This window comes from Salvia hispanica, chromosome 1, assembly GCF_029641045.1.
Source record: "Salvia hispanica isolate PSC_SH4W2 chromosome 1, Shi_PSC_v1, whole genome shotgun sequence".
Taxonomy (NCBI): domain Eukaryota; kingdom Viridiplantae; phylum Streptophyta; class Magnoliopsida; order Lamiales; family Lamiaceae; genus Salvia; species Salvia hispanica.
The window spans coordinates 29717814-29788850 of record NC_142692.1 but is presented as its reverse complement, the minus strand read 5'-3'; the positions used below and the strand labels follow the sequence as shown (position 1 = coordinate 29788850).

General features: G+C 34.4%; 8 protein-coding genes across 12 annotated transcripts; 4 read left to right on the top strand and 4 right to left on the bottom strand.

The window, feature by feature from the left end:
- Positions 1 to 7761: 7761 nt before the first annotated feature.
- On the top strand, positions 7762 to 9362 carry LOC125218706 (protein DOWNY MILDEW RESISTANCE 6-like). Of its 2 annotated transcripts, none has more exons than XM_048120443.2 (4): positions 7762 to 7871; positions 7954 to 8162; positions 8256 to 8503; positions 8562 to 9362. In XM_048120443.2, the coding sequence occupies exons 2-4, from the start codon at positions 7968 to 7970 to the stop codon at positions 9145 to 9147; spliced, it is 1029 nt and encodes a 342-aa protein (XP_047976400.1). In that variant the 5' UTR covers positions 7762 to 7871; positions 7954 to 7967; the 3' UTR covers positions 9148 to 9362. The 2 variants fall into 2 exon arrangements, with proteins under 2 accessions (XP_047976400.1, XP_047976402.1); XM_048120445.2 differs by having other exon boundaries at positions 7763 to 7871; positions 8571 to 9362.
- A 6070-nt stretch (positions 9363 to 15432) lies between these two features.
- On the bottom strand, positions 15433 to 19877 carry LOC125221792 (65-kDa microtubule-associated protein 3-like). 2 transcript variants are annotated; one of them, XM_048124048.2, is made up of 13 exons: positions 19603 to 19877; positions 19099 to 19179; positions 18784 to 18990; positions 18415 to 18657; positions 17828 to 18037; positions 17603 to 17758; positions 17302 to 17461; positions 16950 to 17101; positions 16785 to 16872; positions 16623 to 16696; positions 16452 to 16526; positions 16099 to 16363; positions 15433 to 16015 (listed from the first exon to the last, which is right to left on the bottom strand). In XM_048124048.2, the coding sequence occupies exons 2-13, from the start codon at positions 19135 to 19137 to the stop codon at positions 15618 to 15620; spliced, it is 2067 nt and encodes a 688-aa protein (XP_047980005.1). In that variant the 5' UTR covers positions 19138 to 19179; positions 19603 to 19877; the 3' UTR covers positions 15433 to 15617. The 2 variants fall into 2 exon arrangements, with proteins under 2 accessions (XP_047980005.1, XP_088925626.1); XM_089069500.1 differs by lacking the exon at positions 19603 to 19877 and adding an exon at positions 19428 to 19574.
- A 3591-nt stretch (positions 19878 to 23468) lies between these two features.
- Positions 23469 to 25907, bottom strand: LOC125221794 (uncharacterized). Its single transcript, XM_048124049.2, has one exon. It carries the CDS (start codon positions 25809 to 25811, stop codon positions 23856 to 23858), a length of 1956 nt encoding a protein of 651 aa, XP_047980006.1. The 5' UTR covers positions 25812 to 25907; the 3' UTR covers positions 23469 to 23855.
- A 15068-nt stretch (positions 25908 to 40975) lies between these two features.
- Positions 40976 to 43212, top strand: LOC125223325 (AT-hook motif nuclear-localized protein 22-like). 3 transcript variants are annotated; one of them, XR_016134714.1, is made up of 3 exons: positions 40976 to 41932; positions 42832 to 42949; positions 43016 to 43212. XR_016134714.1 is itself a non-coding variant. In XM_048126419.1 (3 exons), exons 1-2 carry the CDS (start codon positions 41194 to 41196, stop codon positions 42924 to 42926), a joined length of 786 nt encoding a protein of 261 aa, XP_047982376.1. In that variant the 5' UTR covers positions 40976 to 41193; the 3' UTR covers positions 42927 to 42949; positions 43016 to 43212. The 3 variants fall into 3 exon arrangements, 2 of the variants coding, with proteins under 2 accessions (XP_047982376.1, XP_088919399.1); XM_048126419.1 differs by having other exon boundaries at positions 42880 to 42949; XM_089063273.1 differs by lacking the exons at positions 42832 to 42949; positions 43016 to 43212 and having other exon boundaries at positions 40977 to 42167.
- Positions 43213 to 45079: 1867 nt separating this feature from the next.
- LOC125223324 (cytochrome P450 704C1-like) lies at positions 45080 to 47214 on the top strand. The gene is made up of 6 exons (XM_048126416.2): positions 45080 to 45479; positions 45593 to 45808; positions 45872 to 46150; positions 46227 to 46535; positions 46600 to 46803; positions 46876 to 47214. Exons 1-6 carry the CDS (start codon positions 45195 to 45197, stop codon positions 47104 to 47106), a joined length of 1524 nt encoding a protein of 507 aa, XP_047982373.1. The 5' UTR covers positions 45080 to 45194; the 3' UTR covers positions 47107 to 47214.
- Positions 47150 to 50226, bottom strand: LOC125223326 (coiled-coil protein). The gene is made up of 5 exons (XM_048126422.2): positions 50073 to 50226; positions 49794 to 49852; positions 47981 to 48207; positions 47626 to 47755; positions 47150 to 47531 (listed from the first exon to the last, which is right to left on the bottom strand). Exons 1-5 carry the CDS (start codon positions 50215 to 50217, stop codon positions 47388 to 47390), a joined length of 705 nt encoding a protein of 234 aa, XP_047982379.1. The 5' UTR covers positions 50218 to 50226; the 3' UTR covers positions 47150 to 47387.
- LOC125223328 (early nodulin-like protein 18) lies at positions 50226 to 51817 on the top strand. The gene is made up of 2 exons (XM_048126423.2): positions 50226 to 50664; positions 51134 to 51817. The coding sequence occupies exons 1-2, from the start codon at positions 50475 to 50477 to the stop codon at positions 51574 to 51576; spliced, it is 633 nt and encodes a 210-aa protein (XP_047982380.1). The 5' UTR covers positions 50226 to 50474; the 3' UTR covers positions 51577 to 51817.
- A 9334-nt stretch (positions 51818 to 61151) lies between these two features.
- On the bottom strand, positions 61152 to 62539 carry LOC125223454 (gibberellin 20 oxidase 1-B-like). The gene is made up of 2 exons (XM_048126614.2): positions 62021 to 62539; positions 61152 to 61931 (listed from the first exon to the last, which is right to left on the bottom strand). Exons 1-2 carry the CDS (start codon positions 62482 to 62484, stop codon positions 61349 to 61351), a joined length of 1047 nt encoding a protein of 348 aa, XP_047982571.2. The 5' UTR covers positions 62485 to 62539; the 3' UTR covers positions 61152 to 61348.
- Between the last annotated feature and the right edge of the window lie 8498 nt (positions 62540 to 71037).

Here is a 71037-nt window from a genome sequence, read left to right as displayed (position 1 = left end):
GATATATAAAAGTGGATTTAAATTAGAAAATTCTACGATTATTAAAAATTATGAATTGAAATACATATTAATTACAAGGGTGCATTAAGGTCCTTACACCCCTTTAGCCTTATACACAAAACAAATCACAACCATAGGATAGATGGATTTGATGAATGTGATTTAAAGCAGCCGAGCTACATTATTTGGCTATTTTCGTACATTATCGGGGCAAAATTGGTATCAGAAAAAAATATGTAGCAGTTTCAAAACTGAATGTCCGAGATTTCAGCGGTATAATTATCAGCGATGATTCACAACCCACTCTCTCTCCGTCAATTCAACTTTCATTTACTCTCTCTTCCCCCAATTCAATCCTCTTCCTAAACCCTAGCCACCGCAAAAGCTCACCAGAAAACGAAATCACTCCCGTTTTTCGCAATCAACAAGACATAAATTGTATATTATTCCAACGTACGACAAACTTTTCAACATTAGATGATCGATTTCAGTGATTTTCGCATCAGTGAACAATAGACTCTCAATTTCAGGTAATTTTCGAAAATAATTTGTTTGGTTTTTGAAATGGATTTACGTTCATTAGTCATTGTTTTGGTTTTTGGTGATTACTAATTCCAATTATTTATGTTTCTGTTCATTACTGATATTTGGTTTTATGTTGATTACCGATTTCAATTCTAGGTTTGTGTTTAGGGGGAAATTGTTTGGGTTTCTTGTTTGGTTTTTTGGTTTTTGGTGATTAACGATTCCAATTGTTTATATTTCTGTTCATTATTGATATTTGGTTTTATGCTCTTTATCGATTCCAATATCTGGATTTTTTTTTTTGAATATTATTGACAAGCCACTTCGAGGAGGAAGGCTAGCCAATCAACAAGTAATTGATTTTGTTGTTTACATTTGTGCCCGTACATTGTCCATACAGTTCTGTACATTACCTTATAAACTATTGCTACATTATGCATGCATATTTGTACATGATTTAAGAACATCAGTTTCTGTTAGATCATTTAGATAGATTAGTACATTACTGGATTCTGATACATCATATTTTATTACATTATTCATTTATATATGTACATTATTTTAGACCAAATCTGTATATTAATTGCTGCTGTGATTGCACATTTTTTCTGTTCAGTTAAGTTGTTTTGTTAGTAATTAAGGGGTTCTGTTATGTTGCTGAGAAGTGTTACATTAAGGGGTTCTGTTAGAACATTGAAAAATGCTACATTAAGGTGTTTTATCAGTACATTATTTCAGTATGAAACATAGGTGTTCATTATGTTGCTGAGAAGTGATACATTATATAATCCTGGATGTACATTATTTACCTGAAAAATTGAAAATTTAAGTGTGGTATAGATTACAGAAGTCCATTGATGCAACATATATTAAATTATTCCTTGTAATTTGTTACATTAATATGTGTTTTTCTAGTTTGAGTTACATTAATTCATACTAATATGCTACATTATTTACCCAATATTTACACATTGTGGCATCAAATATTTATATTCTTTCGCACTGATGTGTTACATTATTATTTGTTATTGGTGGTAATGTAAATATGTAGTAACTAGTAATATAACATTTTAGCTAATCAATGTAACTGTTTATGAATACGTACAAAGAGGGCGCGAGTCGAATTCAATGACAGTGAGAAGTCCGATTGTATTGGATTTTTTTTTTTTTTTTTGGTTTGTTGTAACATGATGAAAAAAGAAAATGATGGATGCTTTGTAACTTAGTTTTTGAAAACAATGTACATTTACATCTAAATACTGTAATATTTATATATCAAATAATGTACATTTAGGATCTAATAATGTGGACAAAGAGGATCCCAACATTACATTACTTAATGTAAAACGTACATTATTTATTAAGTATGTTGGTAATGTACATATAGGGAATAATAATGTAACGCACCATGACATGGTAATATACCATTGTAATAGAGTAATTGGAAGAGGTATATACAAGTCATAACTAATGTAGTCATTCACTTATACATAATGTACGCAAAACTCATAAATAATGTAACCATTCAATAGTAAATAATGTAGTCATTCACTGCCTAAACGAATGAAGTACATAAAATACATAACTAATGTAGTCATTCCTAGTGAATAATGTACTAAAACTCATTAATAATGTTAGGCATGTACATTATAAGACTGTATTCGTACATTATTTCTTGTATAAAATCCAAACTACACATTAGAAATTGAAATTTTATGCATGTGTTGGTAATATGCCCCAGCCCTATGGATTGCTAAACCCTAGGGTAATGATCCTAACTCCCTGCCATTGGCGATGACTTTGTTTGTGAGTCGGTACTACAACCTAGCCCCACGGCTAAACCCAAAGGGTATGGATTCAACTTCCGCCAAACATCCAATCCTTACACATGTACATCATTTAGTATCACGCATGTACATTAAACGCCAATTTTCGTACATTACTATGATTTGTTTGTTGCATTACACATATAACGTAAATTACATTACACACATAAATTCGTACATTGCGTACTTGCAACTTTCTGGCGTTCAACTCACAACAATCCTATGAAATTTCTTTCGATTCACAGATCCTAAAAATAAAATAAATTTCCTTCTTCCATCATTGACAACACCAGATGATATAAAGAAATTGACACTAATTTCCAAGAAAACTGATGGTAATATTGAATCTTCAAATACAAATCTTTAGATAAAAAACATACTGTGAATTGAAGAAAAATCGTCCTACTATTAAAGAGAGAATCAAATTCTGCGTGATGTAGATTTAATTAAGGAAAATAAATTAAATAATATAACTTCCAACTATTGAAGGAGAAAATTATGGAAGCAAATAACCGACCATGAATTGAACTCCCATATCTACCCTTTTTAATTTTTTCAAGTATTTAATTAAATTCCATATGTCAAACAAGGGACTGTTGGATGACAAAATCTAATGGAGTAGGAACTGTTTTATGTTTTACAAATATTTAGCGTTGGGATGTGAATACATCCCTATTAATTATATACACATAAATATAAATAATTTTCATACGTATGATATATAGGAAATATATGTAACTGATGATTGGCATAAATCGTACGTGTTGAATATGATTGATAATAAAGCGAAAAAGTACTGGGATTTGGATTCTTGATGTTCCTAATGAATTTAGAAAATCGTTTTCCAAGTGTCAACATTTCTAGGGAGAAAGGTGAATATTTTATTTTTTCCTGCATCTGGTCAATAGGAATGAGATTCTATTGATATCCTTATATGTTATATTTGAGGACCATAACCTCGTATAGTCTCTAACTTTATTACCCATATGTTCTCCAATAATTATTCTGACACAAGTTTTAAAAAATGTAAAAGAAAGTATGTACGTTGAAAATATTAATAGAATATGAGTCTCATTTTTATATATTTATTTTATAATAAAATGTGAGTGAAAAATGAGTTAATGAAATACTGTACTACTTACTAAAAGTGAGACTGGATCATTAACGGGGGATATTGAAACGAATCGTAGATACTCCCTTCGTCCATGATTAAGAGTCACACTTTGACTGGGCACGGGTTTTAAAGAAGTGTTTGAGTGTGTAATAAATGGAGTTAGGTAGTGGAATGTGAGACCTCTTTGACTTTTTTTGTGTAATAAATTCCTTAGGTCATGGCATTTTGTGTAATAAATGGAGTTAGGTAATGACATTTTGTGTAATAAAGGGAGTTAGGTAATGACATTTTTTTATGTCCAAATATAGTACTCCCTCCGTTCATAGTAATGAAGGCATTTCTTTTTGGCACGGAGATTAAGAAAAATTGTGTTAGGTGAGTTAAGTAAAAGGAGAATAAAGTGGAAAATGAAAAAGGTAGAGAGATGAAGAGAGAAAAAAGTAAGAGAGAGTAAGTAGGTGTGGAAAAATGTGTTGACTTTTACTAAAAAGAGAAATGACTCTATTACTATGGAACGTACCAAAATAGTAAAATGACTCTATTACTATGGAACGGAGGGAGGAGGGAGTAGTAAATAGGAAGTGTGACTCTTAATTGAGGACTGTTCGAAATAAAAAAGTGTGCCTCTTAATCGAGGATGGAGGGAGTATTAAAAACAAATTTAGTCGACTATCAAATGTTATAAAATTGGAGGAAAGCCCACACGGAAATAGTGCAGTACAAACTTAGTCGACTATTAAATGATAAAATAGGTGGAAAGCCCAAACGGAAATAGTGTACTAGGTACAAATTTAGTCGACGTCGCAACACAAATAGTAGGCGACGTTAAATGAACAGTGCAATACCGATTTTATCAGATATAAGTATATTCTATAGGAGTATAACCTATTAGTTGTTAAAGTCCAATACCGATTTTGTCAAATTAAGGGCTCCAGCAACAACTATTGTTGAAATTAATCAAAAGTATCAAAGTTTGAAAGTAAAAATAATCAAACATTATGTCGTCGGCGGACGCAGAAATAAACGTGAGCAGGGGCTAAATTTTTAAAATTTACCTTAAAAATAAATTTTTATGTAGTTTGGATTATTAATAGGGGCTTTTATATAATAATATGTATAAAATATGAATAAATTTTAGAACTTTAGAGTAGAAATTTTTTTTAAAATGAATTCATTAGGGGCTAAAGCCCCTCCCCCTTGTATGTAGGTCCGCCAGGTCGCATACTGGCAAGGTTCGAAAGTGGTTTAACAATTTAACCTTAAACTCAGTCTTCAGTTCACTTCACACAAGATTAAAGAAAAAAATCCCAAAAGTCCACATATTTCATGGCAATTATCCCTTAATTTTATTCATTTGTTCATAGTTATATATGCATGTGTCATGTGTGGCACTTGTATAGATCATTGTCGCATTAGTTGGATGAATGATCACGATTTTCTATCCTATGTAATTAAAAAAATCCCTAACACGAGTTTTGCATTTTTATAGAAAAAGAAAATAATACCGCATATAATTCAAATTGTACATTCTTAAATAGAAATTTTGCACAGCTAATCTTTATATTACCATGAATCATGCGAAAAACATCACATACTAGGAGTAATATTAACCGCCGACATCATCAATATCGAATATATTCAAACTTGTTAATATCATGTCATGTCACATCACATCACATTTTTTATAATAGATGGTGCCAAATTACTTTTCATCAAGATTAGCGTATTATTTGCACTTTAATTTCCATGTGATTCCATTACTATTATTGAATTAAAGAAAGAAAACAGTGTAACTTTGTAGTCGTCTGTCTTATGATTTAAAAAATGAAATATATTCGGTGTGTTGCCATGTTATAAATAAATAACTCATCGACATAGCCAAAATCCAAAATCTCGAGTTCTTACGTGTAATCCATTTTGCTACTGTACTTCACATTTTAATATTTCCTACCCTAAAGTGTGTGATAAAAAACTCTACATTAAACTAGAATTTGGTAATATTTGCATAATGAATTGATTTATCACATTTGGTGTTCTATCACGAATATTTTTGTAAGCACGTTTTAAGCATCTACATAATTTTATCTCAAATCTATTATTAAATGTGCCATGTGATGATGTGAATGTTGGAGGAAGCATGGCATTACATAATTCAAACCAGTCTATGACTAATCAAGTAGGCAAACCAAATTTTTTAAATTTTAAATAATTATAAACCATGTATAATTATTCTATAATCAATCGGAAGTTGCACTAGTAACTAAAATATAAGAAAGTGAAAACTCATGTAGAAAACTACAAAACCTTATACAAAGCCAAAAGTTTGTGTACATCAAGATCCAGACCTACAGTACGTAGACCCTCGAAATAAAATTCACAAATCTTTAATTAATAATTACGAGTTATACATAAAACTAAATTCAAACAAATGCGCCACCTCATATACAAATGGGGTAAAATATCGATGAGTCATCCAACTGATCCACCCACGTACACTTTATAAAACTCTAAATTTACTAATTTCACTATTTTATACCACTACAATTAGTTAACACAAAAATATTAAAATGAATTCGAACTAGTAAAATATTTCATAACTTTTCGAAACAAATTTTAATAATGCTGCATGCGTATAGCGGTATAGAGATGACTGATGAATCGAAAATGAGATGAGTGGAAAAGTGAATCCACATCTAATATACCATTGTAATTTATGTAGATTTTGGAAATGATTTGTAGGCTTTGGTCATACTTGACTTTGATATAGATAAGTTGATATAAGGATAATAGAGAGTAATTCTAATTTTTTCTTAATTAATCTCAATAGTTAGTACTATTAATTTCGATACTAGAAATTGAATATAAAAATAATTATAAATTCTCTTTGGATTTGTGATCTAAGTATATTAAAATTATATTTCTAGAATACTCCTATAATTTTAGAAATTTCATGTAATTTTAGAAAATGTGGTTTAATGTGTTAGGTGATAAAATTTTTGAAATATATTAATTAAAGTAATAATGAAGAAGGAGAAAAAATAGTTAATTATATTAATGATAATTTACTTTTTTTAAAATGAAAAAGAACAGTTAATTGTATTAATGATAATTTACTTTTTTTCGAAATGGAAAATAAATATAGTTAATTGTATTAATGGTAGTTTACTTATTTTTAAAAGTGGAAAAGAATATACAATAGTCAATCGTATTAATGGTAATTTACTCTTTTTTCTAGATGGAAAGAAGACTTTCTGGGATGAATCTAAAAGGAATGTATGCAATTTTTTCACTGAGGAAGTAAATTAAGATTGAAGGTATTTTTAAAAAATAAAATTTATACTACTACTCATGTTCACGGATAATAGTCAGATCTTTTTTGATAGCCCATCAAAATTAGACTCTATTTATTTATAGTAATTTTTTTCTCTCTAATATAATGAATCGTATTTTTACTAATAATATTTCAACCACTTTTATATTCTCTTTAGATTTCTCTTATCTCATCAATTTTGCATTAAAAGTTACGTCATCACAATCAAGACTATTTTTTTTGGACGTATATAGTAAAATACTGCAAGTTACGAGACACGTGAGACTTGGGTTGTTATCGGGTCAACTTGATCACGACTCAACCAAATAAGGCTTAACCCAAATCCGGCTTGTTAGGGAAATTCAAGAAACGCTCAACCCAAATAAATACGAACACGATTCGCTATCTTCAAACCTGAACCTGACCCATACACAACACAATATAATATGAAATGACACGACACTATAACAATTCGATAACAATCCAAACTTGATTTACATGATTAAAACTTAATTTACACAGTTAAAATCTGACTGTTGAATATGATTTACATAAAACATATGATTTACGCAAATCAAAAAAATAAAACACAAAAATAGTATATGAGAGTTTAAATTTAATGTTGGTGCAATCAAGAATATGACAGATTTGCCTGATGCGCCTCCTCAAAACAATAGGGGTTGTTCAATTCGTAAGATTATATTGTATCCTGGATTAAATATGTAGTGTATTTGATTTATGAGATTCGATTTCACAATTCAATCTTAGATAAATAATCATAAAATAATTAGTTATAATTAATCCCTGACTAAAATAATCTAATTGTATCTTAATATTATTTTATGTAGTGGCCTAAATCACGTAGGAAGTAGTAATTCTATTTATATAGTGTTTTAATAGAGTAAAGAGATGAGAGTGGTGAGACCCATTGTGGTGACGTCAAAGCATGACGTACGATGAATTGATTGCACCATATACGCAAGATGAATTGATTGCAGCATATCTCAAGCTCGACTATTTAATAGGGTGAGAGGCCAGTGGAGTTTTCATGTGCAATAGAGGCAATACAGAAGAATCAATTTTCATCTACCACCAGGTTTGCCGCTTTCGGATTATTCATCCATTTTGTGTAAATAATGAAAGCATGAAAATTGATTGAAATCCAAAACAATTCGCAGATCGTTGGGTTTCCATGGCTACTAAGATTATCAGCGGCACCCAATTCTCGAGCCTGCCGGCGAGCTATATCCGCGGCGAGTCAGAAAGGCCGAAGCTCGCCGAAGTCGATGTGCTCGATAACATTCCTCTCGTCGACCTCACTTGCCCAGATAAAACTCTACTCATCCAACAGATCGGCCAAGCCTGCCGCGATTATGGCTTCTTTCAGGTTATTAAAATACTCCTACTGTTACTAATTCATTAGCATAGAATAAATACTAATTCATTTAATTTATGTTGTGTAACAAATTAAAACGGCCAGGTGATTAATCACGGAGTGTCGAAGGAGGCAGTGAGTAGGATTGTGGCAACGGGGCACGAGTTGTTCGGATTGAGCGTGGAGGAGAAAATGAAGCTATATTCCGACGATACGAGTCGAACGACGCGCCTCTCCTCGAGCTTCAACGTGTCCAAGGAGACTGTCCATAACTGGCGTGATTATCTCCGCCTCCATTGCTACCCCTTGGACAAATACACCCCAGAGTGGCCCACCGCGCCCTCCTCTTTCAAGTAAGTAATGGAATGTATATATATTGTTTGTTTGTACATTTTGTAATTCAGTTAGAAGCTTTTGCAGGGAGGTTGTTAGCCATTACTGCAAGGAAATCAGGGAACTGGGGCTGAAACTGGAGGAGGCGATTTCGGTGAGTCTAGGACTGGAGAAAGATTGTATAAAAAGGATATTAGGAGGGGAGGAGCAAGAGCAGCACATGGCCTTGAACTACTACCCGGCTTGTCCGGAGCCGGAGCTGACCTTGGGATTGCCGGCGCATACGGATCCCAACGCGCTGACCATCCTGCTGCAGGATATGGAGGTGGAGGGGCTCAACATCCGGCACAAGGGCAGGTGGTTGGCGGTGAGGCCGCAGCCGGAGGCCTTGGTGATCAACATCGGGGATCAGATACAGGCGGTGAGCAACGGAAGGTACAAGAGCGTGTGGCATCGGGCGGTGGTGAATGCGCATAAGCCCAGGCTGTCGGTGGCTTCGTTCCTCGCGCCGTCGGAGGCGGCCAGGATCACAGCTCCGGCGGCGCTGGCGGAGGAGGGGAGAGGGAATGAGTATAGGGAGTTCAGCTACGGTGAGTATTATAAGACGTTTTGGAGTGGGGATTTGGATGAGAAGAAGCACCGCCTCGAGTTATTCAAGAACTAGCTTCCTGCGCCTGCTTCGCTATTAATAATACTTTTACTTTTACTTCATGCCATAATTTCAAATTTGCCACCACAAATTCTATGTTATCGTAATACCATTGGAAAAACAAAATACAGGATCTTCAACTTTTTGTCATCAGCGCAAAAATGCATTATTATATTCTCTCTGTATGCTAATAATTGACTTCAAACTTTAGGACTTCGCTTTTTCTATTTCATACGAGATTGATTTATTATTACTCATTCTATTCGTATTTCGTTTAAAACTAATAATAGTATATACAAGTGGGTTTAGAGCACTCCCAATGGCGACGGCGAAAATCCGGCGATTTTTCGCCGGATATCGCCGACTTATCGCCGGCCATTGGGAGGAGTTCGGCGATAACGGCGAAATTCCTACCGAAATTACGCCAAGCGGCGTTTTAACGCCGGGCTATCGCCGGCCACTGTGGGGAGCTGTTCGGCGATAATCCGGCGATGATCAATTTTTTATTTTTATTTTTTTCCTCAACGGTCATATTCTAATTTCCACCCCTATAAATATTTCATCCTCTTCCTCCATTCATCACCCACAAACTTCATTCACACAAATTTTCAATCTTTTTTCTCTCCATCTTTATTAAATGAGTTCTGATTCATCGTCTCGTGCTCAGTCCGACGAGGCAAATAGAAACCGCGCCCACCGCCCTTGAATTTTTTTTTCTTTGAATTTTTTTTTTGATTTTTTTTTCCATTCGTGTACTTTTTTTTTTTTTTTAATTTTCTTCGTTGTAATGTGTACCCGTGTTTAATACAACGAACTTTATTACTATTATTTGTTTTATCTTATAAATTAAATAAGCTAGCTTTATTATATATAAAAATAAAACAATTAAATTAGTGATGATGTAAAAATGAAATGTTGAGTTAGGGAGAAATAAGGGAGAAACCATTGCAGAGGTTGGCTAAAAGTTGGCTAAAAACTGGGGATAAATTTTGGTGTTGATGTGGCGCTGATGTGGCAGGAGTTAGGGAGAAATAAGGGAGTTTATCCCAAAACCATTGGGAGTGCTCTTATATTCCTCTAACTTTCTTCTACCTACTTTTTTTTACATTTTTTTAAATTTATATCAGAATAAAATGAGACTTTTATTCGCGGACGGTGGAGGTATAATTTTATACTCCACAAAATATAAGTAAAATAAAGTTGGTAAAATATTAAATTTATTACTAAAAATAGTAAAAATATAGGTGAGAATGAGTAAGATTGGGATATTTAATGGTGGAGTACTTATTATAAAGCTTGACACGGATTGTACTATGTTGTCAATATCAAGTATCAACACAAAATTCTTTTCCCCTTTTTCTATTTTGTCAACGTACATAATCTCCAGCTTGTATAAATATTTTATAATCAGTATTTAATTAATTATATCTTTTATTTTAACAAAGTAGTAATAGATAAATGTAAGTTGTAGTATGATTTATATTGTTAATACTTCCTCCGTCCTAACTTATTTGAGTCGAATTTCATTTTAGATTGCCACAAGCTACTTCAATCATTTATTTTTTTACTAAAAATCTAATCTCACCTACTTTATTATTTCTTTTACTTTTCTCTCTTCTTTCTTTTACTTTATTCTATCTCTACTTTATTTTACTCACTAAACACAACTTTCTTAAATCTTGTGCCGAAAAGAAACGTTTTAAGTAACGTAGGACGGAGGGAATATATGGTATCTTAAATGTATTTTAATTTAAGTTTAAATTCTATTTTTTAATGTAATTAAGTTTTCAATGTGTTAATTTTTATTCAATAAGTAATATTCCCTTTGTCCCACTTAAGATGATTCACTTTCCTTTTTAGTTTGTCCATCCAAGATGACTTATTACTAAAATTGGAAACCTTTTATCTCTATTTTATTCCTTCTTTCTTACTTTACTCTCTCTATCTAACACACAAAATAAAACTGCATAAAATCTCGTGCCACCCAAGGAAGAGGTCATCTTCCTTAGAACAGAAGGAGTGTATATATATATATATATAAATATAATTAATAAGCAAATTTTATTAGTATTATTTATTTTTATAATGAATAAGTTATTAATAAAATTTGTTATAGGGTTAATGTACAATTTAGGTGAAAAATATGGTAAACTTGATTGTAAAAGTATAAAACGTAAATGAATATAGCATATTCTTTTGAATTTAATTTGTGTAAAATTATTATTTAATGTAATATATACATTAAAATGGATTAGACTTTGGTATGAATGGTTAAGGATACTCAAAACAGAGTACTTTTTTTAATAATTTTTTTGTCTTCTTTTAACTTTTGTTGTGATTGTGAGTAAGTGTGATTTGGTCTACACTAGAATACAATAAATTTTGAAATTAGTCAAAATGAAAAAGTGCAAAATTATTAATTTGTTTTATAAATAAATGAATATAATTAAAAGGCTATGGCATAGAAGACTCGAAACTAATAAACAGTATCATTTTCAAGAGTATAATAGTATAATTGAAATGATATACTAGAAAATGCAAACAATTTTAATATGGAGCAGTAAAAAATATAACCAATTCAGAAAAGTTGGAATAAAATATAGTAAGTAATAGCCAAATCACGTCAAGCAACATATTTCAGCTCTAGACACGTCTGACCACCGCTTTCTAGTTAAATGCCAAACTCTAGAGGTGGAACATGAGTCACATGACTATATATAACTCTTCTAGCATATAATTATAAATTTGCCTAACATAACTATATGTCTTGATCATGTATATGAATTTTGGAAGAAAGGTCGATGTAACGTACCACGTGAACTCTAATTTGGAGAAACAAACGATAACAATTTTGAATATGTTAATAGGGGTGTGTTAAAGTCAAAAGACTCAAAACCAATCTTACATATATATAAAACGTTATTAATGTACACTATACCCACTAATAATATACTCCATCCATCCCCATTAACAGTTTATTTTTATTATTTTGTTCGTTTATATTAATTGTCCACTTTTATCATTTTTGTTTGTTCCACTAATTCTAAAGTGTGTCACTACCACAAGCCACCACATATATAGCATGTGGTACAACTGTCATAAGACATGGGCAGACGTGTTGTAGGAAATCGAAGCCATGGATCTACGTGCAAAAGATAATTTAATTTTTAATTTTTTAAATATTTATAATTATGAACATTTCATTTATAATAACTTAATCTAAAACAATGACGACTTGTTGTCTAGGGTATATAATTAATCTCTCTTCCACTTTTTAATATTTCTCCAACTCAAGTACTATATTTTTAGTAATTTATCATAATCACTCAACCATACCAATATACCATAATGGAAATATATCTTTTTATTTATTCATTGTATTAAATATTTTATTGTTATCTATACGATATATAAAAGGGAAGTTTTGGGGGTATTTAGAGAAATAAGTAGAATTTTAGGGGAATTTAGGTAAATCAAATATAATTCAATTGTAATCATTTCAAAAGAATTGTTACCTGTATTTGTTTGTACGAAGCTAAATTATTATATGGATGTAAATTTTAGTTCCATAATTATAGGGATGGAATTTAACTAATTTATTTTGTTTTCCTATAATTAATCCATGACTAATTTATAGGAAGCTAAATTATTATATGGATGTAAATTTTAATTCCATAATTATAGGGATGGAATTTAACTAATTTATTTTGTTTCCCTATAATTAATCCATGACTAATTTATATGAAATGAGTAACGAATAAATGTATAATCAATTTTGGAAAATGAAATGGAAGGCCAGAATGGAAACCGTTTATTGTCTTCTACTGTTAAAATATTTATAATAATAATTATAATAGCGTTAGATTGTATTGTAATCATTTTAAAAGAATTGTTACATGTATTATTTTGTATGAAGCTTGATTATTATATGGGTGTAAATTTTAATTTTATAATTGTAGGGATGGAATTTAACTAATTTATTTTGTTTTCCTATAATTAATCCATGACTAATGTTTATGAAATGAGTAATGAGTATTTAGGTAAATCAATTATAATTCAATTGTAATCATTTTAAAATAATTGTTACCTGTATTATTTTGTACGAAGCTAAATTATTATATTGATGTAAATTTTAATTCCATAATTATAAGGATGGAATTTAACTAATTTATTCTATTACCCTATAATTAATCCAGGACTAATTTATATGAAATGAGTACGAATAAATGTATTGCAGGGAAGGAATTTAACTAATTTATTTTGTTTCCCTGTGACTAATCCATGACTAATTTATATGATGTGAGTAACAAATAAATGTATAATAAATTTTGGAAAATGAAATGGAAGGCCAGAATGAAAACCGTTTACTCTCTTCTATTGTTACAATATTTATAATAATAATTATAATAGTATTGATTGTAGAATGAAAGTTGCAAAATTAAAACCGCTTAATTCCTTCTATTGTTACATTTTTTTTATGGATGTAAACGTAAATTTGAATTCTATAATTGCAGGGATGGAATTTAAATAATTTATTTTGTTTTTCTATAATTAATCCATGACCATAGTGTTAAATTTAATTAGTTATTATAATTTATTCCAAATAAAAGTTATCACACGTATTTTGTTTGTAAATTTAAAATTTAACACAAATTTGAATTCCGTAATTAATTACAGGAATGGAGTTTAACTAATTTATTTTATTTCCTTATATTAATTATCATTAATGCAAGTGGTAATCATTTTTTCCCCTACAATTAATGTAAGTGGAGCCTTAAGTGGAAAGAGTGGGAGGTGGAAGGAGGTTACGTGCATAATAATTTTATATATAAATATGTCATATATATGGTAAAAGACCTACTTACTACCTTATAGGACTAAGCATACCATTTTCTTGATGCCAAGGAACCATTCCACACCATGCTCAGTGAGCTCGACAAGGCTTCTTCAATTTCTTTGGTTGTCAAAGTACGCTGCGTTCGTGTTTTTGACACAACCGCTCCTGGAGACAAAACCATTGTGATAAGCAAATAGTGTGTTTTACAAGATCGTGCGGTACGTTATTTTGTTGGTCGTCGAATGTTTATTTGCAAAGTAATAGTAAATCATAACTTCTGGACTTTTCCTATAGGGCATTAAAATCGGAGCTACTTTCCCATGAGCTTTGCACGCGCGGTTTGGTGGAATACTAAAGGAGAGGGGGGGTTTGGTATACGCAATTTTCTTGTGAAGGATGCATTTCGGCTGATTATGTTTTCAAAGACACAAATGTTTGAAGTGAATGAACCACATTTTACAAAAATGACGTTTCAGTTTAAGTCATTTGAGGAAATTGGTCAGATTGCCAATATAGCGGACGAACCACTTTTTGGTGACTTCAGCATCTTAAATTTTAGTGTTACTTTCCGTTTCTATATCTCCTCGCTGCTTACTTATTACTTTTACATACATTATTGGTGTGATTGTCAATTGTGGCCATATTGTCAAACACTCTACATCTAGACTCATTGAAATACAACTATCAGATCCACAATACGAGTTGAATTATTGTTTAGTTTGCTCATTTGTTGAATGTATTTTAAACACCGCTTTCCGCATGCATGACATCCTGTATTGCACATTGTAGGAAGATGTTGTAGACTCCTATCTTGAACAAATGGAAAGAGTTAAAGTGCAGATTCCTATTGCCATTGTCCAATTCTGCAAACCTACTTTATTTCGAGGTGGGGATGATTTTTAATTATTTATTTATTGAATGTATTAACTTTATAGTGTTGTTACCCGGAATAACATAAATTTAAAATTTCAAGAATTTGGCTATCTTCTAATATATATTTATACATTATTTTTATTGACATGTGTTTGTGATTGAAGATCTTTTGTAGTATAGATGTAAAAGTGATTTAAATAATACGTGATTTATGTGCAATTTTTTATTTTTAAATATTGAATTATTATAAAGTAGATTAAAATCATTGCACATGTGGTATACTAGTAAAATTATAAAAAACCACAAATGTCAAACTACAAAATATGAAACAAACAAACTAAAAGCATAAATTATTGTGTCAAACGATGCAACCTGCATGCATTAAGAATTAAGAATTACTACTACTATGTAGTATACTATGAATCTATACGAATATGGCACGAATTATGGCACGAATCTATACGAAAACATGGAAAAATGGCAACGCAAAATGTTAGCTTCACATAATCCGAAACAAGATGTCTACTTACAAATCTGAATCGAGTGTCCATAATCATAAGGCACGGCAATGGGACAAAGAGACAGTGAAATATTTCGAGCTTGAACTCAAAAGTCAAAATGATCAGTATGAATCCAAACAAGAACAGATATGAAGGAAAGTTAATCTATATGCATCAATAGTAGACTAGTAGTAGAAGCCATAGATCAATGGCCTATGCCAATACCTGCACAAACAAAACAAAACAAAACCAAACCAAACCAAACCAAACCTAACCTAAACGAGGGAGAGTGCCTTAGCAACAGCAAAGCCAGCTCTTCTCTCCTCATAGGAGTACTCCATTTGTTCAATTGCATGAACGCTCGGCGTGAATGGGGTCATAGCTGTCCGCATTGCGCTACACGCTGTTAGAGGAGTGGCTGCCACTGGGATTGGCATTCTCTTTGGCGTTCTGTTCTCATCATTTGAAGTATACCTCTTCGTTGGCGTTGCTGCCGCTGGAGTTTTGTAACCACCACTCTCAGCATCTTGGACCGCCCCATTCTGCGTGTTCTTGGAACATAGTGAAGACAAGGGAGAGAGGGCCTTCCTCAACGCTGCTGATCCACTCTGATGTGAGATTGATGCATTGCTGGAATGCTGTTTAGCTGCCCCACTATTCATGTTTTTCTTATCTGTGTAGTCGAGACTAATCATAATCAGCACACACACACTTATTGCAGAATTGGTTCGTAAAGAGTTTGTAACACAACTTTACCAGAAAGGGGAACTGCAAGGCCAGTGTGGTGATTATTGTTCAAAGTCTGGCGTTTCACGGACTTATTCTTGTTAAGTCGACGAGAAGAGGGAGCAGCTTTGTCGAGTGCAGTTTGGAGCGCGGCTCCTCCTAATGAAAACCTCTTACTAGCCACGCCTCCGGTTGAAGGTTTTAAACTCTTGGCCCCACTCTTGGATGGACTCGGTTTTGAACCATAGATTGCTTCTTGCTCCGCCACTAACTGTCCCTGCAGCTTCTTCTGACCCTACACATGGCCCATCGGGTGTATTAGTATCTACCACTTTCAGTGAATCCCACACACGTTCTCATGTTCAACTACATATAAAACATACCCTCTGAATTTGACGCTCTTGTTCTTTCAAGCGCTTTAATTCGCTGTACTGATCAATCATGGAAATTAGACCAACCTAGATCACAAAAATAAAATTACCATTATGAACCATGTAAGTCGCATTCAACAGGTACACAAGAATGTATGTCACATAACAAAGAAGATTGCTTACACCATCGTAGAGGAACTCTGCATTTCTTTCTTTCTCCCAAGCTTTTACCTTTGACTTCAGACCATCTACCATTCCTTTGATACCAAGAAATGAAATTAACGAATAAAGAACATACTTTTCACTTTGCAATCTATTATTATGAAAAAGAGTAAGCATTGTTACCTGGGATTTTATTTACAAGCACACGAGCCTTCTCAGCACGCTTAAGCATAAGATGTGCACCTCGTCCAGCATTATAACGATTGTCATCCTATGAAGTATATACCGTTAGAGATAAACTTAGAGGGGCCATATTTATGTAGTGAAATGTTCAACATTATAACTAACCCTATTGTACTCTTCCAGCCAGCCTTCCTCTTCGCATGCAGCCAACCATTTCTGGACCTTTTCAAGAATCTCTTTTCTACTTAATGCTTCTTCTTTAACCTTGGATATCTGTGCCTCTAATTCTTCAAGTAGATAAGATGGACTGATTGCCCCTGCAAGATTGAGAGAATAAGGGTAGATAGAAATGGCTCTTTTATCACCTGCTGTTCTTTTAAAAATCCCAAATCACTGGTAGTTGCCCCAATTCAAACTTCAGCTGCCTTTTATTCAAAATTTGACATAAACAAAAAGGAAAACGAAAACCAAAACAAAGTAACTCATTAGCAGTGAATTTAGTAGAAAGGAGCCTTACCTGACTCAATAGATTCTATAGAGAGATCTTTTCCAGATTTTCCTTCAACAAGCATGTGTGATCCGTGGCATATATCTTCCAAAATCAATCTCTTTTTTAATAGGACTTCTTTGATTTTACTCATTTTCATTTCTTGCAGCCTCGAAAGTTCTGCCTCAGCCTATGGACAAGAAATGTTAGTATGTACATCACTGCAAATTATAAAAACATGGCACCAAGGATAGAGGCTGGAAATCTATGGATAACATTCATGTATAATGCCTTCTTTAAGCAACACGAAAGGGAGATAGAAAAGAAGTACATTATTGATTATCTCCAAAGACAGACTGTTGGGCTCAGTTATTTCATTTTCTGCAGCAGCAATAGTAAGTGTTACATTCTGGAACATTTGTTGCTCCTCCACTGGTGTATCCATCAGAGTCCAGAGTTCTATCATGGTCATCGCAATTTGTTGAAGCTGAAAATGCACCCAATATGAGAGAAAACAAAATTGCAAGAAAGAGAGTTGACTTGAAAATAAACATACCTTTTGCATGCGCTGCAACTTAACATTCTTAAGTCTAAATATCATAGCAGATAAACCCTGCATTGTATCCGCACTTATACTTTTCTTCTTGCATGCGTTGTCTAGAGATGGATGAACACTGCAAATTGTTGATTTGAAGTCCATCCCAAGCACCAAGCATAGAGCATTAACGACGTTCAAAAGGTCAAGCAGCTCATTCATGCGGTCATCCTGTACATAGATTCAGTGAATTTAATAAGAAAAGGAAGTCGGTGTCAACCTCAGTTGAAGCAGAGGGCTCCCAGACACGGCGAGATTTGTGCTTGTACACAAACTAGATCTTCCAGTCCTTCCAGACAAAGTAGATCTTCAAGTCATTCAGGACTATGACACGTTTTATGCTGTGTTTATTTGACCCAAATGACAAAGTAGATATTCCAGTTTTTCCAGACTAAATCTTTTAATTATTTTGTGTAGTGTTCTAAATTTATTTATCATCATTTTCATATTGTCTTCTCTTAACAGTTTTGTTAATTAAGTGGCAATTAGCTCTGACGTCAACCTAAGTGATATGAACATTAAGAAAAAGTGAAGAATGAGAACAGAACCTTTTCTTTTTGCAGCAAAAGCAACTGATTACGTAAATCATCCAACCTTTTCATTGACAAATCACTCTCATCAACAGACGTCTCATCAAGACATGTGTTCGTAGAACTAGAAAGCTCCATAGAGATACTATTAATTTGCTTCAGAACCTCTGAAAATTGGTTCTTCCTCTCATTTCTTTTCGCTGTCATATCTTCCAGATGAGGCATAATTGTCTCAAGCTCTTGCTTCAGGCTCCCGGAACTCTGTTTCAAACAGCAAACTCACTATTCATAAAGCATACTGTATAAAGGATCTAAAAATCACTCAATTATGATTACTAAAGGCTTTAAATGTGGCTTCTTTTTCCTTTTTCAGCTGTAAATTTTCACCTTCTTTATATGAGCTGGTCGGTCTCCCAATGCAGCGCTAATGTCCGCAAGCTGTGCTTCAGCATCAGCAACTGCCTGCCTTAGCTGAGCTCTTGAACGGTTTGCGTGATCCACTTTCCTTCTGTATGCATCCAGACATTCTTGTTCAAGTTCAAAAAGCATTCGGTCCCTTTCATTATCAGCCTCTCCAACTTCATCCCATATTTTCTGATAGCCATAACCATTTCAAAAATGAAAATATTAGTATGCTAGGTAAGACAATTCCACGAATCCATATCACTCATAGATAAACGAGAAAATATTATCTGAGATCACCTGTAGCTCTAACAAAAGAGAACCACAAGTTGTTTCCATTGGCAAAGTCCTTACTGAGTATACTGGTTGTCCGGGACAAGCCTACAGAGTTCCATGAGTTATAAAACAGAAAACTATGCTACATAACTACATTAGATAGAGAAAACAAAAAAGCCCCAAATACCAACTAAAATCTGAGACAGGATTACACTTTCAACAACAGCAAAGTTAGTGGCAAAACTATACGACCATGGAATTCCCGTTCCATATACTGTGCAGATATGATGAAAGAACAGACAAAACAGGGCTAAAATTGGAAAAGCTAAGTACATATGTATCGAGGCACTCACCAGCGAAATCAATTCACGACGCATATCAAACCAATATATCCACACAAATTTATCAACCGACAGTTCCAAAAACACGACATTTTTACGGAATCTCCATCATCAGGAGTGAGACATCAAACTCATTCGTTCCGTTGATAGACTCAAAAGAAAGAAAAAAGATGATAAAATGGCAAACCTGAACTTGAAAGCGGTTGATCACAGTTGTAATTCGTGGCTTTTGTTCCGAGATTGATCAGATATTTTTCTACCCTTAAGCGAGAGTGTAGATTGGGGATGAGGAAGCATAGAATAGAAACGTAGAGAAATAAGTACGTAACGCATGTTTTTATTGAGAGGGAAAGAGCGTTTTGGTCGTTAAGTTTTCTGTTTTTTGAATTTTTGAATTATGCTAATAAATTTGGGTGAACTTTTAAACTTTCGATTTCTCAATGTAATCTTTGCTTTTAATTTTTCCTTCCCTTTTGTTTTAATCAAGTTTTTAGTTTATGGGTTCTCTTCCTAGTCTATCAATATGCGTTTAAAAAAGAGAGAGAAGCGATTGTATCATTCTATAGCAAATACGTATCAGAATTACTTTAGATATTATGGAAAATAAAACCAGTTAGATCCCACTGGATACTTTGTAATGTGAGACAGTTCCCGTATATAGCCAAATCCAATCTTAATAATCATTGATCGGCAATATTTGGTAAAGTTTACACAACAATATGCATTTAATACAGCTAAACAACTACACTCACAAAACCCTAAGAATGGAAAGGGATTTAAAATTTTTAAGTATAAAAATGAGCTATTGGGTCACTAATCATGGCAAGTAAGTAAATAATCATCAATCATTACCCGTTACTCATTATAAATATGCAAAAGATACTAGTAATACTTAATTCACATTATTTGAAACGCCCTTTTCTGGAGTTGCTGCAGAGCACTTGGGATTGAGCCCGCTACACTATTAATAATAATAATATTAAGCATAAGAAAATTAGAAAAGGACCATACCATCAAATTTGCCATCTCAAGGAGCCTTCTTGTAAGCTTGATATATGAGACATAATAACGGAGATGCCCACCCAAATACTTTAAGCACTAAATCAAGCCGTTCAACAAGAAATGTCCATTTACCACAACACATTACTGCAACAAACCACAGAGACACCACATTGTTTTCTTGAGAAAAGAAAACAACCGACGAGAAGACAAAACACGCACAAAAAATTATTAGGCCAAAAAAACTAACAAACTGAGACCTTTTCATCTAGTGCCTGGTGCCTAATTCATGGAGTGGACTACGCGGAGAAAAAAGTATAATCAGATATACAAAATAGATTCATGGAACTCAAATCAAGGTGCTCGGCATAGATTTAGTTAGAGTGCATTTATCCGTCAGAAACCATTAGCAACATCAGCAGCGATCCAAGCACCCATGCACAGAATAGGATGTAAAGCTCTTTTCAAGGTAGCTCGCTCGCCTCTCTTTGCTCTGTGGATCCAAGAGGCAAGGGGAATTTGTTGATTCCTGCTTCTCAATGTAAACTAAAGCTGCACTTTCTCAACACGAACACAGTAAGGGATGGGAGATTGAAATAAGGATATGCACAGTTCATTATATTAGTCACCTTCTCCAAAATTATGTCAATGCTAATTTAGGGCGGACTGAATCACTTAGCCATATATTCATTTTCAGAGGACATCAGTTGCTAAAAGTAATTCCGGCTCCAGTAGATACATGACAATGACATATAGCTCACTCATGTTTCTTGTACAAAGAATGGCACGCCATACATCCAATGAGCACTTGAGGTGGATATGCATCCCCAAGGTCATATAAAGTCTGCCTAAGGTCATATAAATAAGTAGGTGGATACGCATAACAAATTAGATGGATACGCATGCTGAAGCCTGAAGGTCAAATAAAATCTTCCCTCAAGCGTTAGGTGTTGTAAAAGAAGATTTTCACATCTACAAGGCTGATTAGTCGGCGTAGAATCTACAATCATATCCCGGTATAACATTCAGCTTAAATTACTTTTGTTGGTTTGCAAACATCATTACATATCCTATATCAAATCAAAACCAGAATTTTACCTCATGAACATTAAATCTCATTAATATCATAAAACTAAAGTATGTGAACAAAACAGATTTATAAGCCTCCTTATGTCTTCATACAATATTCCATCTAAAAACTTGATCATAAGTTGCTACTCCTTCAAACTAAAAGATAAAGCATCATATTGTACCTGCAGAGACTGGGTATGTTATGTATGTACTTAATCACCTTTTTATGCCTCCACTGGCTGAAATGCCACCACAGGAGATACTACAAACTCAAGCCAGTAAACATTGAGATTAAAGGGAAACCATAAATATTTGTTCAACTCTTCAAACTGTGTCTCAAATATGTTAAATTTTGACAAGGTTTATGATTAAAATCCCCTCACCAACAGGAAGATTTCTTCATTATTTTCTCCTATATATATAAGTTCCAACTTACAACAATAATTTTCAAGATCATTTGAGATTTTGAATGAAATGCAAAACAACATGACGAATCCAGTAAATTTACTCATCAATCAAAATAGGAAAGTAAAAATATATTCTTAATTTGGCATCAACCACATATCATGATTGCTGTTTTTTCTGACAGAGGCGAAGAGACCAAAAGTTACTCAACCAAACGTACACCTTAGGCCTTAAACATAAACTCTGTATAGTTCTTTACAATTTTAGTTCATAAGAAAGAATGAACACTTTAAGAGCAGGGTACCTATTCTACATTTGACAGGCTTTAAATCTAACAAATGGAAAATGATGCTATTATCATAAGGCCTTGAGTCTCTCGTATCTATTGAAACTTAAATTTTTAACAAGCTAGCTGTTGCAGTCTTACCCTCATTTCTCCACTAGCAAGCTTCAAGTCCTTATGACTGAGAAAGAGCAAAATTCTGCAAAGTAAAAGTTACTTACAGAAAAACTATTTATTAAGAGATAAGCCTGTAATCACACTTCAACATAGAACCATATTCTTACACTCTTTACCAAAGGATGTTTAATGCATGAATTATAGCTTGGGGGGTGCTAAACAACAGGTCGATATCAAATAATCTGTTAGGAGAACAGAGATGTAAGTTTGGTCATGCTCATAATTATTTGTCACGTACTATAAAAAAAATTAGCTGTATTCTACAATCAGCATCAGAAGATTCAGAATAATAATGCTAATATTTCAGCAAAGATCAATAGCCCAAGTACAGATAGGGCCTTCGTATAGATATGAGGAGCTCATTACAACGACGAGCTTTGACTAATTAATGTTTCGCAGAATAAGAAGAGAGATTCTTCTTGAATAAAACTTATCCATACAATTAGCCTCCAACTAGAAAACCAATGCACAACTCAACTAGGATGGTCAAGCCAACAAATGATAGCTTAGGGCAATGAGGGCTGAGTGACATGCAAACAATTACAAACCTAGCAGAGAAGAAAAGATATCTAATAGTTACAAAATCAGAAGGAACTATAGTATATAAAGAGATGCACATGCGTTCGGAAAATGAGATACAACGTAATGAAAATCTTTGAATCTTAAATCTAGCTTGCAGCATCTCAACTATAAGAGCAAAAGGTCATATTATTGGACCAGAAAGTATGAAATCAACCTACCTACTAGCCACCAGTAGGAAATATTGGATGATTCTTTCACAAGTACACAAAGCGTACAAGCATATGCCAAGGTTGGCAAAAGAGGTTTTCAATAGCAGAAGTAGTCGTATACAAAACACATACACATTATGAAAAAATGGCCATGAGCACCAATTCTACACCCAGAATCTGAGACACATCATAAACAACAGATGTAAGGCTCATATATTTGGATACTATTACAATAATTAACATAATTACAAACTCAAGGCTCATACTAAACCACCATAAGTGTTAGTTGGATTGACACTCGAGCGATCATATCATAAGTATCTACCATATAAGTCGATACAAATGATTATGAATTATATTTAATGACTGACTACAAATACTTGACAATTATTAAGTCAAACTTCTTGTAAAACTTAAAAGAAGAATACAATGCTATAAGCAATACACGTGATACACGTCTAGACTATATAAGTATCTCTACTGAACAGCATAAACGCCAATGAAGGCTGAATAGCCCGACTTCCATATGCAAAAAGCATAGGATTAAATAAAAAATAGAAAATGTCAGCACAGAGTAGATTAAAGTATATCAGAGAACTATACTTTACAAATTACATGCAATACAGACACCTAAAAGGCTGTTACTGTGATTGTGAGAGGCTGAGAGCTTTCAAGCTGTGTACTTTGTACAAGTACAACCCACTTCCATCAGTGAATTGAGGTGAATAGAACCAAAAAAACTAAGAATTTAGTTAGAGTGGGTTCACCAAATTTCTATACAATCTCCCCATGCCTGAATCCACCATCTTCACAGTCAGCACCCGGGTCCAGTCCACAAGGAGAATCGAACCATTTAGGATTTTCCGGGTAGAATCCATCTACCTGTATACCCGCAAGACCAACATCTGGATCTATTGATTCAGCATGCCTTAAGGGCTTGGTCAGTTTATGGTTACTGCAGCCAAGAATCCCCTTCTGATCAAAGCCACCACATTTTAACCACTTCTCCTCTTTACAAGACTCACCAAGCAGATCCTTCTCATTCCTACACTCTGTCCTCATCCGCTCCCAAGAAGCAACCTCACCAAGAGTTCTCCCAAAGCTGTCCTCATCATCTTCTATAACATCTGCATCCTTGCCATCACCATAGATCCTAGTGTGGTGGTCGTCCACCCAATCTGGCAAATCATGCTCCACCACCAACACATCATCCAGATGCTGATGCTGCTTCTCTGAAAGCAGCCCAACAGACTTGGAACCATCATCAGCAACATTTCTAAGCTTATTCACAATATCAAATAGTTCACGAGACACAGAACCTAACAGTGAAGGTGGAATTTTCCCAAGCCTAACCTCAAGCAACCCCAATTCACTCCTCACTTCCTGCACCTGCTGGAAAACTGAATGTTGCAAGTCTCCAGAATCCTTCCCTAAGAACCCAAAACTCTCATTTTCCCCATCTTCAGCCATCCCGTATACACTCTCTTGATCCATCAGCAGCCCCCCTTTATGTCCAACCATTCGATGCATAATCCTAGCATTTCCATCCAAGGGCCCTGGCTCATGTCCCGAGTGCACCGCATAAAGCTTAAACACAGCTGTCCCCTCTTCCTCATAGACAAATGTCTTATCCTTCTCATTATATTTTGATATTGGAACTATTGCCCTAATACGAAAGCCACACCCACACCGCTTAGACGTATACGGCTCTCTCTTCAGCATCCGTGATTTTTTTGAGGAAGCTGGCTCTCCTGCTCTATGACATGCGTAGTCCTTGACCTCTGCCATAAATGGCTTAAACCTAATATATTTCTGTCGTATGCACAACACAACCTTGTGCTTGGCAGCCAATTTTTGCAATTGTGATGGGACTTCCTTGGCGGGCACATCAAAAGATTCAGTGTATTCAAACCTACGCCTCTTAGACCTTGGAGCACACCCAGAAGACTCATCTGAACAAATAGGGCAAGCAGAGACACAAGTCCTAATGTAACTCTCAGGAATGCCATAAAATTTTGCCCCTACAGTCCACACCTGCTTAATTCTCTCTACAGTATCTTTCAACCCTAAGTGTTTGAATTCCGTATCACCGTGATATAACATGACTATGTCCTGCCACTGATCAACATGCGAAACAGATTGGCTTGTATTGTTCTTGAAACAAAGAAAATGGCTACTATTACCGGTTATGCTAGTAGCGGATTCCGAGACGTGGACATTGAGCTTGTCCTGAATGCGCTTCCACGCCGTGAGGTAGGCTGTGTCCTCGTTCCGATCCTTCCACACCGACCGCCAACTGGAGAGCACAGGAGGCGGAGTCGCGGCTCGGATCTCCTCCGGCGTGGCCAATCGGCCATCAATTAAGCACCGAATCATAAGAGCATGCGATTCCTTGTTGAAAGTGTAGAATTGGGAGGAAATATGCGGCTCGGGGCTAATGCAAAACGGAGTGTGGTTAATCGGGCGCTTGGTGTGGTTAAAAGAGGGGTGATTTGGCAAATTAGGGTTCTGAAATTGAAGGGTGGCATTGGATGATGGGAGAGGGATTTCGGCGTCGGACGAAGAGTGGCTTCCGCCTTCGTCGTCTTCGTCGTCGCGGAAGAGGTCGATTTCGGCGAGGGAGAAGGCGTCGTGGTGGATTGAGGGCTGCGATTGCGGGTCCATGAAGTGGTGGTGCGGCGAAGGGGCCAGGTGGTGGAAGAGATCTTCCTCAATTTTGCTTGGATTCATTTGGGGGAACGAATTGAGGGACCAAAAGTAGTTACAGTAGTGGAGTTTTGACAATGGAAGCTATGTCGTCAGTGATTCTGAGATGATGTGGTGTCTGCACTTTATTAAATTACTACTACTCCACATATATCAATTCAAATATTCAATTAATTTAATAAATTGCAAGTTTTCAACCAATTTTCCGGATGTGTATTTATGCACTCACATTTATAAACACCGTTTATTTTGGTTTGAAAATGATGATTCCGATTTCATGAAAATTAGAATGATAAGTCACAGTGAAATTAACTGAATCCGGAAAAAATAAGAGTTTTGCCATTTATAAGAGATACATTTATCATAAATTTTGCATGATGTACAGTGGATATACAAGTTTTAACTTTATTATCATGAAACTAAATAGACATATTTGTACACACCATTATGGTTTTTAACCATAGAAAATAATATTTGAACGAGTTTATGGGCCTCGAATATATTTGGACTTAAATGGATGTTTTATTTGGTGGGAGGACTTGTAAGTTACTATTGGGCTATTGCTCAGATTATCTTGTCCCCAATGAAAACAATTGGTGCATTTGGTGGGCTAGATAGCAGCAGAGATTTGGTGCCCAGAATTTCCTTTTTCACGGGACTGAATGTGTGAGAATTTACTTGAAGTCAGAAAATGGACGGAGCATAATCACAAAAGCAACTCTGGTAATCATAAAGATGCAATGTAACTCGTCTTACTTCCTGACAATTTTTACTTAGTGGCTTTAGTTGATGAATGTTTTGTTTTTAATTTCTTGTTTTGCTTAAATGGTGCACTTTTTATTCTTCTCTCGCTTTCTTCTTATTTAGCTTGCTTATTTTGGTTTGAGGTATTTTGTTTTATTGTCTTTATTGGATTAGTTTTTTGTTCTGAACATTGGATTATTTGCTCACCAATGTTAGAGTGATTTGAGTTTTTTCTCTTTTATAACAAAGTAAAAAGATTTGATGCTCTTTAATAAGAAACACGCATGCACAACCACTCTTACTACCCATCAAACTCACAACAATATGCCAGTGGCTTGCTCTAAACTTTATTCAGGATCTTAATCAGCTATAAATCCAAACCAAAATTCACTTGAATTACTAATCTGACTGTCCATGGCCGAGGGTTACTTATTGGGGGACTTGCATGCACGGTTTAGCCTAGATCTCAAATTGCATTTTCGACTTAGCTATAAAGATAAAAGCATTGATTAAATTTGATTTATTTAGATCTCAATCATCCGGGAATTAGTCGATAAAATTGGGGCAATAGACGGTGTTTGATTTTGGATCTAGCAACCTCAATCCAATTCAATTGGATCCCTAAAAAGGCTTTAACAAAAGGGAGGGTTAGGTAGTACTAAGATTTAAGAGATTTTAACATGCCTCCACATGTGTGAACTTGAATGAATATTGAATTTCTATGCGTGGGATAGACAAGATAATATAAAATTTTTACTTTTTATTTTTATATTTTTGTATTATAATCAGTGTTTTAAAAATCGGTTTGGATCGGCCGGTCAGACCGGTTCAGCCGCGAACCGGTGAACTCTCCGGTCCGATTCACTGTATAAAACCAATGGAGCATTGAACCGTTTTGGACCGGGTGAACCGGCCAGTTGGTCTGGAAACCGGGACTCGGTCGAACGAGTTACCAAATTTTTTGATTTTTAAAAATGAATTAAAAATCAATTAAAAAAAAATTTACACTAAACTTTCATCTCATATTAACCCATACTTGTATTGGGCCTATGAATTTATAAAAACTAGCTTAAAAAATCATTTGTGTCTTTCTTTTATAGAAGTATTCCACAAGATTGTACTTTCATTTTTCAATGTGGGGTGAAAAGCTTATTTTATAGTCATCTTTTACAATCTTTTGCCTTTACTTTTTCAATGTGGGATGTAGTTTGTTTTGTTAATATGTACTACTTCATATTATATCAACTATCAACTATATACTAATTGTATATTTATAATTAAAAGCTATATACATATTTTATATCATAACTAAAATTAATAAATCTTAATTAACTTTCAAATAAAGTTTTAATTACTAATGCTTAGATTGAAAATAAAATAACAAGAATATATAATGGGAGAAGTGTTCATAACATGAAAATTAATGCATAGTATAATAAACATATGAATATGTATTTTTACATTACTAGTATTACTCGTTAAGAATTGGTAAATATATATGTTTTATCTATACTTATATATCTCTATATTATTTAAAATTAAATTATATGTTGCATTAATGCTTGTTGATTTACATGTTTTGAAACCAAGTGTTTTATAATAAATATGTATTTTAATTATAGGGTCCTATTCTAATGCTTATAGCACCGTAATCCAAAATCAAGACTAAAACTTCACCCTTGGATTTTAAAATGAGTGGATGAGATTAAAGCTCACAAATCTCAATAAATAGTAGACAAAATATCAACAAAAGGGTAGTATCGTCATTATGTTATCATATGATAATTTTCGTGGGTGTTTTTTTATATCAACATTGTGTATTACAAATATCAACAATATGACATTAGAATATCAACACAAGGACAAGAAAATATCAACACATTTTTATTGAGATTGGACATGCATAATATTGAGATTTTGCCTACAATATACTGAGATTTTTTGTTGCATTTGTTGATAAAAGCTGTTTATCAACATGTACGAAAATTGAAATATAATTTATCAAATTTCATCATCCGAACATCGTCGGAACATATGCAATTGAGATCTCATTGGAATCCTTATTAAATTATCTTTAATTTAATATATTTTTTGCTAAAAAATAATTTAAATTGAGAGAGTTACGTAAATTTAAAGATTTGAGATGATTTTGAGGAGAGAGAAAGTAGTTAGTTATAATTACTACATATAGGATTTGACATTAATACCCTTTTAATTTGATTAATAATTATTTAAATTTAAAATATATTACACTTGGCATTATATCAACCACAAGATCTTCTAATCTAATGTTTAAAAATTGGTCTCAATTTTGGATTGCTAATTAGTTAGCAATTGATCACCTCCCTTTAATTATATACTCATATATATATAAATGCTACAGTAAAACGGTTCGACCGATTGGACCAGTTGAACGTGAACTAGTAGCCTTGCCGGTCCGGTTTTTAAAACATTAATTACAATCAAGATTTCAAGCTTGTTTAGCCCTAGATTTGATTTGACCTCGGCCTTACCCCGGGTCACATGACTACGATCAAAATATGTACTTTGACTAGGATTTAACTTCTTGTTTTAATTTTTGTGAATAAAGGGCTACAATAGAATTTGATATGCCTAAGACTAAAATGACGACTTATTCCTTTTTCCAAAATTACGGTGGGCCATGTGCTCGTCACGTGCTAGTGGCTGCTTTCATAAATGAGGTATTGATTCTTGAAGATGCATGATCGGTGAAATGTAAAATTTGATAGGAAGATATACAGGCACTCACATATAGTCAATCTAGTTTGTTCTGTTGAACCAAACTTGATTTATATACCTATCATTTCAGTTTCTAAGGGAAAGTGAGAGAAATCAAAAGTTCGTATATTTATATTCAAATTTTAAAATTTAGGGGAAGAAAAAAGAAAAACTCAAAGTTAATGTATTCACAGGTAAATAATCCTTCACAAAATCACAGTATATTAGATAATTATGCATTTTTATGTATTAGATATTTATTGTATTAGCAAAACAAACACAACAATTTTATTATTCTTTTTGTTAATATATACTTATATTCGTCCAAGAATAAATGTCTCATTGTTGACCGGCTCGGGTTTTAGTGCAAAAATTGGTAAAATAAGAGAGACGGAAAGAAAATATGTTAGTGGAAAATGTTACTCACCTCATTATAGAGAAAGAAATTTTCTAAAATGAAAATTTTCTATTTTCAGGGGACGGAGGGAATATAAAAAAAATTTAGTGAAGCCCCCGCCAAAATTTATTTCTGCGCCCGTCACGGTATATACCTATCATTTAGTTTGCTTTTGCATTATCTAAGGCCCATCAAAGTTTCCTAAATAAGGTCTTAACTAACTTGAATTAAAAAGGTATATACCTATCATTTAGTTTGCTTTTGCATTATCTAAGGCCCATCAAAGTTTCCTAAATAAGGTCTTAACTAACTTGAATTAAAAAATAGTCGACAATAAATGATTCATTAATGGACGTTTAAATAAATTTTTGTGTTAAAATATTGTCTAATTAAGTTGGGCAGGTGCCACAAGTCTAAGGGGATAGGCCCAAATAAAATGTCTTACTGAGTTGTTATACTTTTAAAAGCCTGTAATTATTACTTAATTAAATATTAATTTCAAATTAATTACTAGCATTTTATTCATGGTTTAGTAATTTTCTATTGAGATTTATAAATCAAATTACAATTTTATTCAGAATATATGGATATAAAGACATGCGTAGTATCGAGAAGATTGGATAGTTATTCTTAAACATATGTTAATTAATTAGAGAAAAAAAATACTACTACAACTATGTGTCTGGATTGGAAAATAAGACAACGGAGCAATAAGCATGCGCGTGTACATCTAATCTAACTCCCTCTATCTGGCATTAGGAGTTCCGTGATGGCACGGATTTTAAGAAATGTTAAAAAAAGTGTGTGGAAAAAAGTTAGTGGAATAGGGTCTCACTTGTATATATTAGTCTTAAATGAAATGTGAGTGGAATGAGTTAAGTGAAGGTGAGACTCAATTACCATTTATGGTAAAAGTGAACCGAGACTCCTATTCACGGACGGACTAAAATAGAAAAAAGAGACTCCTATTCGCAGACAGGAGTAGGACACATGAAATATTTATTATATTTATTTTATTTGTCAACTCATTCTAATTTTTTTCGGAGGTATTTATAATCGAGTTGGAACAGTCAGGCAGTCCTTCGCCAAACTAGCACAAATTGGATCGATTATTTTCATGTTTCAGTCCAAATATATTATTGAACTGTTGAAGTGTTTTTAGCCCACAGTTAATGACAATGAGACATGCTCCGATACAATATTATAGATGTTTCATCCAAAATCAATTGGTGATTTAAATAGTGTATGAAACCTATATAGTAGTTTTAATTATCTTTTAAAACTAATTTTTTCAATTGCTAATAACGTTACAACCATAAAACACTCTGAACACACAAAAAAGGAAAGACAACACGATCAGTCAAGACAAAATGAATGTTGCTACTCAACGAGAAGGACCAGCAAACACAGCAAAAAGGGGGCATCCATGATCCAGCGCCTCTAGCTCCATCCTATTAGAAATGGATCACTCACCTCTTAAAAGGCCTTATAAGGGGGAGAGTTATCCACTCTTATAGATAAAATAGGATAATTACCAGATCGATGTGGGGCAATATTTAATAATTTTTAACACGTACATGAGAGACATCAAAATATACACTTATTTACCAGTCTGAGATATTATTGTATTTAAATGACTTATTTCTCCATGCGCTATGCAAATCGGCAGCAGGGTTTTGTACTTTTGTCACATACTAGTTATAAATAAATTGTTTATTTATTATATTCTACTTATATATACGAATACATATTATAATGTCATAAGCAATTAAAAATTTCGTAATATCTATGCCCTTTATTATAGTACTGTGATAATGGATCTGCAACATATATGCATATATAACTATTTTATTGGTTCAATGACCATATGCATAACAACATAAGCATATTAAATTATTTATAAGACATTCATGAATAATATGTTATTAATAAATCATCAATGAGAGTTTCAAATTCAGATACTTGTGCGTAAATCTTGTTTATGCATGCTTAATATATGCCATATGTGTGTATCAAGGAACATCTGCACCATTAAGATTAATAAAGTACGATATAAGTATGAGAATTAGGATTTCTTAAGATTGATTGTTTTGCATTAAGATCTATGAATGTACGGAATTTCATATCATATAAATCTGATTGTGTATTTATATTAATTTTCTTAATCTCACCAAAAGAAATTGTTGTATAATATACTCACTGAATTTTATTCATTTATTAATTCTAATTGTATTACTTATGTCCACAGCAATTATTTTTCTCTAGGCGGTCGATGTAATTAATTAAGTAATTTTCAAACTATGGAATTTTGTTTACATTATGATTTGGCATGTTCCTTCGATCTGTGACCTGTGATCAAGTGTCAATTCAAATGCATAACATTTAGTTAGGATTCAGAAAACATCATTTAAATTAAGATTACTTTTAGTTAATTATATATTAACCATCGCCTCTATGTTGGAAAAGGTTAGCGAATATTTCGAGATTTAAAACTAATAAATATATATATGAATACGAAATAATTAATTTATGGTCAAAACGATGATCTGATTAGTGCACATTAATGAATTTTAATTAAGGGGAAGTAGCATAAGTTTTTTTTAATCAAAATCTATAGGTTTATATGCATATGGTGATATTATTATTAGTTGTCACTAACTATAAGATGATTCTCCATGCTATTAAAGGACAATTGACGAGATTTAGTATATGCATTAATTATTTTAGTACCCATATGATTGCTGCCTTTTAAAATAGAATACAACATATATAACAAGTTTGTGTTGATTTAGTGGTAATGTGATTCGCATATGCAATCTTTAAATTATGTTCATTTATCAATAGAAAAAAGAACCGTACATAACAAAATAATTGAATTTAAGGATAGCTTGGGATGAAAGACAAATCACTTATCCAAATAGTTTTAGTAAATTTATTATGTAGTACTACTAACATCGATACGTACAATTACAAATTATTATAGTATCAATATAAAATGATCATATTGATCGATGAGGCATATTTTAAGTTATGGCTAATGGCTATATAAGTTGAGATACTTGATCTACTCCGTAGTTTATACTAACTTGGTTATTGTACTAAGTTTCTTTTGTATATTTCGTGAACTTAATTATCTGTTATATTTAAAAGAAAAAGACAAAAAATTACTACTTCAAACAAGTTGTTCGGCATTTTGTATTTAGTTATAAATTTTATCGCATGCGAATTTTGGGATTAGTTAGAATAAAAGCAGTTTATTTTACATTTAAAGTATAATATGAATCTAAAAACTATATTCATCTACCAAAAGCGATGCATAAAGTCCATATAATTTCGTAATTCAATAACTAAAAATGGTTCTCACAATCAAACAATAAGAATGATTCCCACTTAAACATCTGATGCTATCATACATTTATGGCTCAAGCTCAACACTCCTATGTATCCATAATTTACCAATTAATTAGTTTTCTATCATTGACAGTTTGACACCTTTAATAGCTAGTTATAGAAGTTGAGAACTCTTCTTTTTAAATGGCATTATATTCGAAATACACATTAAACAAAATCAAACCATAGTACTAGTATGTAAGTGAAATATCATTTTATGCACGTAAATTGTCACATTCTATAACTTCTTAAGTTTTAACAAAGGAGTTTTTATGTTTGAGTAAAGCGTTGACATTATGCAGTCAAGTAGTGGAAAGATGACTAATTAAAAGAGATTCCAAACAGATCACTATCTTATCACGTGCTGACCTCAACTTCGGTCGGCTCTTAGCTATTTAAAGTTTAAACCCTCCAATCACAGTTGCAATTAACATTAATAAATCCCAACTTGTTTGAAAACCCGAGGTGCTTTTCCGTCATTCCACCACGGAATAAGGCGCATCGCATTATCTTGCAAATTTCGCCTAAGTTTGGCGTTTAGTGCCCACACCATTAATCAATTAAATAATTTTGGGGTCTTTGTCTCGTGAGAGTCACATTTTGTGTTTCATCTCTTCTTCCAGATTAATTAAAGATATTCAGATCTGATTTAATTAATAATCAAATAAATCAAATTTGTTGTGTTCCGGGTTCGTATAGTGACTTAACTTGTGTTCTTGCATATTGTGAATTTTTATTAATCGGATAGTTAATTAGGGGTAAATATCTCGAGAATATAAAATAATGGTATGTGCACATCACATGAAAGTGACTCTGTTGTTTCAAGTGGTCCAATTTCCACCGAGGATTACCTAGCTTAAGCTAATTTTTTAATGTGGTGAAGGTAATGGAATCCATCAAATTAAAGAGTTGATTAAGATAAGCATAACATTCAATTAATTAATAAGGTTGCACAAACCCCAAAGTTGCTTTATAATTATTTGTTTCCTTCTAAAAAGGAAGGCTGCCGCACATGTAGTAGTATGTCTTATTTGAACTCTCCGCGCCACAAAATTTCACAAACAATTAGGTTAAGATTTTAATAAGTGTTCCATTTGTCAATTCACAAATATTAACTTAAAATTTACATTTTTTTACTTTTTTATTTTCAAAATAGACACATTTACAATGATTACCAAAATTTTTAAAAATATTAAATAAAAGGAATATAGGAAGGATGTCATAATTATACTTTGAACTTTTGAATGAGAATTATTATGGAAAAAAAAAGTTATTTAGGAACTTATTCAAAACAGAGAAAACAGAGGAAGTATTAAATATTCCACCACCTGCCCCACTTTAAATGGAACAGTTATTATTCGGTACAAATTTTTGTGCAATTTCAGTTAATGAGTTGAATGAAGGGAGAACAAAGTATAAAGAATAAAGTTGAGATGATGACATTTTAATTTTATGATATACCGAAAATTTGGTATTTTTCGATATTTTTCAATTCGATTGCGTGGTATTTCGATGTTTCGTTATATGTACGAATCCCTAATTCGCTGGAACGTTAAATCCATATGTATATGACCTCTTCATGTTACTATGTAACACAAGACTCCAAAAAAATGGATTTACTATGAGTATGGGCGGGCATGTTGTATATATGTATACAAGAAAGACTATATATGTTGAGAAAAAGGAAATACAGAAGAATGAAGAGGAGCGTTTAAGCCATGATCAGCACAATTATTTTGTAAAGTGAACTGGTCTAACAAAAATCTTGTTATTTTACCTCGTGCTAACTATTATTAGCAGGATCTTTAATTTAATTTTAACTTGTTAAGGCATGATAACAAAAATGTTACTCTCCGTAAGAGAAGGGAAAACAACCTGACAATATTTATTTTACACAATTGTATTTATTTTGTTAATTATATGAATCCTAACTTAACATAGAATTAACTAAAAGATCATTGTTATGAGTACTAGTAGGGGTATTATTTTAGTGTGGTTGAGTTTGCGGTTAAAAGCAATATTGATGTCGACATGAGATACAGTTTGGGCACAAGCCAATCATTTGGAATACAATTGCAACCACAAATTCCGTATCACAAAAATTTATTAAAGAAAAAATAATTTTCTTATATGCGAGAAAAATAATTAATTTAACTGAGCATGGCGATTAGTTGACTGTCATAGAAATTGATATTTGGTTTTTTATTACCACACACGCATTATTAATTGTTCATTATTTTATGGAGTTATAGGTGTCTTTAAGTTTGTCTTCGAGTGTAACACAGACATTACCCTCTGGTTATTGGGGATTTTTTAAAGATCGAAAATATCAAATTCAACTTATAAAAATGGATTATAATTTATACGTTTAGTTTTATTACAGATTTTCCCACACAAACATCAACTTACAAATATCACAAAAAGCAGGAAATAAGCTAGCTAGTGAATAGAGCCGTTGGAGTTCTTGAATTGATTATAGTAATTAATTACTCCCTTTATCCACCGTCATAGTCTCGTTGAGTTAGACACGAGTTTTAAGAAATACAAACAAAATGTGAGACCCATTTTTAATTAGTTTTATAATAAAGTGTTTCTGAAATGAGTTATTGGAGTACGTGGTCCACCTACCATTTGTAGTAAAAATGAACCGAAATTACTAATCATAAATGGACTATAATAGGAAACCTGGATTCCTAATGGCAGACGGACGGATGGAGGCACGGAGCTAGAGAAGATATAATACTTTCCTTTGTGCGGTTTTATAAAAGTTCTTATCATTTATCAATGTCTCTCCTAGGCGCCCGATATCATCCGCAAAACTAAGTTGTTCGTCTTCCATCGATGACCCAACATTAATTATAAGTTATCATCGGTTGTGTCTGTGGTTGCATAACTTTTTCATCCGCACGAGCGAAAGAGTTTTCGATGTCAAAATCGTCATGACTAGATAAATCTAAATGCAAATTTGCATCGGCCAAGTTCTTCAAATGTGCAAGAGTGGCTGAAGTGCCTAAACCTGTCGCCTTCGGTGTTCATTCTCGATGTCACGCTGATCTTGTTGTCATGAAGCGTCTTCATTTATGGGATCCTCTTTGTATCCCCTACCAGGACTGCTACCATGGAAAATGTCACATCCACATTCAGTCATTGGTAATCAACCTTGATCGTGATACCAATTGATCTAAACACGTCGTAAGAATTACTAGACCAATAAAGAATAAACATAAACTCTAGTTTCTTGAATTCCAAAAATTAGCAATGATATCAAGACTTACTGAAAAATAATGAAATCAACTATTTATAGTGGTTTGGAAACCTTAGGCATTCGAAAGGAAATAAAACGAAATTAAAAAAAAAATATAAAAATGCTAAAAAAACAATAAAATGATGATTTCGTCCTTTACTCGATGCCGGATGGAAAATTTTAAGTCAACTGGTTGGGTTTGATTCCTCAAATAATAAAATGAATTTGATTTCTCGAACCATTATGTCGGTATCACGCAAATTTCAAGTAATTTTAAGGCAGTTAGCAATTTTCAGCATCGTCTACTAGAATTACATCACATAGCTCGTAAAAAGTACGGAGTATTACTTTCTCCATACTAGAAAATATGTCATATTTTATTTTCGTTTGTATCACATAAAGTTGTCACACTTCTAATACTCCTATCAAACTCTATATTTTCTCTTTTAATTATTACTCTTGTCATTACTTTTATCTCTACCATAATATACTACGTACTATTCATTTTTTTTTTACTTGGTACACAATATAATATTTTTCTAAATTTCCATATCACTCCAATTATTCATTTTTTTGGACGGAGGATAGTTGTGAAAAAGTTACTCTCTTTGTTCTATGTTAATTGAGTTATTTTTCTATTTTGAGAAGATTCAAAATAATTAAATTATTTTTATTTTTGGCAGAAAATAATCATTTCTCTTACTTTATAATCTATCAATCTCTCTTACTTTATTTACTATCCACTTAATACATTTTTCTTAATCTTCATATCGAAAAGAAGTATTTCTGTTATACAGGAAGGGATGTAGTACCTCATGGGACCGAGATGGTCAATAGTTTTATTTACTATCCACTTAATACATTTTTCTTAATCTTCATATCGAAAAGAAGTATTTCTGTTATACAAGAAGGGATGTAGTACCTCATGGGACCGAGATGGTCAATAGTAATTGTGAAAGAGTTATGAAAGAGGTATAAATAACCATGAAAAAGAGTGAAAACTCGAATATTAGACATACAAAAACAAAAGAGAATATAAAAGAAATATAGATCGAGATTGGGGAGGTCGCCCTTTAGACACGGTCTGCTTTGAACAGAAGCAATAGTTTTAGGTCCAATTCCCCATAACATGTGCTCTCTCTCTCTCTCTACTCACCTAACTTGTCGTCTTTTTTCTTTCATTTTGGCTCCATTCAACTACACAACGCCACCATATTCCTGAGACCTCAACAAACCTATACTTATCATACATCTGGTTACTCTACATTTTCTACTTCCTTTACACTCATTAATCTATTTTATTTATGATGACTATATAAATATACTACTCCACTCGTTAGTGTACGAATTCAAATCTTCCCATTGGGGCTAAAATGAAGGTCTTTAAAGATAAATAATTGACCGATTAGCTAGTTTCTATCTGACCCGTGCCAATATTTAATACTTCCTCGTCTCTAAAGAATATACACTTTGGGTTCAGTACGAGTTTTAATGCAAAATTGGTAAAGTATGAGAAAGGTAGAAATAAAAAATAATGAAAGTATTGTTAGTGGAGAATGTGTCCCACCTCATTAGAGAGAAAAAGAGTTTCCAAATTTAAAAATTGCATATTCTTGTGGAACGGATTAAAAAGGAAAGAGTGCAGATTCTTGTGGGACGGAGGGAGTATTGAAAATGAAATCATTTACTTTTATATAGTAGACTACAATATAATATGGGGGCCTATATCGATTAGATTCTAAGCCCTTACCATATCGAACCCAAACGAAGAAGAGGAAGAAATTCGATGAAGATAGCTAACTCTCAATCCTAAATTTTGTCTATGAATAAGAAGAAATTTCATCTAAAAACACGAAAAAAGTACTCCCTCCATCTACGAATAGAAGGTTTAAAGAAAAAGATAGTGAAGGATGAGTCCTACTTTTTATATTAAATGTGAGTAAGAAAAAATTAGTAGAATTTTGAGTTAAATGTAAAAAAAAAAAAAAAGAAGCAAATGAGACATTTATTGATGGACGAAAGAAAATTTCAAAATAGGATGATTATTGGTGGACTTAATGGAATATTTTTGATACGATGTTTTATCGAAATGTTTGCATAAAATAACATCGTTGAAACTATTTGGAACAATGTCATTGCTTTTCCCATCTTTTTAGTTCACCCAAGTCAACCAACGAGTCACATGTGATTCGACTTTACTAAAGTCAATAGACGGAAATCTCAAACTCTATCAAAGTTCATAATTTTTTACCACCAATAAATTTCAAGTTCATGTAATTAAAAGTTAAGAATTTTACCATAGTTGGTGATATAAAAGGTAAACGGTCAATTTTGTCTCATCATTTGAACATTTCCCAAAAATGTCCCACTCCTTAGGTAATTAACATTTAGTATCAATCGCTTCATTTTTAAATATAAAATGTCTTGTAAAATTTTCATGCAATCAGAATATTCATATGACAAACGAAATTACATGTCGATTATCCAAATTACACATTGGTTACTCAATCGATGCGTAATGTTAACCGTCACGTCTATATTCCGACCGTCATAAATTATTTGCAGATGACCCTAAACCTTTTATCCTATTATTAACGATTAGATAGCCCTAATTACTAAACGATAGTAATAGTTTCGCACTTGAATTCAAATTTTTTAACTATGTTAAATCTATTGTTTCTGATCATGGAAATAACTAGTTTGCATTTAAACCTCCTTCAAGCAAGAATGGCAGTTCAAGTGATCATGGGATTTAAGTTGGCTACCTCGTGATACATATTCCATCGCCCTCCAGTATAATTACCTAAATTTGCTCACTTTTTCTTCAACGCCGTTTAGTTATAAAATTTCGCCTTTGTTTCTAAAGAAAGGATCTAGTCATCCTTTTAAGTTTGACGCATATTTTTAATTTATTCAATTTTTGGATTAAAAAAAAAGGAAGGGGAATGAAGATTAAAATAAATACGAAAATTAGCACACATTCTCTCTCCAAGTCCACTACTTCATGCACGCAAAGAATGAACCTTCTGTTTTATTGCAAGAATTTTGACCTAAGTTTCAGTCAATTTACACTTTACAAAATTATCATTCAAATCAATTTGGAATTAATCAATTGCAAATTGAAAATTCACTCTTTAATTATAGTAAATTGATAACGATTGATATATAAATATTAGTGCTTGAGAAAATGATGAGGACGGCATTGTCAAAAACGACGAATAATTGCCAAGAATCATGGTTTAATTATGCATCGTATTTCAACATCATCATCTGTTAATAACACCCTAAAATTTGGCCTGTCTTTTGTTTAATATACATGAGAGATGACACATTTCAAATCAATGATTATTTTACACCTCGATTTGACGGAATGACATATATGTATTTTGCCACTTCAATAATTAGAGAGGGAGTTGTTGTTGATCTAGTTCATCTCCATTTTTTTTTCTCACTTTTCGGACATGTTATATAACTTGAACACGCATAAAGAGATAAAATAAGGGGTTTGAATATATAACCTTCTCGTAATAGAAAAAGAACCCTTATTTTATATAGAAGGTATACCCTATTTTATATAGAAGGTATACTCCTTATATCGATCACCTTATCGTATTATTTTTATATCAGAATTCATGTCCATAAGTAGGAATATCTATCGAGCCAACCAACACAGGTTTAGCCAAATCGTATTTGATTGTAAGATTATTCAATCACAAGTCATTTGGATTATAATATTTTTGGGTTGTAAGTTGTCAACCATAATCTTAGCTAAACATTCGGATTTTGTGTTAATTAACCCGTCAGACCAATCAAACTCAATATTTTAACTAATACTACTATATCGCTATTGATAATTTTGTATCTATAATAAGCAAATATACATACAAATTTAGACTCGAAACTAATAACTTATGGAGTGACGATAATATATTTTTTTCCTAAATAAGTAAATTTATAAAAGTAAAATAAATAAAATAAAATAATGAGTATAATTTTTAAATAATGAATCAAAATATATTTTCATGTATATAACCAAAACATTTTACTAACTTTTAAAAGTATGAAAAAGTAATGAAAATTGAATACTAAATGATACTCCATAGTATAACTCATTTCATGCCAATCCTATCAAAATTGCAAAACTTTTTCGATTTATGTTTATACATATTGTTATATTTTTTGGGCTATATTTTCAATCTTAATCCTATAAAATTATAGATGTCATGTTTCAAGTTGAACTACACCTTAGATCATGAATCACGCCCTTCAACTATTAGATCGGCGACTCGATTGTGTGAATCGTATCCAAGTCTCTCAAGGAGGATATTATCTATCTCGTGTAATAAATGGAAAGATATAAGATTGTTCAATAGGTAAAGATCATTATCCAAATAGTTGGAGATTAAAATATTTTCAGTGCCTGATAAAAATTTGAACCAGTATACAGTATACAGTATAAGCGTGTGAGTTTAATTGAAGAATATGAGTAATAAGTAAATGATGGAAAGTAGTAAAAGAGTAAGTATGGTGGATCAAAGAGTAAATGCAGAGATCCTCAAATTGTGTGCGATGAGGGTTTTGTAGACAAAGGAGGGCCCCATCAGCACCGCCCATGCGCAACCATCATTCCCATTTCCCCCCAAACCCCCTTCCTCTACACATCATATTATAAAACTTATAACTTATAACCCTTACCCCTCTCTCTCTCTCCTCTCTCCTCTCTCCTCTCTCCTTCAATTAAACTAGATTGATCAATATCACATTTATGCTGATCGATCAGCTGAAGAATTTGGTCTCGATTCAGTTTCAAATTGTGGCTCAAATCACAATTACCAATTTCTAGGTGAAGAAATCGAGTTAAAGAGAGAAAGAGGGATAATCAATCGCGGCAAATGGATCAAGTAGCTCACGGGCGCCCCCTCCCGCCGCCGTTCCACGCCCGAGAACTCCAGCTCCAGCACCAACAGTTCCAGCACGACGACGACAACAAGCATTCCCTGAGCCTAAAGCGCGACCGCGACAACCCCGCCACCTCCGAAGGCAAAGACGCGGAGGTCTCCCGGCGGCCACGGGGGCGGCCGGCGGGGTCGAAGAACAAGCCGAAACCCCCCATCATCATCACCCGCGACAGCGCCAACGCGCTCAGATCCCACGTGATGGAAATCGCCAGCGGCTGCGACGTCCACGACAGCATCTCCACCTTCGCCACGCGCCGCCAGAGGGGCGTGTGCATCCTCAGCGGCACCGGCACCGTCACCAACGTCACCCTCCGCCAGCCCGCCGCGCCCACCTCCGTCCTCACCCTCCACGGCCGCTTCGAGATCCTCTCCCTCTCCGGCTCCTTCCTCCCTCCCCCCGCCCCGCCCGCCGCCTCCTCCCTCGCCATCTACCTCGCCGGCTCGCAGGGCCAGGTCGTCGGCGGCACCGTCGTCGGCCCCCTCCTCGCCTCCGGCCCCGTCGTCATCATGGCCGCCTCCTTCGGGAACGCCGCCTACGAGCGCCTCCCGCTCGAACAAGAGGAGGCGCCTGAAGGGCAGCAGCAGATGATGAGTGATCCGAACGCGAATCTGTTTCAAGGAAACCCTCAAAATATGGTGCAAATGCCGCCGGCGGACGCGTTTTGGGCCACAGGTCGCCCTCCATTCTGAATTTTGAAAACTCTCTCTCAATTTGCATTTCTTTTTTTCTCTTCTTAATTGCTTTCTTTCTTTTTCTCTTCTCTTCAATTCATGGTTGGTTTGGTTAATTACTAAGTAGTTAAGAAGATGCTAAGCATGCAGCTTTAAATCCAGCAAGGGATGTATAAATTCATGAATTCTTTTGTGCTACATTTTCATGGACTATATCTAATCTTGTTACATTACAATCTCCATCTCCTTCTTCTTCCTCATTCTTCTTTCATTTCATTTTATGCTTTGTATAGACTTGCATGAGTTGTTAATGAAAACCCCAAAACTTTACTACTTAATTCTTCCCTTTCAATCTCATTTTCTTTATCTTTTTTCAAACTTGAATAAAATTTGCCTTTTCCCTCTTTCTCTTTAAAATATTCATTTTTTTTACTAAGTTTAATAATGTCAATGATTTCGTCTAAAAATCGTTTAAAATCACTTTAGTATCATGTAAGAATATGATTATCTTGAATGAATGAGAAGAAAGGAAATATTTAGATGTAGATGAAATCATGAAAACAATTAAGGCGGCACAACTATTTTCCGTCATCTAATTAATGTTTGAGTTTGAAGAGTGTGAGTGCATGTAAATTAAATAAAAGGGGGTTAATTCGGTTGGTGTTAATTATGCCTTATGCACTACATACACAGAATACTGAGTATCTTAAAATATTAAGTTGCGACATGTGTAATTGATTAATATCCATATAGTGGACACAATTGATGGAAGTAGAAGTGTAAATGAACAGAGAGGTATGGGCTTGATGATTTCTAGTTTGACTGCAATAATAATAATACAGTAATATTAATTTGGAAATAATGTTGGTAAGTATAGTGAATATTTGGTTACACGTGCAGTGCCCCGGAGTAGCTGATTTCCAAGGCACAACTAACTCATTGTTGCAGGGATTAATGCAGTCGCAGATGCAGATAAAAGTTTCCACCACCTCTAAACTGGTACATAGTCATAGCTGAGGTGAGTAATCTGTCTCCAGGAAGTTAAGGATCACTGCACTTAGGTTACTCACATCTTACTCCACAGGGCACAGGCAGTACTCATTTTTTTATTTCTTCTTCGGATTAAGCTTGGAGCTACATTCAATTTCTTGCACACACCAAAAACGTTCAACTTTAAGAATAACTCTTTAGTAAGTATAGGTATGTACTTTAGTTTCCAGGTTTTAAATAATTTATAAAAGCATCTCCAACTAATTTATACGAGTGTTATATTCAAATTCATTTGATCCTCAACTAATCTTTACGTCCTAAATTGCAGTTATATTTTTGAAACTTTTCCAACGCAAGTAAAATTGCATATCTATGATTGTTTTTGCAGTGTTGATTTCACTATATATGGGTCGTTTTGAAGATTAATTAATTCTACCTCACATTCTAAAGCAAATAAATATTCTTAAACTTATTTTGTTTTTCTATTTATTGAATTTATTATATTATTAAACAAAACTAATCAGCAAAAAACATTACATAAAATTAAGGTTAATATTGTAAACTCAAACCATTTTAGTATTTTGTGTCTAGTCCAAAAAAGTTGTAAACTTTGATTTTAATTAAAAAAATTCAAACTTTCAGCGTTTTATCATAAAATATCATGCTATATAAATTTAGACGACGGAAACTTTTGTCTAAGTGTCACCATCCCTACAACTTAAGGATATATATATGCTCAATGGCAGCAATTGAAATGCATCATGCTTGTAATTTTTTTTTAGATTTTAGTTAGCTTCTATTTTAACCTATAATTGTATCTAAAATTTGTTAAAGTATGACCGCAATTGTAAAGACAAATAAATGCAAGAAGGTGCATGATGCACAGTGAAATGGTGGGAAGTTGAAAGGTGAGTTGCGGCATTCACGAATTTCTTCCCCAACTTGATGCTTCTATACTCTATAGTGTTGCAGACACGGCAGTAATAGATTCATTTATGTCACACATTGATCGCAGTAGAAATTGTCAACAAAGGATATATGAGAGTGGCACTGTAGATTTGTAGTCAAAAGCGGCAGATGCTGACTGATGTCGGCCGCATAAGACATCAAGCATGACATTACTGAATTTTGCTGTTGAATTTATGGGTTTTTATTACAAAACAAAACAAAAACTTTTGATAAAACACCACCGACTCTGTTTAAAGGAATCATAAGGTTTCTGGAAGAGAATTCATCGTATTAGGTTATTCAAATGGAGAAGAATTACATGCCTTTTTATAGACTATATGATCACCCAATATATGGTAAGCTATAATTAATCATGCTAACCTAATATTCTATACAAGGTATTTAAATCATTCACTAATTACAATATCAATCCTTGATTGTGATTGCAGGAGATCAATTCTTGATTTGTGGAAATCTTCCTTCCAACAGACTCTAATATGTTCTTCATTTGATCATAGGAGTAGTTTAGATGGTTTAAAAGTCTACTTCCATTGCTTTGCCTGGATGCTACGATTCATTTTAGATTGAAACCCACATCACATGATGCTATTTTTTCTTTTTTATCTTTGCAATATTGAAATGGCATAAATAGATTGTATAAATTCGTTTGGGTTTACGAGTTAGGCCGCCCCTTTAAATTAGTGAGCTCTAATGGGCTTACATCGTCGCAAGGCCCATCAGTCTGTACACGTTTTAAATAAATTTAAAATTTGGCATATTTTGAAACTAAAATAGATAATTAAGTTGAACTATAGTATTATCAATAAAACTAAATAACACTAACATCTTTTGTCATTTCTTGTCTGAAGCAACTGGATTCTAGTGTTTCCTGGAAGCTACAGAATAAATTCCTCCATATTATGCACTTGCACTGCAATATATTCTGACAACCTGCTAGATTCCAAGAGGAGATTTGTTGCTACATAGTACTCCTAGTTTATCTTGAATTTCAGTTATTGGATTATCTTGTACTTGAATATTTTCTTAACTATCCATTAGAGCATTAAACAATAATTAAGGAATTTTGTTAAAATCGAATAATATAATTTTATGAAATAAAAATATGACTAAAAAGTAGAATCTAAAGGTTGTTTGGGCCATTTAAAAACATTCCTTAAGTTGGCAAGATTGGTGAGCCACAACGGTGGCATCACTATCTAATAAAGATGCAAAAACACTCAACCTCCAAACACTCTTATTAAGGTAAGCAGTTCATCACTCAAAAATCAAAATACTCTCCTCTTCCAAATTTGTAAAGTTGAGCAATGGCGGTGATGATCTCCATGGGTCTTGCCTTGTGGATGTTGGCGTTCTCCGCCATGATGGCCGGGTTGGTTGCTCGGAAATTCGACAAGAGAAGATACCACCCTATCACCGGCACCATATTCGACCAGCTCCTCAACTTCGGGAGGCTGCACGACTACATGACCGATCTCGCCGCCCACTACAAGACCTACCGACTCCTCGCCCCTTTGCGAAGCGAGGTTTACACCTCTGATCCGGCCAACGTCGAGTATATACTTAAAACCAACTTCCTAAACTATGCCAAGGTAAGTAGGTAACCTACTTTTTTTCCGTCAAATAAACAGAAATTTAAAGGTCCTATCGAGGCAATACTTTAATTTTTTTTTTTAATCTAGGAAAGTACATATATTACATGCAGGGGTGGCACAACCACAGCATTCTAAAGGATTTATTAGGCGATGGGATTTTCACAGTTGATGGAGAGAAATGGAGGGACCAGAGAAAGGTTTCTAGCCATGAATTCTCTGCCAGGGCTCTCAGGGATGTGAGCGCCCTTGTTTTCAAGGAAAACGCCGTCAAGCTCGCTAACGTCTTATCGGAATCTGCAGATTCCGATCTCCCTATCGATATCCAAGTCAGCATCCTCACCCACACAAATAATCAGTTGCACGTGCTAACGATGTTTCTGTGTGTGCAGGACCTTTTCATGAGATCCACTCTCGACTCGATATTCAAAGTTGCATTTGGATCCGACCTTGACAGCACGTCTGGGTTGAATGAGGAAGGCGCGAGATTCAGCCGCGCTTTTGATGCTGCAAGCGAGATCACTGCGTGGAGATACGTTGACGTGCTGTGGAGGATCAAGAGGGCTCTCAATCTTGGGTTGGAGGCGAGATTGAAGGAGAATGTTAGAGTTGTTGATGAGTTTGTGTATAAGCTGATCAACACCAAGATTGCTCATTCTGAACATCATGGTGTAAGAAAATTTGCCCATTTTCCGTTTTGGATATTAAGTTATGTTCTGAAAAGCTGAGTGTTGTGCTTCATGTTAGAAACAAGACATCTTGTCAAGATTCCTCAGCTTGTCGGAGGCAGATCCCAAGTACTTGAGAGATGTGGTGCTCAACTTTGTAATGGCTGGCAAAGATACTACAGCAACAACTCTGTCATGGTTCTTCTACATGTTGTGCAAGCACCCTCTATCACAGGAGAAGGCGGCCGAGGAGGTTAAACGAGTTGCAGCTGTGACGGGTAGCATCTCCGAGTTCGCAGCCAGTTTGAGCGAAGGCTCTCTCGAACAAATGCACTACCTTCACGCTGCACTGTCCGAGACACTCAGGCTCTACCCTCCGGTTCCTGTGGTAAGACTACCAGTACTGTGATGTCTCGTGTTCCTGTAACTGTATGTGATTGTGTGACTTGCAGAACCCAAAAATGTGCTTGTCCGACGACACGTTGCCTGATGGTTTCCATGTGAGGAAAGGCGATGTGGTGGCTTACCAACCATATGCGATGGGGAGAATGACAGCCATATGGGGTGATGATGCAGGAGAGTTCAGACCAGAGAGGTGGCTCGATGAGGATGGCTGCTTTCGACCTGAAAACCCTTTCAAGTTCACTGCTTTCCAGGCTAGTGCTAACTTAGTGTAATGGAATAATGATTTGAGTGCAGAAATATTCATCTCTGTAAAATGGTAACAGGCTGGGCCAAGAATCTGTTTGGGGAAGGAATTTGCCTACAGGCAGATGAAGACACTCTCAGCTGTTGTGCTCAGATTCTTCACCTTGAGATTGAGTGATGAGACCAAAGCAGTCAACTATAGGACCATGATCAATCTCCACATCGATGGGGGGCTCCTTCTTCGCGTCCTTCCTAGGGAGGACACTCAGTCTACAGAATCAATCAACGTGGACCATGGCCTCACGCACTGATCCGAGAATTAGAGAAAACATGGAATGTAATACCTCTCAAGTATTATGATCATGTCAATTACTGAATAATTTCATATAAGATAAATAAAAAGCTTCTGATTTAAACTAGAGTGTGAAGATACTAGAATTGCTCTTACATCAACTCTCCGACTAGCTCTCATCACAGGTACAGGATATCTACAGTTATAGGTCATACAGAAATCATGGAAAATGACACTATTCCTACACTTCCATGATTTCCATCTTCCAGTAGAGATATTGCGTGCCTGTTTGCTGCGCATTTAAAAGAAACTTGTTGTAGTCACAGGTGCTGAAAGCTTAATCCCTGGCCTTGATTCCCATCCTTTACGTTTTCTGTAGGCTTCGACTGCCTGTAAGCGAAGTCTTTCTTGTGAAGCATCATGGAATCCAGTTGCCTTGGACAACTTCATTACAAATAGATAATTGGTTAGTCAAAAGTACTGGGCGTGCTCACATCTCCAAATAATTTAATCTCATGATAAACAATAAGTTGAAAACCTTGGGAACAGCAGTTAACTTCGGAGGTGCCTGAACGATATCCCCAAACTTAATCTCTTCACGGCCACGAAAGTCCATGTCATCTTCTGTCTGGGCCTTCTGTTGTTTCTTCTTTTTTGCTTCCAACAGCCTACAGATGTTAACAAAATAACATATCATCTCCAGTTGAGTGTGAAATTCACTTCATCATGTGGAGACATATTGTACACAATCATTTCATACTTTTGGAATAGACAATCATCAGCGTAGAATCATAGATAAAGCAATTGCCATTTTATGGTGCATATAGATAGTCACATGATACTTGTGCACCTTTCAAAAAGGTATGTGTAGAGACAGTAATTGGAGAGCTTACTTCTTTTTGCGCTCTTTTCTCCGCGAACCAGCAGCTGGTGTATCCAATGCCTTAAACCGGAGGTCATCAGCTACTTTACTTTTCCTCTTCTTTTTCTTCTTCTCGTTCTTGCTCATTTCAGGGTCTTCATCTCCTTGCCCCTTTTGTTGTTCCATCAAATCCTTACCATCTCTTTTTCTTTTCATCCCTGCAGTACTAGATTCTGATCCTTCTGCCGAACGAGCTGCCTAGAAAAAATGGCACAAAAATTTTCAATAAAAACCCATAAACAGCCATTACGCAGTCAGCCATCAACATTTTTCATTAGAATTTTCTGATAGCTGATTCACTAATCCACTAATTCAGTATCAAACATAGCAGGGACAGACAATAGTACGTCGACGGACTTTGATATATCCTATAAACTATGTACAGATCCTGAATCGGCACATAAGATTAATTGGGTGAATCAGTAATCAAGGACGTTCTATGGCAGGTTATCTGTTGATGTGATAGAAAATGAAAACAACACACTGATACCATCATATCCCCAATATCCACGTATTTATTTACCATAGTTTATTGATTTACCATATCTTCCCCATATATGCTTAAGATATTTATTTTATGTTCGTTAAGTTAGGTATTAGCATTATAAATAGGGACATTGTTATTCTTTTGAATCATTCAAGAAATATCAAATTATCTTTACCGTTATTTTCTTTTCTTCTCCAAAGTGAGAAAAACCTAGGTAGAAACTCCCTCGCTTGATCGAGGGGCAAAGTTCCCGCGACGGCAACCCCTTGATCGACGATCTACAGACTCTGACCACCCCTAATATGGGTAACCCCGTATGAAAGCACGGGATGCTACGAGGTTACCTGTATCAGGGGTGATCGGCGTCCGTAGATCTTCGATCAAGGGGTTGCCATCGCGGGAACGTTATCCGTCGATCAAGCGAGAGACTTTTCTAACAAGGGTTTTTGCATGAAAAGTAAAAAGACAGAAAGATAAAAGATAATTGTATTTCTTCATTTGATTGAAAAGAATAACAATGTCCCCTATTTATAATTCTAAGTAGTAACTAACTAACTAAGCACATATGGGAAAGATATGGTAAATCACTAATGGACTAAACAACATAGATATGGAGATAATATTGTAGATATGCTCATATCACACACAATCACCCACAACAGCATGATATGAGAAAATGGACAACTAAGTATCATGTTTGCTCATGCCATCAGAATCAGCTATCATCACAATCTGAACACATGCCAAACTTTGTAGACAGCAAAGACTTAAGAGCTAATTTTAAATTCTGAAGATTATTACAGGATGAAGTCTTATTCAACCAAAACGAATCATCCTCCAATCAAACTCAAGAAAAATCAATTATCAAGTAATTTCGACGGAAAAAGAAACCACGTGCAACCAAATTCGATTCTTGGATTCAGTATGTCAAACATCGAGAATAGGATTTTCCCATAGCATGAACACAATTGTATACACAGCGTCGAAGCCAATGGTGCACGATCAGAAGATTCTGTCAATCTGAAAGTGTTCAAGTAATCAAAACCCTCTGAATCAGCCTCCAATCCAACTATTCGAAAAAAAATCGTAGTTGGTTTCTACCAATGTCAATAGCACAACAACCAACGCTATAATTGTAAGATACAAAAATAACAACCAAAAGATTTGAAAGAGACTGGGCAAGAACTGACATTTACAAGACTACAATTTATACTACTTCACATCTTCAAATGGCTCGTTTAATTCTCAAAGATGACAAGCAAGCAACAAACACTATAATTTAAAAGGGCCTTATTACCTTATCAGCTCCATCTCCTATTCTTTTCTTCCCAAAATTCAGTGGTTCCTTTGCAGATCCTGTCATCAATATTTAAAAACTTAATTGAGTGAGCGCTCAAACACACACAACCAATAAATAATACTACTACGACGGATAACAATCCGAACAAGCATCCACACTAAACATGAAACAAAAACAAATCTGAAAGGATAAGTTACAAGTTTCACAGGTAAAATTATGTATCTACTTGCAATATCAGATACAATAAATCTCCTAATTCACAAAGATAGAAAAAACCTGCAAAGGACATCAATTTGCGAAGTTTTGACGGGAGAGCATCAATGGAGGAAGCAACAGGTGGCGGCGGCAGACGGGTGCTGTTGCCGCCGTCATGAGCAGCTCTGTAGTTCTTCTCTCTCCTTCTTATCGCCTTTCCCCCCATTAATTTCACCTGCTATCGCGTGTTCGACTCAGAGAGAGAGTTTTATTAAATCTTCAAAAACCCTAACTACAAGGGAGGCCCGGACCCGGAATCGACCCGACCCGACCCAGTATCTTTTATTAAACCATATTACCTGTCAGCGAGTTCACACGCATCTCTTGACTTTAACCTTTTTTTTTGAAAAAAATACACACGATTAAATCTCTGGTTTTCGAGATTTGGAAAGCGATCAGCATTCATCCGAACAGCCCTCACTGATGGCAGCGACCAATCTCCGGCTGATTGTGGCGGCTCTGCTAGTCATGGCAGCTGCGGCGGCGGACACTTACACCAACCATACAGTAGGCGGCGACGCCGGCTGGTTCTTCGACTCCGCCACCAATAAGACTTCCGCTGACTATAGTGCTTGGGCTGCTAAATCGACATTCAATCTCGGAGACTATCTCAGTAAGTGCTCAATGCTGATTAAGTTCCAAGTTTCAGCTGAATTCATAGTCAATCTTGGATGTGATTTTGTTGATGCTAGGTTTCGTTAGTTTCTGGAATTTTGATCTGGTTAGGTAGATTGCAGTTTCCAGATTTTGAATTGCATAAGACGATTCAGTTGTGGATGAATTTTTGGATTTTTTGTTCTTGTTAATTGTTGGTTGCATATAGTAGACATTTTATGCTGAATTATGGAGTATATATATATGCATTGTATAAGCCAATGGTATTTTCCCCATAATTTTCCTGTAGATCTACCTTAAACAATAGGGAAAAGGAAATCCATTCAATTTGAGAGGCAACAAATTGAACTGCTTATTTGAAAATAGCTTATAATGAGATATGCAAGTAGGGAAACTTAAGTGGTTATATACATACTTCAAGATTTGAGGTTTATTCCTTTTGCCTGATTATCTGTTTTCTTCTGCAGTTTTCAACACAAACACAAACCAAACTGTGATCCAAACATACAACAAGACGACGTACAGTAGCTGCATCATCGATGATGCTTTAGACAGCGATACGTTTCAGTATGATGGTGGCAGAAACGAGTTTGGAAGCGCCATGACCATAAGCGTGGCACTGACCATCGAGGGGACTCAATACTACTTCTCGGATGCTAATGATGGGGAGCAATGCCAACATGGGATGGCCTTCGAGATCAAGGTAGAACACGGGCTGGGGCTCCCACCGAGCCTCAACCAACCCCCTCCTCCGGTCTATGTTCCGCCACCCGGCCCAGCAAACAACGAGGAGCAGTCCCCACCTGCTGGGTTTGCAAACACCACTCCTTCCTCCAATCATGCCATCATAACTGGTGCTAGCTTCTCTGTTACTGTGCTTCTTGGTTTGATCTCCTTGCTGGGATGCTGATGGTATAGAGATTCAAGATTATTTTCTTATTTTAGATTCTCTTAATGAATCTTGTTTTTGTTTTTTTGAATACACACAGCATAAAAGAGGAAGGCCATCAACTTTGGGTTTTCCTATATTTTTTCCCATTGCTCTTATATTTTCTTTTCCTTGAACTGAAAACATGTAACTCTTCGAAAATTAATTTTGTTACAAAGTTGAAAACAGAAATGCAAACCCCAACTTCATCTTCTGGTATTTATTTTTATTATTATATGAAGTTTGACATTACATTTATTGCTTTTTCTTTAATTGGTGAATGTATTTCTCGTCTAGTTTGAAGTATCTTAGCTTAGCTTATGAATTTCCATGGATCAAGACTTTCAGAAGACAGAGGAACTGTGTTATGAATGATAGTATGTATGATTATATCTATTAGAGTTCTCTTGTGGAGGGCCTTCAGTGAAAGAAAATCTTGTAATCATCCAGTTGATAACAATTGTTATGCTTTGATTCATAATATCATGAATTGAACAAGGAAGAGCAGTTGAGTGGCCTTGAAGAAGAGAAGAGAAGAGAATGTTAGAAGAAAGACATATACTGAAAGAAGAAGGGGCGCTCGAGAGCAAGGCGGGTGCAGTTGATGAGACGGCTCTGGGCGCTGGAGCTGAGTATATGGGGAGTGGCTTCGGAGCTGTTGGCACCGAGCAGTCTGCACAAACCTGGGAAATTTCATGGGGAAGACCCTTTTTACCATTTTTGGCAGTGGATTCCTGAAATGAGCATATCTACATCAGAGTATCTTATTATTTATTCTATTATTAAGTTAGCATATCTTTCCCATATATTTAGCTTTTTATTCCTTAAGCTAGGTATGTAGCATTATAAATAAGGGACATTGTTATTCCTTTCAATCATTCAATAAATATCAAATTATCTTATTTTCGTTTACGCATTTTTTTATTCTCACAATTCCTAGTTGCCGGGGGACTTGTTTTCCCGTGACTTCCTCTCTTTGCTCTTGTGAAGGAATTTTACCTTAACAATCTCATATTTTTATTACAGTATAAAACTAATATATAAAAATAAGACTCACATGCTATTAACTTTACACTCATTTTCTATTACATTCTTAAAACCTGCACTGAGTCAAATGGTGACAAATTATTAGGGATATGTGGAGGTAAAAGAAATGGAGAGAATAAGGTCATAAATGGATATGGACTATTTTCATGGAATATACGAAAAAAAAAATGATATATTTATATGAGATAGATTAAAATAATCATCTTTATATTAACATTCGCAATACTCCAATATAGCACGATTAATTATCAAATTATACTAATTATCATTCTAGACTCATAATATGTGAATCATCACGACCTATAATATCTGAATCATGATATAACTTTAGGGGAACATGAATTGTCGTATATAATAATTCGACGCTAGAAAGTTTATCGGCTATTAATTGTACGATGATAAGAATTACATTATTTATGTGTGAAAAATTTATATGTACCTTTCTTATGATTGGGTTAAAGACTATATTTCAGTTCACGATTGAACTTAACTATCAAGAAGTCATTTTTTTAATAGTATGAAATTTGGTATCCACGTCACTATATCATGAAAACCTATAATTTAGCCACACCATTTATTGAATTATATTGAATATATGGAGAGAAGACCAATCAAATCTAAGCAAGGTTCCATCCCAAAAATCAATTACTCCCTCCGTCCCACTTTAGGAATTCCGATTTACCATTTTTAGATGTCCCACTTTAGGAGTTCCGGTTGAAATATTCCATAAATGGTATCAGGCCCCACATTCCACTAACCTTTTTCCACTCACATTTTATTATAAAACTAATATAAATAAGTATGACCCCCATTTTACTATCTTTTTTCACCAACTTTCCTTTACATTTCTTAATACCCGTGCCGAACTCCACCGGGATTCCTAAAGTGAGACGGAAGGAGTATTAATTAAAACCTATAACAAAATTAGCCAAACCATTTATTGAATTATATTTAATACATGGAGAAAATACGAATCAAATCTAAGTAAGGATTCATCCCAAAAATGAATTAATAATAAAAGAAGTATTTCATTTATTACATGGTAGTTGAGTCATTTTGATGCGTTCTATAGTATTAGAGTCATTTCTCTTTTAAGTAAAAGTCAACACATTTATTCTCACTTACTTTACTCTCTCTTACTTTATTCTCTCTTCATCTCTTTACCTTTTTCATTTCCTATTTTATTCTTCTTTTACTTAACTCACTTAACATAATTTTTCTTAAATCACGTGCCGAAAAGAAACGCATTCACTACCTCGGAACGAAGGGAGTACTTCATTAGGGTATTTAAAGATAAATAAATATTAAAATAGTAAAAATCAGTAAATGATAAGTGTGGTTCGCATGAATGGGAACTAAACGTCGTCATATAAGACACCATAAGCAGAATGTCGCCGTTTTATCGCCACCTAAATCTATGATCCGAGCACACGTAAGACGCCATGTCACTAAAATATCCACATAAGATGAATTTAGTTGCGACATCATTAAGTTTTTAGAAATTTATGGGATGGCATAATTGCGGAATTTTCAAAATTGGTTTATTTTTCAAATTTTGAAACTTGTGCGATTAATATGAATTTAATCATTTCTTCATGATTTATTTAACATATTTTTCTTAAATTTCTCTTTTTATACATCATATATTTATAAGAGATTGCTCTAAATATCTCAATCACGACAAACTTTAATTTCCCACATGTTCAAGTCTCTATCTATTTTACAACGTATTTTTTTAGTTTTCGTTGAATAAAAGTTAGATAATCATTAATAGATCAGAACTTTATCAACAATAAGCATAATTGTTACGAATCAATGGGATATGGCATGTGCGATATGTGCTGAGAGCAGCTCCATTAAGTCTTATCAATCCACAACGTTGTTTGATTGGTTTACTATTTATTAACGCAAATCATTGCAGGTTTGAATAAAATATTTATAACGAGAGTACATAAACTAATTAAATGCTAAAAAATTCAAAATCAATTGAAATTACATATTTCCCGGCCTTATATTAGGATTCTAGCAAAACTGAGTACTCAATAGTATTATAATGCAAACAATAACATTTTCAAAATGAAACAATCGAAATGAGAAACAAAATATAAGCAGATTGGCAGGAAGAATTTTGATCAACATTTCAATCGCATGCAGTTTTCTTTGTTGGGACTTTCTGATGCACATTATTTTTTTAACATATTTTCAGAGTTCAAGTTGACTTTATTTGATTAAATGTTGTACGTACTAAAATAAATTTAGTATACTTTGGACCGTGTTTCTATTAATTAATTATTTGATCTTTCTTATTCAATTTTGATAATAAAAACGGCTTAAAATAGATCAAGAATATAAAATACTACCTCCGTCCCGCATTGATTATCATATTTACTTTTTTGCACTCATTTTTTAAAAATGATAATAAATAGTTAAAGTCAATAAATAGTAAAATAAGAGAGAGAATAAAGTAGAGAAGAATATTCTTTACAATATTATCTTTCTTACTTTATTATTTTTTCATTTTAATTATTTATTTTCATTTTTATAAAACGAGTGCAGAAAAATAAATGTGACGATTAATGAGAGAAGGGGTTAGTACAAAATATAGAGTTGGAACCACGAGCTTTATGAAGCCGGTGTTTGCATGCATATTATACAATTTTTTATTTTTGAGCTGTTGAAAATACATCCCATAAAAAATTCCTCTGCCATCGTGTCAAGCCACGACGTGCATCATATATACTCTATTGATCATGAAGATGCTCTAAATAAAATACTCCATTTGTCTTTAAAATATAGAATAGTTTTATTATTTTGGACCGTCTCTCAAAATTAGACTAATTCTAAATATAAAAAGTTTTAAAACACCACTATCCACAATCCATTAACATTACATCCACTACATTTTCCCTTTCTGTCTTATTTTGAGGACGGAGGGAGTAATAAACTATTCCTTCCAATGCAAGTAGCTTTCTTTATAATGTTTTAAAATATGTACTAGGTCACTTTTTAAAATTATACTCCTATTAAATGATAGAAATTCATGGGTGTCATTCTAAAATTAATTGGTGATAGAAGGAGTGATCGATGAGATTTATACACTAATTTCAGTTTTTCCTTGATATTGATGTGTGATAGTTATATGGAGTAGTATTTTTTAATTTCAGTTGCCAAAATTAAAAAACTAATCTTATTTAACATTTGTGAAGAATACCTAATAAATGTGGACAACACATAAAAAAATGTGTGTAAAGTCCGAACAAGAGTCTAATTTCTTTTCAGCACGAGTTTTAAGAAATGTTATGAAAAGTGAGTAGAAAAAAAAAATAGAAGAATAAGGGTCCCACTTATATATTAGTTTTAAATATTATGTGAGTGGAATGAGTTAGTGGAAGATGAGACTTATTTACCAATTATAGTAATTATGAACGGGGTCTCTTATTCGCGAGCGGACTAAAATAGAAAAACGAGATTTCTATTCGCGTGCAGAGAGAGTAAATTTTTTTACATAAATTAAATACATGTGCAAAAAATTAAAATAAATACTCCCTCCATCTCATAGAAATAGACCATATTTTCTTTTTTGTCCGTCCCATAGATATAGTCTATATCCATCTATGGAAACCCTTTTGTCATTCACTTTTACTTTATCCTTTATGAACCCTATCATCCACTACATAATTTCAACTACTTTTTCTCCTTCTCTCTTGCTTTACCAATACATATTAAAACACATGTCAGCCCTAAATGACTTATTTCTCTGGGACGGAGGGAGTAACTTTTATTTAATAATTTATAACTCATGACATTCATTTCCTGATGGCATTTTCTCATACTTAGACATGATATTTCCAAAATTATATATAATGATCTTCTAAAATACATTAAAGTTAGGCAATAGCAGTAGATGTAGACACGTAGTGCTATCTAAGATCTGGTAGGGACATTGTTCTAGTGATAGAGTTGCGCAATCTCTACAAATATTCTGCAATAATAGTAAATATTCGTGTGAAATGAGAATTAATTAATATTTTAAAATTTTAAACTATGAAGATGTTTGATGAATGAATTTTCTTGCTGCGTGAATGTAGCACTTAATTATGTGCTTATTATATTAGGTTTCAATCAATAAAATTTTATATTTATTCGTTTATTTTTTATTTACTGTAGGCATAATTATATTGGTGTTTCTGAATATGTAATTCGGGTTTATATGTATTTACAATAGATGCATCTATTACAATTCCTAGGTTTGAATTTCATTAAGAGTGAAAAATTTATATTTATTCATTTATCTCTTATTCCTTCATCTGATCTCATATATTTCCTCAATTACTATATATATACTTGTCTATCTTTGATTATCATTTTCCATAAAAATTTAAATTTCAATTCACAGTATAGGGCATATATGTTAGGGTGCCACCACCCCTTAAAATAACATCATACCACAATTCCTAATCAATCATTTGTATACGTGGATGAATAATAAACTGTCATGTGGCAAAAAAAATAAAAAAGGACCCCCAAAAAAGACGGCCAGCAATTTGCTGGTCTTTATATATCAATTTTTCTTGTCCAGCAATATCCGACACACTATACAACAATCTATGGATTGTTGTGTAGTATTTGTAATATTGCTGTGTAGCGTTTATAATATTATTATATAAGTGATATCACAATGTCACTTTAAAAGAAGTTATCATTTTAGTACAAATCCACAATATATCCTTTTCCTGTATACATAATTTTATCTTCAGCCTTTTCAATAGTGAAATTTATGAAAGCACTCTTCAAAAGTGATGCCAATCACCACTCATATAGGTGACCTCATTTCTCATATTATAGATGCTATTTTCCGAATATTTTGTTATCACGATCATTTATCAAGATTAAAATAGTATTTCCCTTGTTTTACATATACGTGCATAATGTTGTGCCACACAAATTTTTATAAATGTTACTCGTAGATAAGAAAGAGGGTAATAGTATATGTGGTGTTGTAAGATAGTTGCTCCCTCCGTGTTTACTAGTTAATAATAGTGTGAAGTATATAAATGGTAATCGATCTTTCACTTTCGCACGTAGATGATACTTGATCTTTATTTTATATCGTTTTTGGTACTTATAAATCACATTTTTGGTATCTGATGCAATTTTCTTCCCAAAATGCCCTTTGAACAAATATATTTTCTCATTTATGTCATAGAGGATATTTTGGGCACACATAAAATTAGTACCAGAACTGATATTATAATATCTTCTCTCATCCTCCTCATTCTTTATACTATTATTATTAATTAATATTAATATTATTATTTTAATATTACAAATTAATAATTAATTTATTTTTAATTTCATTCAAATATACTTAAATATAATATATTTAATTATTATTATTATTATTAGTATTATAATACTAAATTAACAAATAATTGTAGTATAATTATATAAATTATGAATCACATAATATTATGTAATAATAATAATAATAATAATAATAATAATAATAATAATAATAATAATAATAATAATTTTACATTAATTAGTAACTAATCAATATAGCCTTAATAAAATTTAACATTGTGAATTGTATTCATAATGATATAAACAGTTGAATATTTTTAGTTAGATGTTTCAACCTTAAAATGAATATAAAATAATTTAATAAAAATTATTCAATTGATTTAATTACTTTAAATAATTAATTTAATTAGATATTTTATTTTTTATTTATATTATGAATGCAATTAGATGTATGTATAAAATAATAAAAAGAAAGAAGAAAAAGAAGAAAAAAGAAAGAAGAAGAAACTAAAGAAGAAAAAGAAAAATAAGGAAGAAAAAATAATCACATTTTTGATAAAAAAATTCCAAAAATATCCTCCATGAAAAAAAATCACATATTTGGTACCTAGGGTTATTTCTGTCACTGGATACTAAAAACGATATAAAATAAAGATCAGGTACCATTTATGTGCGAAAGTGAAAGATCAGTTACCATTTACATAGTTCACTCTTTTTTTAATATGAAATTTTAAGAATTGTACTATCAAATTATATGAAAGATAAGGGAGAAAGTAGATGTATTGTTTTTTGAAAAAAACGGAAATGACTCAATTTACTTGGGATATCTAAAAAAAAAAATACGAGTCTACAATTAGTTGGGACAGATGAAGTATCTCTTACTATTATTCATTTCTCTCTTTCATATCCACTCCTAAGACTGCGGTTATTTTGGCGACACTAACACTAAAAAAATACTCACAATTGCTAACACTAGCTTAGACTCTGAACGTCAAAATCCTAGCTTCATTCTTGCTGCAAGTGTAGAAATGAGTCCACATATAATACATGTAATTAAACAAATTGAGATATTGAAATTAAAATTAAAATGCAAAACATTCTTATGAAAATGTACCAAAATACTACTTATGCAAATTCCTATAGGAACAAGAATATAAATAATTAATAAGTATTAATGTATTAGGGATGTGATCAAATGAAAACTCTAAATATTGTACAAACTCAAAACTATGATGTTGACCATTGAAAAATGTCAACAGATCACAAAAAAGCATCAACATGAAAATGTCAACGGAATTTCAATGGTAGTCAATGATTGATGTTGTGTTGATATTGTGTTGATACTGTGTTGACATTAAAATTTTGAAATTTTACACTATGTTGATATTGTATTGAAACTGTGTTGAAGCTGTGTTGAAGCTGTGTTTAGGAGTTTTGAGTTTGTACAATATATAAGTTTGCATTTTATCACTACCCTAATGTATTATATTCACTTCTTTTTTGTCCACTCAATTTTAAATCATATATGCAACTCATTTTACTCAATTCTTTCTACTCCGAGAACTAGAATAAATACTGGAGATTTCATCTTTATATACCTAGATGCCTCATCAAGTCCAATCATATTTTGTGTCTGATCAACTGTTGTTGATCTGAGTTGGAAGAGTGCTTCAACTTGAAGAAAAAACTACTTTATTAGTTATTTGATTCTCAAAAACACGATCATGTCTCAAGAATTTGTAAAAGGGGGTTTGTCTTCTCAATATAAAAAATCAACTATACTTTCCCAAGGAACATTCTCGATAAGATATTGACTAACATATGCTTCATCATCATCACATCACTTTGTCTATAATGCCGTTTCACTCGGGATCATCGTGTTCTACTCGTGCCCATTTTTTTTCTTTATAATATGTCATTTTAAATTTAATTTTACTACAATTTAATTATGGTACATAAATTTGGATTGACTACTTCATAATTAGGATGTACTGTAGTTAATTTTGGAAAAGTTACATAAAATTTGGGTAAATTCTGATTTTTTTCACAAACTTTTGAGCTTTTATTGTTGTGGCAATATACCCTATTACTTGTATATTTCATAATATATGGACTATTATTTAAATATAATAGTAATAATATCTTCATCACATAAAAATAATATTGGTATAAAATTAATAAAGTATAAGTGGTAGAAGTATTTTTATTAGAACACTATTACAAATAGAGATTAATTTTGATAAATGGATCAAAATTGAAAAATATGACTACTTTTTTTGAAAAAAAAAATATAGTACTCTTTTACTTTATATAATGGACGATACTCTTGTGAGTGGAGGAAATGACATAACATACGATTGAAATAGTAAACAAATTGATATGTTGAAGGTAAGATATTTTACTAGTAGTACATAGTAGTACTCCCTTCGTCCCACAAAAATTGTTTCATTTTTCCATTTCCGTTCGTCCCACAAAGTTTGTCTCATTTCATTTTTACCATTTTTGATAGTGGACCTTATATTCTACCAACTCATTCCTACTCACATTTTATTATAAAACTAATACTTTAAAAGTAGGACCCACATCCCACCAACGTTTTCAATTCACTTTTCATTACATTTCTTAAAATCCGTGTCGGGTCAAAGTGGAGCTATCTTTATGGGACAGAGGGAGCATAATAGTGTTTACAAATGAAAAATGACCGATTTTTATAAAGATATTTATATGACCAAGACTAGTACAGTATGTAAAAATCATTGGAGTTATGCAATTAATAGTCCGTCAAACTATACTAAAGTCAAAGCATAAAACCCTAGACATGAGTTTCATGAATATACACTATTGGAGTACTTTGAAAGTTGTGATTCCACAACTTGGTTCATCCAAAATTAACAGTACGGCATGTTCAGTCACTTTTTTTAATTCACCGTACACTAAACCCTACAATAGGATGCATGTGACGTACTCCTTCCGTCCCATGTTACTCGCACTTTCTATTTTAGGCCGTAAATTTGAAAGTTATTTTTTAGTGTAATTAAATTAGAATTTTAAATGTAATGAAACATCACTTGATAAATGAGCTATTAACTTAATCTAACATATTAATTAAATGCATTAATTCTAACTTAAACTATAAATAGTGTAAGGAGTTTGTGACGAGCCGAAAAGCAAAAGTGCAAGTAACATGGGACGGAGTTTTTGTGACATGATATGAAAATAGTAAGACAATGAATTCCTCCAATCATTAATTGATGATGAAAATAAATAAAAACATAAATAAGAAGAGCAGCAACAGAAATAGCAGAGATGCATCACCAGAAATGAAGGATGCACCATACATATCTATAAACGATAGCCGATTGAAAAACAAAACAAAGACTCCACAAACAGAAAGCTTAATTAATTAAGATTTGGGGGTTGAATGAAGCCAAGCAACAAAGGCGTCGAGCGTCTTCACATCGGAACGATAGTGTTTCTGCGTGAACTCGAGCAGCGCGGGCCACTTAAAATCCGGATAGAGCCTCCCCTGCGAAAGCAGCTCCTGCGGCGGCGACACCACCCTGTCCTTTCCCGGACATAAAAAGAAGGCGATGGATCTGCGCGGCGCGGCGCTGTTGAGCACGGCCCTGTGCAGGCACCCTTTATAGATCCCATTCGACAGCGCCATGAAGGTGTCTCCGATGTTGACCACAAACGCGTGCGGGTTGGGAGCGATGGAGTGCCATTTCTGATCAACGTACACCTCCAGCCCCCCGACTTGGTCCTGATGAAGGATGGTCAGCGATGTGGGGTCGCAGTGGGGCCCAGTCCCCAGCGCCGCCTCTGGCTGCTGACATGGCGGGTAGTAGTTCAGCCTCATCATCGATTCGTTCCCTATGAAGAAATCCCTGAAGCAATCTGCCCCAACTCCTAAACTCACTCCCAAAACCTCCATCACCTTCAAACACACTCCGCTCATCGCCTCACAGTACTCCTCTAAAACCCTCCTACATACATCAAAACTCAAAACAAACATTATTACCATTAACATCCACACACAAATTCTCTATAAATGCCTCATTTGTAACTAACGCACCCGAATGCGCCGTACTCTTCTCCCAGTGTCTCGGAGAAGTAGCTCTCCACCAGGCCGGCCTCCGCGCTGTACCCAAACGACAGCGTTTCCTTCCAGGGGAGCTTCGACGAGAATCTGCCGGTGAAGCTGCTGGCGTAGCCGCAGTGCCCGCCGGCCTTCCTCATCGCCTTCTCCTTCTCGGCGGCCGGCATGCTGAAGAACATGTCGGTCGCGGAGTGGACCCGCCCGATGAGGTCCGCGTCGATGCCGTGGTTCACCACTAGGAAGAACCCGTGGCGGCGGCAGGCCTGGTCGATGAGGCGGGCCGCATTGCCCACGGCTTCAGGGTCCCCCGACGTGAACCCCCCGAGGTCTATTGGGGGGACGTCGAGGGCCGGGGGCGCCTCCGGGCACGGGCGCTCGTGCTCGGGCCAGATGAACTGGGGAGGGATGTGGGCTTGGTGTTGGATGATGGAGAAGGACATATTGTAATGTGTCCCTCTTAGTATGTGTGATGTGTATTATGATCATGTGGTATATATGGTAGGAGTGAGGTTTATATATAGGGAGTGGGGATTAGGACATAACAAGCTTTGTGGGGGATCAAAATAGGGGAAGTAATGTAGGGGCCCTTTGTTCACTAATCATAGATATTTCCTTTATAAAATAGTAGTACTCCACTATACTACTTTAAAAGTGTATATGAGAAACTTTAGTACTCCTTCCGTCCTCGATTAGGAGTCACACTTTGACCGCACACGGGTTTTAAAAAATGTGAAGAAAAGTTTATTGAAAAAGTTAGTGGAATGTGGGACCCATTTTTTTAGTATATTGGTTTTATAATAAAATGTAAGTGTTGAGTTAGTGGAATGTGACCCACTTACTGATTTATGGTTAAAATAAAGTGACTCTTAATTGGGATGGACCGAAATGGAAAAGTGTGACTCTTAATTGGGGACGGAGGAAGTACTACATAAAATTTGGTGCCGAATAAGAAATATTTCACTCTAAGTAGATTAATGGAGTACTATAATTTTGGGTAATAAACGTGTAATGTAGGTAATGGGCATATAATTTCAGTTGTCACGTCGATATTTCAATTGTAATAAAATTTTATAGGATTTTATTACCAAAGATAAAACAGCGGGTAAAAAATGGTAATTACCTAAACGACGGGACATTCTTCAGGTAAATACTCAAATGATGGAACAAAATCGACCCTATACACTATTTAAAAATGGGGGGTTTTTGGTAAACAAAAAAATTGAAGTATTGGAGCTGGAGTGAGAAGGTGGTGGAGAATTTGAGCTTTTAGCAACCGGGGAGCAGAAGTGGCGAGAAAAAGGTAGAGAAATGGTGGTGGAGTAAAAAGGGAGATTCAAAATGCAAAATAATCAAATCACATCACATCACATCATCCATCAAATTAAGAAGAAATGAGAAGGTTTATGTTGTTGTTCTTCGAATTCTTATCACCGTTTGATTCCGATAAAAGCTAGGTGCTATGAATCATCACATGGAAAATCTCAAATCACAATAATATACTTACACTATACTCCATGTTGCCTCAGTTAATTTGTTTGAATAATAAATTGTTTTATTAATTTAGTCGGAAAACATCCAAATAATGGTGAAAGTTATATCATCGATCATCGTCGTTTACTGGTTCTTTGTATTTCCACAACTCTTTTATTTGAGATTCATGCATTGCTTCTTATCATCACAGTCATCATTATATTCAATTAATTGATCAAACTAATTTCTTAATTAATCAGATAGTGAAATTAAGAGAGAAAGGTGCATGTACCTATTTTTGGAGGGATGGTCAAAATCAAAACTACTATACATAAGTCTAGCTTGTACTTGGAAGTATATCCAGCAAGTTTGATCAAAAGAATTCTAGATTCTTGCAAGTATATATATTCTTGGCTTTGGAGTGACAATTCATATGATGAAAACTATATATAAGCAATGCATGTTACTAGTTGTAGACATAAAGACATAGATGGAGTCATAGAGGGGACATTTTAAGAAGCAATGCACCACCAAATACACTCCACAAGAATATCAGTTAAAGGTTATTTTCGATTCAAAGGAACATTTTAAGATGAAAATTGAATTGTCACATCTGATTCAACTGCATTCCTAACATGAATAAACTGATCAATTCATCCGAATTAGGACAACTATGTTACAAATTTTATAATTGGGAGATTATAAGAACTTCTAAGTCAACAGTACATGAAGATATTTTTTGTACAATTAATAATATTTAAAAAATAATTGAAGTTTATATTTCGGGTAAAGGTGGTTTAGGTATCGTATTTTAATTGCCGATAATATTACATATTTTCTGTTATACTATTCCTCAACAAAAATTCGGTTTTCATCAACAAACCTTACTTTTTCTATGCAATTTGTGAAGTGATAACGGTTTTCGTCAAACTAAATCGGTGAATGATTGGATATCAAGATTATATGTTTGAAAATGAAAGTATACTAGTTTGATTATGTTAGAAATTACATGAAAAAACTATTTTTGCAACTTATAAGAAAAAATGAGTAATTCAGTTGTTTAATTGGGCCGAATGTAACCAAATGATCCAATTATATATATTGGGCCCATGACTACAATACCCAATCCGTGTTTCAGTTAATGATTTTGTAAGTTTTCGTTGCTAACCGAAGGCGGAATAATAATAATAATAATAATAATAATAATAATAATAATAATAATAATAATAATAATAATAATAATCCATTCTTTTTAATACAATGATATACACTGTATGATTTCTCTCTATCTTGTCTTTATCACATATTAAATCAAATTTTATAATATTATTATCTCAAACTATATGCTTAATTTTATCAGACAACGCAAGTATATTGTGGCATGCTTTATTTAACTTTTCAGTATTGATTTTAAATTACATGATATATAAAGTACCCCCAATGTCCAAAGAAGCCAAAAAGATAGTTTAAATAAGTTTATCAAGCTATAAAAAATATGTGGAATGGTGATACGCTAGATTGAGAAAATTATCCGTAAAATGCAGTTTTCGAAGAATTATAAAATGTAGCAGCCTTTCTAAAAGGGCCATTGGTTCGATAATCCTTTTGCCTTTAACAATTTGATAGGACTTTTATTTCATTTTTTTTGTGTTAAGGTAGTACTAAAACTAATTGTTATTTAACTAAAAATTTAGTACGAAGTTTCATTAAATTCTAATTTTTTCTGCACCTTTTAAATTTCGAAGATGAATCATGCAATTTCAAAATCGCTCAATTGTCACACGGGTGACAAATTCCGGCTTATTGAAATGACGTGGAAGATGTGCTTCTAATTTTTTCTGCACCTTTTAAAATTCGAAGATGAGTCATACAATTTCAAAATCGCTCAATTGTCACACGGGCGACAAATTCCGGTTTATTGAAATGACGTGGAAGATGAGTTGCACATTTACCACGGCATAGAGCATCTCCAATGCAAATATGTTAGCCATAGGTCAACCACTTTCTCTCCTTGTCACGTCAGCAGCACTAAAAATCCACCTGCCACATCAGATTTAGGCCAGCCGCAATAAAAATAATTCAAAATATACTACATTTACGGAATTAAAATTACGATTAAATTACAGAATTAAATTTACGAGACATATACGGAAAAAATCATTAATTGCATTAAAAAAAGGTACATAGATAAAAAAAATTACTACATAATAAAGAAAAAAAACTATCAGCGTGCAGTCCTCCGTGCCCACAACTCTTCAATTATATCCTTTTGGAGTTGAATATGAGCTTCCACTTGGCGCATGTCGGCATATTCCTTGAGGCGGCCGGCTTCATCGAGAGGTACCCCACGTCGTACGCTAGGGGTGGCCGTTCCGTGGCTTGGACCAGCTTCATCGTCATTGGTCCAACTAGTCAGTTATACGCCTTCGTATTCGACGATCATGTTGTGCATGATAATGCAGGCGTACATTATTTGGAAAACGCATCAGACATCCCACAAACGCGTTGGACCCTTAATTGCCGCCCATCGAGACTGGAGCACACCAAATGCGCGTTCCACGTACTTGCGCGCCGACTCCTGCCTTTCCGCAAAGTAGGCCTTCCTTTCATCACTTGCGTGCCTGATCGTCTTCACAAAGACATGCCACCTAGGGTATATCCCATCCGCCAAGTAGTAGCCCATATCATGCCAGTTGTCGTTGGCCACAAATGAGACGGCTGGACCGATGCCCTGACACTTCTCGTTGAATAGGGGCGACGAGTTGAGGACGTTGAGGTCGTTGTTCGACCCGGCTACCCCATGAAGGGGCTGGCAGCGGAATCGCTCACATAAATCAATTACATAATAATTCAGATCTATTTAGCGGATTATTTAGATAAATTCTATTCGCGTAATTATCACATGTATCATGCTCATACCTCAAATAAAACATGCTTTAAATTAATTGAAACCTAAAACATGCTTTTCTAGGGTTTAGCCATTATACCTTGAAGATTCTCCAAAGAATCAAAGATGGCTAGCGCCTTCTCCACGTGAAGATCTTTAGTACAAAACCACGGATCTTCTGTCTGGTTCCCGGACTGTAAACTGATATCAGGGTGGGCTGATCTCACCAGTGCACTAGGACTTAAATAGAGAAGACAGAAATCCTTTCCCACAAAGGAGAAAAATTCGACCACTACTAGGAGTAGAGGGGGCCGAAAATTTTGAGTAAAATCAAGTGTATTTTTTTAGTCTCCTTTATTCTCTTATTTATAATAACTCATATATTGGGCCCAGACAGGGATCTATGGAAGGCTTTGGATATGGGCTCCTCCAATTAGCTTTTTACTAATTAAATTAAACCCAATTTAATATAAGCTTAAAATTTGAATATTACAAGCAGCCACTACAGAAGTAATATTGCACTCCCCATCCAAATCCGAAATTATAAGTACTTCGGGTTTCCAATACTTTATATTTATTTCCCACGCCTAAGATAGAAACATCCATTAATTAATTATTGTCTGCTATGGACTTAATTAATTAATATCTTATTTATTCCAAGAAAGGACTCAGCAAGAAAATCTTATTTATTATTCATAGAGTAATTAAACTCCAACTAGCTAGGTTCCGAATAATAAAACCTTATTTCAAGCTTCTCTTGAGGATGTTATCAAACGAGACTCACCTCGCGCACGATTCAACATAATAGCAATCCTAGCACCACTAGATATTAATCACCACTACCCAATATACCAGGCTTATTGGGTTGCGAAAAACCCGCACCATTTGGCAAGTCAAAGTAGTGCATAATCAATACCGTATGCTCAATATGCTAACGTACATTGATTGAGAAATAATTTACGAGACCTCGTCTTTCAGTAGATAGCATAAAGACTGTCTCGCTGTTAGATCCATTCAATGCTATACCACACCAATGTCATCTTATTTCAGTAAGGCTTAGAAATAATCGGACTGACATTGCAACCTTTCACGATAGGTAGTCTAAGCCTATCTAGGTTGTGAAATTATTCTTTTTCTTTGTTTAGAACTGACCGTGTTACCTTAAAGTGAACGACGTCCACAACCGGTCTACTAAAACAAAGACTTAGACTTTGTTAAGTTACTTATACATTTAAATATACAATAAACATCCATTAAATGTAAAACATAACAACATTATGACAAAAATAATCTGTTTATTCCTTTGGAAAATAAAATGAGAGTTTTAACAGTATTCAATCACTCGAAAGGTGATTTCTAGTATACAAACTCTAACAATCTCCCACTTATACTCAAAAAAGCTTTCGAGTATACAAAAAAATGTGCACTACGTCTAATATTCCCACTTATACTGAAAGCGAGTTGAGGTCTCGAGCGAGTCGAACTCCCATTCCTTCTACATGGCGCTCGAACGGTTTGACCGCCAATGCCTTAGTAAAAGGATCTGCCAGGTTGTTCTCTGATGCAATCTTGACCACTTGTATGTCTCCTCTCTGCACTATATCTCTGATTATATGATACTTCCTCTCAATGTGTTTGCTCGCTTTGTGAGCTCTTGGTTCCTTCGAATTTGCCACAACACCAGAATTGTCACAATAAATGGTGATGCTCTTGGGCAGATTCGTAACCACACCTAAGTCCATAAGAAAGTTCTTGAGCCATACAGTCTCCTTTGCAGCCTCCGAAGCGGCCACATATTCGGCTTCCATGGTAGAGTCTGCAATGCATTTCTGTTTTACACTCTTCCAAATTACGACTCCACCTCCTAAGGTAAACACATAACCAGAAGTAGATTTTCTCGAGTCCTGATCAGCTTGAAAGTCTGAATCAGTATATCCCAAAGGACATAGCTCGCCTGCTTTGTAAACTAGAACATAGTCCTTAGTCCGTTTAAGGTACTTGAGTATGTTCTTTACTGCAGTCCAATGTCCTTGGCCCGGATTTGACTGATATCTTGCTACCATGCCAACAGCAATGCAAATATCAGGCCTTGTACAAAGCATAGCATACATGAGACTACCAACTGCCGAAGCGTGGTATCCTTCTCATCTCTGCTATCTCAGATGCAGTCTTAGGACACATCTCTTGAGATAAATGGATGTCATGTCTGAAAGGTAAGAAACCCTTCTTGGCATCTTGCATGCTAAAACGACTAAGTACGGTGTCGATGTAGGGCTCTTGAGATAAGCACAACATCCTTTTCTCACAGTCCCGTAGGACCTTGATACCAAGAATGTGTCCAGCGTCTCTCATATTCTTCATCTCGAACTGGTTTGACAACCACGTTCGTACTGATGACAACATCTTTTTACTGTTTCCAATTAGAAGAATGTCATCTACTTATAAAACTAAGAACACCACATTCCCCTTCTCAACCTTCTTGTACACACAGCTCTCGTTAGGGCATTTTTCGAATCCAAACTTATGAACAGTTTGATCGAAGCACTGATTCCATGATCTAGATGCTTAATTGAGGCCATCAATGGCATTCTTAAGCTTCCAAACCATGTGCTCTTTGCCCTTGACGGCATAACCCTCGGGTTGTTCCATGTAGATGGTCTCCTCAAGACTACCGTTCAAGAACGCAGTCTTAACGTCCATCTGCCTCACATCCCAATCCATGTAAGCTGTTATAGACAGTAGTATCCGGATCGATTTGAGCATGGCCACCGGAGAGAAGGTCTCGTCTTAATCGACACCTTCCTTTTGGGTGTACCCTTTAGCCACAGTCTTGCCTTAAAGACTTTAACTCGTCCATCGGGTCCCTGTTTACGTTTGTATATCCACTTGCTCCCAATGGCAGTACAGCCTTCGGGTAGGACAGATAAATCGTAGACGTCTTTGTCTACCATAGATTGTAGTTCCGAATCCATTGCACTTGCCCATTGGCAATGATCGACATCCTCCTGTGCCTCTGCAAAATTCCAGGGATCTAGTACATTGCTGTCCGAGGAGTGATCCATAGATTCTCCCAAACCAATGTACCTTTCGGGCTTATGAGATACCTTCCCAATGCGGCGCGGCACTACAACATTAGGTGTAGAAATTGAAGGTTCGGGAATTGGTTGTACTATAGGTACTTGTTCTTGGTTAATGGAACTTGTGACTGAAGTGAGCTCTTCAAGTGCTACCTCACTGCTGGGTTTATGATTCATAACAAAGTCTTCCTCTAAGAACGTCGCGTGAGTACTCACTATGACTTTCTTGTCTCGGAGACTATAGAATTCATAAGCTCTCAATCCTTTGGGATATCCTATAAACAAACATACCTCTGTCCTTGAGTCCAGCTTAGTTGGATCCTTTTCCAAAACATGAGCTGGATACCCCCATATCTTGAGATGGTCTAGATTGGGCTTGCGCCCAGTCCACAACTCATATGGAGTGGCAGGAACAGATTTTGACAGTAAATTGCCTAAAATATGGCTCGCAGAAAGCAAGGCATGTCCCCAAAACGAAATAGGCAGTCGTGCATAACTCATCATCGATCGGACCATGTTTAACAAGATCCTGTTCCTTCTTTCAGCTACGCCATTCTGCTGGGGTGTGCCCGGCGCAGTCAGTTGGGATTCAATTCCCTCTACCGATAAGTAGTCCAAAAACTTGGCACTGAGGTATTCGCCTCCGTGATCAGATCGCAGGCTTTTGATACGTTTTCCATGATGCGTCTCAGCATAAGCCTTAAACTCCTTGAACTTGTCAAAAGCTTCAGACTTAAAGCGCATCAAATAAACATATCCAACTTTCGAGTAATCATCAATAAAAGTGATAAAATAGCGAAAGCCGCCTCTTGCCTCGGTTGACATTGGTCCACGCACATCAGTATGAACGAATTCTAGTACTTCCTTGGCCCTATTACCTTTCACCCTAAAAGGTCTCTTAGTCATCTTGCCTTCCAAGCAGGATTTACACGTGGAAAATGATTCATTATCTAGCCCTTTAAGAAGGTCTTGATCCACGAGAGTTTGAATCCTCTTTTGGTTGGCATGACCAAGTCTGAGGTGCCATAAGTACGTTTCGTTCATTGAACTTGAAGGTTCTTTTCTTTTCTTCGAAATTTTCGATGCATTATTGAGTTCTAATTTGCGATTATTAAATTGTGTAGATATGATTGTGTCCATGATACCACGACAGATATAAGAGTCATCTTTTTCTTAATAACACAACTGTCATTAAAAGAAATCGAATATCCATCAAAAACCAATTTAGAAACTGAAATTAAATTTCTTCTAAAAGAAGGTATCAACAAAACATTCTTCATAACCAAAAATCTATCACTACTAAAACGCAAATAAACGTCTCTCACTGCTACGGCCGCCACTTTAGTAGCGTCGCCCAGCTGGACTTCAATCTCTCCATTATATAGCCGTCTTGTCACCTGCATTAAGTCAGGATCAAAACAAATATGATCAGTAGCTCCAGTGTTGTCAATCCTAACACGTAACTCCAAAAAGCTCCTAAGACCCTTGAAAAGTCCTCACTCTCAATTAACAGTGCCGTGTTAAAGGAAGCTAACTGTAGTGTCTACTAAGTGGATCTA

Excerpts from the sequence above, each read along its gene's own strand:
- LOC125223328 (XM_048126423.2), top strand. The coding sequence starts at position 50,475 with ATGGCAGCGACCAATCTCCGGCTGATTGTGGCGGCTCTGCTAGTCATG. Across the intron at positions 50,665-51,133 it reads CAATCTCGGAGACTATCTCA|TTTTCAACACAAACACAAAC; the intron begins GTAAGTGCTCAA and ends TTTCTTCTGCAG.
- LOC125221794 (XM_048124049.2), bottom strand. The coding sequence starts at position 25,811 with ATGAATCCAAGCAAAATTGAGGAAGATCTCTTCCACCACCTGGCCCCT.
- LOC125223325 (XM_048126419.1), top strand. The coding sequence starts at position 41,194 with ATGGATCAAGTAGCTCACGGGCGCCCCCTCCCGCCGCCGTTCCACGCC. Across the intron at positions 41,933-42,879 it reads GGACGCGTTTTGGGCCACAG|GGATTAATGCAGTCGCAGAT; the intron begins GTCGCCCTCCAT and ends TCATTGTTGCAG.
- LOC125223324 (XM_048126416.2), top strand. The coding sequence starts at position 45,195 with ATGGCGGTGATGATCTCCATGGGTCTTGCCTTGTGGATGTTGGCGTTC. Across the intron at positions 45,480-45,592 it reads ACTTCCTAAACTATGCCAAG|GGGTGGCACAACCACAGCAT; the intron begins GTAAGTAGGTAA and ends TATTACATGCAG. Across the intron at positions 45,809-45,871 it reads ATCTCCCTATCGATATCCAA|GACCTTTTCATGAGATCCAC; the intron begins GTCAGCATCCTC and ends CTGTGTGTGCAG.
- LOC125223454 (XM_048126614.2), bottom strand. The coding sequence starts at position 62,484 with ATGTCCTTCTCCATCATCCAACACCAAGCCCACATCCCTCCCCAGTTC. Across the intron at positions 61,932-62,020 it reads GAAGAGTACGGCGCATTCGG|GAGGGTTTTAGAGGAGTACT; the intron begins GTGCGTTAGTTA and ends TGATGTATGTAG.
- LOC125218706 (XM_048120443.2), top strand. The coding sequence starts at position 7,968 with ATGGCTACTAAGATTATCAGCGGCACCCAATTCTCGAGCCTGCCGGCG. Across the intron at positions 8,163-8,255 it reads GCGATTATGGCTTCTTTCAG|GTGATTAATCACGGAGTGTC; the intron begins GTTATTAAAATA and ends TAAAACGGCCAG. Across the intron at positions 8,504-8,561 it reads ACCGCGCCCTCCTCTTTCAA|CTTTTGCAGGGAGGTTGTTA; the intron begins GTAAGTAATGGA and ends TTCAGTTAGAAG.
- LOC125223326 (XM_048126422.2), bottom strand. The coding sequence starts at position 50,217 with ATGGGGGGAAAGGCGATAAGAAGGAGAGAGAAGAACTACAGAGCTGCT. Across the intron at positions 49,853-50,072 it reads CAAATTGATGTCCTTTGCAG|GATCTGCAAAGGAACCACTG; the intron begins GTTTTTTCTATC and ends TATTGATGACAG. Across the intron at positions 47,532-47,625 it reads AGTTAACTGCTGTTCCCAAG|TTGTCCAAGGCAACTGGATT; the intron begins GTTTTCAACTTA and ends TTTGTAATGAAG.
- LOC125221792 (XM_089069500.1), bottom strand. The coding sequence starts at position 19,451 with ATGCGTCGTGAATTGATTTCGCTG. Across the intron at positions 16,873-16,949 it reads GGCTGGAAGAGTACAATAGG|GATGACAATCGTTATAATGC; the intron begins GTTAGTTATAAT and ends TATACTTCATAG. Across the intron at positions 16,527-16,622 it reads CAGAGTTCCTCTACGATGGT|GTTGGTCTAATTTCCATGAT; the intron begins GTAAGCAATCTT and ends TTTGTGATCTAG.